The sequence below is a fragment of the Melozone crissalis genome, unplaced genomic scaffold, assembly GCF_028551555.1.
Source record: "Melozone crissalis strain CALT ecotype California unplaced genomic scaffold, PUWL_Pcris_2 ptg000520l_1, whole genome shotgun sequence".
Taxonomy (NCBI): domain Eukaryota; kingdom Metazoa; phylum Chordata; class Aves; order Passeriformes; family Passerellidae; genus Melozone; species Melozone crissalis.
In genome coordinates, this window is record NW_026536221.1 from 1 (window position 1) to 72,089 (window position 72,089).

General features: G+C 53.5%; 1 protein-coding gene across 1 annotated transcript; it reads right to left on the reverse strand.

The window, feature by feature from the left end:
* Positions 1-344: 344 nt before the first annotated feature.
* Positions 345-43,466, reverse strand: PTK2B (protein tyrosine kinase 2 beta; the record flags this gene model as incomplete). The annotated part of the gene is given in 24 exon segments (XM_054295116.1): positions 345-627; positions 3,090-3,155; positions 3,249-3,311; positions 3,313-3,358; positions 7,603-7,807; positions 8,988-9,077; positions 9,176-9,276; positions 12,095-12,210; positions 14,080-14,180; positions 16,637-16,721; positions 18,218-18,315; positions 20,197-20,250; positions 20,448-20,494; positions 20,612-20,651; positions 22,031-22,148; positions 23,208-23,309; positions 23,405-23,479; positions 24,546-24,686; positions 27,521-27,575; positions 30,670-30,732; positions 34,757-34,836; positions 37,044-37,131; positions 39,471-39,649; positions 43,317-43,466. Coding segments are annotated over 21 exon segments (2,014 nt in total), but the record flags the coding sequence as incomplete, so codon positions are not given.
* Between the last annotated feature and the right edge of the window lie 28,623 nt (positions 43,467-72,089).

Genomic DNA, 72,089 nt, shown 5'->3' on the forward strand with positions numbered 1-72,089 from the left:
CGCTCGGCACCTCGGCGGGGCTGGCGAGGGCGGGGAGAGCTGGCGCAGAGCCCCTCCGGAAGCTGGCGGCGCCGGGAACGCCGGGAACGCCGGGAACGCCGGGAACGCCGGCCGGCGGGCACCGGGAATGGCGGGCAACGGGAGCGGCAACGGGGGCGGCAACGGGAGCCAGGTTAGCGCGGACGGACGCACGGACGGACACGCGGGATGGACACGCAGATGGATGCACGGACAGACACATGGACGGAACATGGATGGATGCGCGGATGGACACACGGACGGACACGCGGATGGACACGCGGATGGATGCACGGACGGACATGCGTATGGACACACGGACAGACATGTGGACACACAGACGGACACGCGGATGGACACACGGATGGACACATGGATGGACACACGGATGGACACATGGATGGACACACGGATGGACGCACCGACGGACACATGGATGGATGCATGGATGGATGCATGGACGGATGCATGGATGGAGACATGGATGGATGCATGGACAGACATGCGGACGGACACGCTGACGGACACAGGGACGGACATGCGGATGGACACACAGATGGACACACAGACAGATGCACAGACGGACACATGGATGGACGCACAGATGGACTCACCAACCGACACATGGATGGATGCATGGACGGACACACGGATGAGACACGCAGACGGACACAGGGACGGATGCACAGACGGACACATGGATGGACACACAGATGGACACACGGATGGACACACGGATGGACACACGGATGGACACACGGACGGACACACGGATGGACACACGGGATGGACACACGGATGGACACGCAGATGGACACACGGATGGGCACACGGATGGACACACGGATGGACAGACAGATGGACACACGGATGGACACGCAGATGGATGCATGGATGAACACACGGATGGACACACGGATGGACGCGGGGGATGGACACATGGATGGACACACGGATGGACACACGGATGGATGCGTGGATGAACACACGGATGGACACACGGATGGATGCGTGGATGGACACAGGGATGGGCACATGGATGGACACACGGATGGACACAGGGATGGGTGCATGGACGGACACACGGATGGACACACGGATGGACGCATGGACGGATGCTGCATGGACGGATGCACAGATGGACACAGGGATGGACACACGGATGGACACATGGATGGACACATGGATGGGTGCATGGACGGATGCACAGATGGACACAGGGATGGACACACGGATGGACACACGGATGGATGCAATGGACGGGATGCACAGATGGACACATGGATGGACACACGGATGGACACATGGATGGACACATGGTGGATGGGTGCATGGACGGATGCACAGATGGACACATGGATGGACACATGGATGGACACAGGGATGGACACAGGGATGGATGCATGGACGGACACGCGGACACGGACGGACACGCGAGGGCGGAGCCGGAGCGCAGGAGAGAGCGGGGAACGGGCGCCGGGAGGCCGACCCCGGGATGGGGGATGGGGGATGGGGCTGGAAGTGGGCTTGGGATATTTTGGGGGAAATTTGGGGATTTTTTGGGATGTTTTGGGGTATTCTGGGTAATTTTGGGGTATTCTGGGGTAATTTTTGGGGTATTCTGGGGGTAATTTTGGGGCATTCTGGGGTAATTTTGGGGCATTCTGGGAGATTTTGGGGCATTCTGGGAGATTTTCGGAGATTCCGAAATGTTTTCAAATATTTTGGGAAAGTTTGGAGTTGTTTGGATATTTCGGGATCTATTTTGGGGTATTTTGGGGATATTTTGGAACATTCTGGGCTATTTTGGGGTATTCTGGGATATTTTCAGATTTTTTTTCAGATATTTCGGGATAGTTCAGAATCTTTTGGGGTATTTTGGAATATTCCAGGATATTCTGGGATATTTTGGGAAATTTTGGGATATTTGGGAATAGAGCGGGAACGGCGCCGGGAGCCGTCCCCGGGATGGGGATGGGGATGGGGCTGGAAGTGGGGCTTGGGATATTTTTGGGGATATTTTGGGATTTTTTCAGATATTTTGGGATTTTTTTTCAGATATTTTGGGAAAGTTTGCAATATTTTGGCGTATTTCGGGATTTTTTGGGGATATTTTGACATAGTTTGGAATATTTTGAAATATTTTGGGATATTCTGTGATATTTTCAGATTTTTTTTTTTCAGATATTTTGGGGCATTTTGGGGTATTTGAGGATATTTTGGAATATTCTGGGATAATTTTGGAATATTTTGGAATGCTTTGGGAATTTTTGAAATATTCTGGGATATTTTGGGATATTTGGGAATACTTTGGAATATTCTGGAACATTTTGGGACATTCTGGGATATTTTGGGATTTTTTCAGATATTTTGGGATAGTTTTGGAATATTTTGGGGTATTTTGAAATATTCTGGGATATTCTGAAATATTTTGAAATATTTTGGGATACTTTGGGATATTTTCAGATTTTTTTCAGCTGTTTTGGGATAGTATGAAATATTTTGGGATATTTTTAGATTTTTTTCAGTGATTTGGGGATAGTTTGGGATATTTTGGGGTATTTTGGGATATTTGGGGATATTTTGGGATATTTTGGGATATTTGGGAATAATTCGGGATATTCTGGGATATTTTCAAATTTTTTCAGCTGTTTTGGGATAGTTTGGGATATTTTGGGGTATTTGGGGATATTTTGGAATATTCTGGGATATTTGGAATATGTGGGGACATTTGGGGATATTCTGGGACATTTTGGGACATTTTGGAATATTTGGGGTTATTTTGGAATATTTTTGGATATTCTGGGGTATTTTGGGATATTCTGGGATATCAGGAATAATTCCTGCATGCAAAAACCCATCCAGCCCTGGACAGCTGCGGATTAATCCCCAAAATTCCAGGATGGCTTCAAATCCCCGTGGATTCCGGGGATGGGATTGGTCGCACCCCAAATCCCTCCAAGACCTTTCCCAACCTCAACCCCTCCGGAATTCCCCGACGGACGCAAACCCGGAGCCGACCCCAAAACCCCCAGAATTCCCAGGATTCCCCAAATCCCGGAATTCCTCACCTGGAATTGCAGCTTGGGCGCCAGCAGGTTATTCTGGGACGGCGGCTTGTACATGGGCCTGCTGGGCTGTGGGAATGGGGGGGAAAAAAAAAACCGGGAATTTTTCTGGATCTCATCCGGGAAATCCCAAATTTCCGCGGCTCCCGGCCCGTCCCCGACCTTGGGCGGCGGCTCCCGGAACGCCGGCGGCTCCAGGATTCTGGGGGGGCGGTGGCGGCCGCGTCCTCTCCTGCTCCTTGGCCAGCTCCTTCTCCATCAGGTAAATGTCGCTGCGGGGAGGGGACGGCGAGGTGACGATCGCGGGCAATTCCCGGCCTTGGGGACCCCTTGGAGGGTTTGGGTTTCCGGGAAAGGCTCGGATTCCAAATTTTCCCCATTAAAATTCCCGATTCCAAAGTTTTTCCCCAGATTTTTCCCCTCAGCATTCCCATCTCTCCATCCCATTCCAGAATCCCCAGCCTCGGAGACCCCTTGGAGGGTTCGGGTTCCTTTGCCATAAAAATTCCCAATTCCAAAGCTTTTCCCAAATTTTTTCCTCCTCGTTCCCAACCCTCCATCCCTCCATGGATCCTCCAGCATTCCCTTTGGAATTGGAGTGTTTCAATTCTGAGGAAAGGCTCTAAATCCAAAATTTTCCATTAAAATTTCCGATTCCCAAGTTTTTTCCATATTTTTCACCCACATTTCCATCAATCCATCCCTCCATGGATCCTCCAGAATTCCCTTTGGAGTTGGAGTGTTGCAATTCTGAGGAACGGCTCTAAATCCAAAATTTTCCATAAAAATTCCCAAGTTTTTTCCCCGATTTTTCATCCACATTCCATCTCTCCATCCCACTCCAGATTCCCAGCCTTGGAGACCCTTTGGAGGGTTTGGGTTCCTGGGAAAGGCTCGGAACCCAAACTTTGCCATAAAAATTCCCAATCCCACACTTTTCCCAAATTTTTTCCTGCTCGTTCCCAACCCTCCATCCCTCCATGGACTCTCCAGAATTCCCTTTGGGGTTGGAGTGTTTCAATTCTGAGGAAAGGCGCTAAATCCAAAATTTTCCATAAAAATTCCCAATTCCAAAGTTTTTCCCAGATTTTTCATCCATGTTCCCACCTCTCCATCCCATTCCCGAATTCCCAGCCTTGGAGACCCCTTGGAGGGTTCGGGTTCCTTTTCCATAAAAATTCCCAATTCCAAAGCTTTTCCCAAATTTTTTCCTGCTCGTACCCAACCTTCCATCTCTCCACGGATTCTCCAGAATTCCCTTTGGAACTGGAGCGTTTCAATTCTGGGGGACGGCTCTAAATCCAAAATTTTCCACAAAAATTCCCAATTTCAAAGTTTTTTCCCAGATTTTTCCCCTTCACATTCCCACCTCTCCATCCCATTCCAGAATTCCCAGCCTTGGAGACCCTTTGGAGGGTTTGGGTTCCCGGGAAAGGTTCTGAACCCAAAATTTCCCATAAAAATTCCCAATTCCAAAGTTTTTCCCAGATTTTTCCTCCACATTCCCATCAATCCATCTCTCCATGGAACCTCCAGAATTCCCTTTGGAGGTGGAAGGTTTCATTTCCCAGAAAAGGCTCTGAACCCAAAATTTTCCGTAAAAATTCCCAATTCCCAAGTTTTTCCCCGATTTTTCATTCACATTCCCATCTCTCCATCTCATTCCCAAATTCCCAGCCTTGGAGACCCTTTGGAGGGTTTGGGTTCCCAGGAAATCTTCTGAACCCAAAATTTTCCATAAAAACTCACAATTCCAAATTTTTCCTCCTCATTCCCAACACTCCATCCCTCCATGGATTCTCCAGAATTCCCTTTGGAATTGGAGTGTTTCAATTCTGAGGAAAGGCGCTAAATCCAAAATTTTCCATAAAAATTCCCAAGTTTTTCCCAGATTTTTCCTCCATATTCCCAACCCTCCATCTCTCCATGGATCCTCCAGAATCCCCTTTGGGGTTGGATGGTTTGGATTCCCGGGAAAGGCTCTGAACCCAAACTTCTCCATAAAAATTCCCAATTCCAAGGTTTTTCCCAGATTTTTCCCCCACATTCCCACCCTTCCATCCCTCCATGGATCCTCCAGAATTCCCTTTGGAGATGGAATTTTTTGCTTCCGAGACAAGGCTCTGAACCCAAACTTTTCCATAAAAGCTCTCGATCCCTCACTTTTCCCAACTTTTTTCCTCCTCATTCCCAACCTCCCGTCCTTCCATGAATCCTGCAGAATTCCCAGCCTTGGAGACCCTTTGGAGATGGAGGGTTTCAATTCTGAGGAAAGCCTCTAAATCCAAAATTTTCCCTCAAAATTCCCAATTCCAAAGTTTTCCCCAGATTTTTTCCTCCACATTCCCAACCTTCCTTCCTTCCATGGATCCTCCAGCATTTCCAGCCTTGGAGACCCTTTGGAGGGTTTTGCTTCTGAACCCAATCTTCTCCATAAAAATTCCCAATCTGAAATTTTCCCTCGATTTTTCTCCCACCATTCCCCCCCAACATTCCCACCCCTTTCCATGGTTCCTCCACCATTCCGAGCCCACCTGAGGCTGCAGAGAATTTGGGCTTGGAGAAAACTCGGAGAGACCCCTTGGGAGCTGGAGCGATTCACTTCCCAGGAAAGGCTCTGAACCCAAAGTCTTCCATAAAATCTCCCAATCCCAAACTTTTTCCCAACTTTTTCCCCCCAACATTCCCACCCCATCCCATGATTCTTCCACCATTCCAGGCCCACCTGAGGCTGCAGAGCAGCTCCTGGAATCTGGGCTTGGAGAAGCCTTGGAGACCCTTTGGAATGGGCGTGGGTTCCTTCCCAGCAAAACCCAAACTCCTCCACCAAAATTCCCAATCCCAACCTTTTCCCAGCTTTTCTCCCCCCCAACATTCCCACCCTTTCCACAGTTCCTCCACCCTGCCAGGCCCACCTGAGGCTGCAGAGCAGCTCCTGGAATTTGAGCTTGGAGAAGCCTTGGAGACCCTTTGGAGACGCTTTCCTGGGAACCAAAGCCCTTCCAAAAGGTCTCTGATGCTCCTCTAAGCCCAAACCTTTCCATAAAATCTCCTGATCCAAAGCTTTTCACAGATTTTTTTTCCTCCACCTTCCCAACCCTCCATCCCTCCATGGATCCTCCAGAATTCCCTTCGGAGTTGGAATGTTTCACTTCCCAGGAAAGTGAAACATTCTGAACTCAAACTTTGCCATAAAAACTCCCGATCCAAATTTTTTTCCCATATTTCTCCCCCACATTTTCACCTCTCCATCCCACTCCAGAATTCCCAGCCTTGGAGACCCTTTGGAGGGTTTGGGTTCCCGGGAAAGGTTCTGAACCCAAAATTTCCCATAAAAATTCCCAATTCCAAAGTTTTTCCCAGATTTTTCATCCACATTTTCACCAATCCATCCCTCCATGGACTCTCCAGAATTCCCTTTGGGGTTGGAAGGGTTCGTTTCCCAGGAAAGGCTCTGAACCCAAAGTTTTCCATAAAATCTCCTGATCCAAAACTCTTCCCAGATTTTTCCCCCACATTTTCACCTCTCCATCCCACTCCAGAATTCCCAGCCTTGGAGACCCTTTGGAGGGTTTGGGTTCCCGGGAAAGGTTCTGAACCCAAACTTCTCCATAAAAATTCCCAATCCCAAAGTTTTTCCCAGATTTTTCCCCCTCATTCCCAACCCTCCATCTCTCCACGGATCCTCCCGAATTCCCTTTGGAGCTGGAGTGCTTCACCTCCCAGAAAATGTTCTGAACCCAAACTTCTCCATAAATTCCCGAATCCTAAATTTTTCCCACCTTTTTCCCCCCAACGTTCCCACCCCATCCCATGGTTCCCCCACCATTCCAGGCCCACCTGAGGCTGCAGAGCAGCTCCTGGAATTTGGGTTTGGAGGAGCCTTGGAGACCCTTTGGAGACCCTTTGGAAGGGGATGGGATTGGAAGGGCTTTGATTCCCGGGCAAGGGTCTCCAAAGGGTCTCCAAGGCTCCTCCAAGCCCAAACTTCTCCATAAAAACCCCCAATTCCAAGGTTTTTCCCAGATTTTTCCCCCACATTCCCACCCTTCCATCCCTCCATGGATCCTCCAGAATTCCCTTTGGAGTTAGAATGTTTCACTTCCTAGGAAAGGCTCTGAACCCAAACTTGTCCATGAAAACTTTCAATCCCACACTTTTCCCACATTTTGCGTCCACATTCCCATCTCTCCGTCCCACTCCAGAATTCCCAGCCTTGGAGACCCTTTGGGGGGTTTCAATCCCAGGAAAGGCTCTGAATCCAAACTTCTCCATAAAAACTCCCAATCCCAAAGTTTTTCCCAGATTTTTCCCCCTCATTCCCAACCCTCCATCTCTCCACGGATCCTCCCGAATTCCCTTTGGAGCTGGAGTGCTTCACTTCCCAGAAAATGTTCTGAACCCAAACTTCTCCATAAAAATTCCCGATCTGAAATTTTTCCTCGATTTTTCTCCCACCATTCCCCCCCCAACATTCCCACCCCTTTCCACGGTTCCCCCAGCGTTCCGGGCCCACCTGAGGCTGCAGACGAGCTCCTGGAAGCGGGGCCGCTCGGCGGGGTCGTAGTCCCAGCAGCGCGTCATGAGCGTGTAGAGCACGGGCGGGCACGGGTCGGGCTTGGGCAGCCGGTCGCCCTTCTCCAGCACGCCGATCACGTCCTTGTTCTCCAGCCAGAAGAACGGCTGCTTCCCGAAGCTCAGGATCTCCCACATGCACACGGCTGCGGGACGGGAGCGGGAACCCACCGGGATTCCCGGGATCCCCCAATTCTGAATCCCACGATCCCCTTCTGAATCCCAGAATCCCACAGTTCTGAATCCCAGAATCCCACAGTTCTGAACCCCAGAATCCCCCAATTCTGAACCCCAGAATCCCACAGTTCTGAATCCCAGGATCTCACAATTCTGAATCCCAGGACCCCACAGTTCTGAATCCCAGGATCTCACAGTTCTGAATCCCAGGATCTCACAATTCTGAATCCCAGAATCCCACAGTTCTGAATCCCAGGATCCCACAGTTCTGAACCCCAGAATCCCCCAATTCTGAATCCCAGAATCCCACAACTCTGAATCCCAGGATCTCCCAATTCTGAATCCCACGATCCACCAATTCTGAATCCCAGGATCCCACAATGCTGAATCCCAGGATCCGCCTCTGAATCCCAGGATCCCCCAATGCAGAATCCCAGGATCCCACCCCATTATGACAAATCCCAAAATCCCCCAATTCTGAATCCTGGGATCCCCAGTTCTGAATCCCAGAATCTAACAATTCTGAATCCTGGTATCCCACTCCACAATGCTGAATCCCAGGATCCCACTCCATGCCATGGGAATCTGATCAATCCCAGGATCCCATTCCATGGTGATGAATCCCAGGATCCCACTCTGAATCCCAGAATCCCACAACTCTGAATCCCAGGATCCCCCGATTCTGAATCCCAGGATCTCCCAGTTCTGAATCCCAGTATCCCACTCTGAATCCTGGAATCCCACTCTGAATCCTGGGATCCCACCTCACAATGCTGAATCTCAGGATCCCACAATTCTGAATCCCAGAATCCCACAATTCTGAATCCCAGAATCCCCCAACTCTGAATCCCGGGATCCCCCAATTATGAATCCTTTGATCTCCCTCTGAATCCCAGAATCCCATAATTCTGAATCCCAGAATCCCCCAACTCTGAATCCCAGAATCCCACAACTCCGAATCCCCGGACCCCACAATTCTGAATCCTAGGACCCCACAGTTCTGAAACCCAGGATCCCCCAATTCTGAATCCCAGGATCCCCCAATTCTGAATCTCAGGATCCCCCAGTCCTGAATCCCGGGATCCCGCCCCGAATCCCAGTATCCCCCGATTCAGAATCCCGGTATCCCGCCCCGTTCCCGCCCCTCACCGAACATCCAGACGTCGCTGGCCGTGGTGAAGCGCCGGAAGTTGATGGACTCCGGCGCCATCCACTTGATGGGGAGGCGGGAGATGGAAGCTGGAACGAGCCGGGAATGATCCCGATCCCACATTTCCCCCGTCCCCGGCCATCCCGAGGGATCCACGGGATCCCAAATCCCGCGGGGTGGATCCCACCTTTGTAGTACTCCTCATCCTCGATGTAGCGCGAGAGGCCGAAGTCGCCGAGCTTGACGCACTCCGGGGAGGCCACCAGGATGTTCCGGACGGCGATGTCCCTGCGATTCGGGATTTGGGATTTGGGATTTTGGATATGGGATTTGGGATTTGGGATGTGGGATAATGGGATATGGGATTTGGGATCCATAGGATTTGGGATTTGGGATATGGGATTTGGCATATGGGATTTGGGATGAGGAGAGGGGAGGCCACCAGGATGTTCCGGACGGCGATGTCCCTGCGATTCGGGATTTGGGATTTGGGAATTGGGATTTTGGATATGGGATTTGGGATTTGGGATTTGGGATCCATGGGATAATGGGATTTGGGATCCATAGGATTTGGGATTTGGGATATGGGATTTGGCATATGGGATTTGGGACGTGGAGAGTGGAGGCCACCAGGATGTTCTGGACGGCGATGTCCCTGGGATTCGGGATTTGGGATTTGCGATTTGGGAATTGGGATTTTTGGATATGGGATTTGGGATTTGGGATTTGGGATCCATGGGATAATGGGATTTGGGATCCATAGGATTTGGTATTTGGGATATGGCATATGGGATTTGGGACGTGGAGAGGGGAGGCCACCAGGATGTTCCGGACGGCGATGTCCCTCCGATTCGGGATTTGGGAATTGGGATTTGGGATATGGGATTTGGGATGTGGGATAATGGGATTAGGGATCCATAGGATTTGGGATTTGGGATTTGGGATTTGGGATTTGGGATTTGGGATATGGGATTTGGGATATGGGATTTGGGATTTGGGACGTGGAGAGGGGAGGCCACCAGGATGTTCCGGACGGCGATGTCCCTCCGATTCGGGATTTGGGAATTGGGATTTGGGATATGGGATTTGGGATGTGGGATAATGGGATTAGGGATCCATAGGATTTGGGATTTGGGATTTGGGATTTGGGATTTGGGATATGGGATTTGGGATATGGGATTTGGGATATGGGATTTGGGATTTGGGACGTGGAGAGGGGAGGCCACCAGGATGTTCCGGACGGCGATGTCCCTCCGATTCGGGATTTGGGATCCATGGGATTATAGGAATTGGGATAATGGGATTTGGGATATGGGATTTGGGATGTGGGATAATGGGATAATGGAGGAGCCACCAGGATGTTCCGGACGGCGATGTCCCTGCGATTCGGGATTTGGGATTTGGGATTATGGGAATTGGGATTTGAGATCCATAGGATTTGGGATCCATGGGATAATGGGATTTGGGATCCATAGGATTTGGGATTTGGGATATGGGATTTGGGGTTTGGTATATGGGATTTGGGATGTGGAGAGGGGAGGCCACCAGGAAGTTCCGCACAGCGATGTCCCTGGGATTCGGGATTTGGAATCCGTGGAATTATGGGAATTGGGAATTGGGATTTGGGATTTGGGATGTGGGATAATGGAAGGGGGGGGCACCACGATGTTCCGGACGGCGATGTCCCTGGGATTTGGGATTTGGGATCTGTGGGATTATGGGAATTGAGATTTGGGATTTGGGATGTGGGATAACGGAGAGGAGAGGCCACCAGGATGTTCCGGACGGCGATGTCCCTGGGATTTGGGATCGGTGGGATTTGGGGTCATTGGGATAATGGAATAATGGGATTTGGGATGTGGGATATGGGATATGATAATGGAGAGGAAAAATCACCAGAATGTTGCGGATGGCGATGTCCCTGGCATTCGGGATTTGGGATCACTGGGATCCATGGGATTATGGTATTTGGGATTTGGGTTGGGATAATGGGATTTGGGATATGGGATATGGGATAATTAATGGGATATGGGATGTGGGATATGGGATATGGGATGTGGGATAATTAATGGGATAATGGGATTTGGGACCCATGAGATAATGGGATAATGAGATATGGGATAATGGAGAGGAGAGGCCACCAGGATGTTCCTGACGGTGATGTCCCTGGGATTTGGGATTTGAGATCATTGGGATAATGGGATAAGGGGATTTGGGATATGGGATTTGGGATGGGGGTTGTGGAGAGGAGACGCCACCAGGATGTTCCGCATGGCGATTCCCTGGGATTTGGGACTTGGGATCCGTGGGATTACGGGATATGGGATAATGGGATAATGGGATAATGGGATAGGGGATTTGGGATAGGGGATTTGGGATAGGGGATTTGGGATAGGAGATATGGGATATTGGGGTAACAGGATAATGGGATAACATGATAATGGGATAATGGGATAATTAGACAATGGGATGGGATAATGGGATGGGATGGGATAATGGGATGGGATAATGGGGTGGGATGGGATGGGATGGGATGGAGCAGAACCCTCACCCAGCCCACACAGCTCCCCAAAGCCACCACCCCCTCTCCACCCCTGCTCCCACTCCCACCATCCCCCTATCCATGACCCCGCCTTCCCCCGCCCATCCCGGAATTCCACAGGGCTCCCATCCCAAATCCCGAACCCCAAATCCCGAATCTCAAATCCCAAACCCAAATCCCAAATCCCGAATCCCGAATCCCAAATCCCGAATCCCAAATCCTGAATCCCAAATCCCAAATCTCAAATCCTGAATCCCGAATCCCAAACCCCAAACCCCAAATCCCAATCCCAAATCCCAAACCCAAAATCCCGAATGCCAAATTCCAAATCTCAAATCCTGAATCCCAAATACCCATCCCAAATCCCAGATCCCGAATCCCAAATCCCGAATCCCAAACCTCAATCCCAAATCCCAAAAACCCGAACCCCAAACCCCAAACCCCAAATCCCAAATCCCGAATCCCAAATCCCAAATCCCAAACCCAAATCCAAACCCCAAATCCCAAATCCCAAGCCCCAAATCCCGAATTCCAAATCCCGAATCCCAAATCCCTGGATCTCACCTATGGACACAGTTGACGGCCTCCAGGTAGGCCAGGGCCTTGCTGACCTGCAGCGCGAACAGCACCAGCGTGGGCACGGCCAGGCCCGCCCGGTTCTGCTCCAGGTACTGACCCAGCTGCAACGGCACCGTCCCGACAGGGTCACACCGGGAACGGCGGGAGGCGGCACTCACCGCCAGGCCCACCGGGACCCAGGGATCCTGTCCTCTCCATCCATGAGGATCCATGAGGATCCATGGATCCTGCCCTCTCCAAAACTCCCACATGGGTCCATGTGATGGTGCCCTCTCCATCATTCCCACCAGGATCCAGGGATCCTGTCCTCTCCATCCATGAGGATCCATGGATCCTGCCCTCTCCAAAACTCCCACATGGGTCCATGTGATGGTGCCCTCTCCATCATTCCTACCAGGATCCAGGGATCCTGCCCTCTCCAAAACTCCCACATGGGTCCATGTGATGGTGCCCTCTCCATCATTCCCACCAGGATCCAGGGATCCTGTCCTCTCCATCCATGAGGATCCATGGATCCTGCCCTCTCCAAAACTCCCACATGGGTCCATGTGATGGTGCCCTCTCCATCATTCCCACCAGGATCCAGGGATCCTGTCCTCTCCATCCATGAGGATCCATGGATCCTGCCCTCTCCAAAACTCCCACATGGATCCATGTGATGGTGCCCTCTCCATCATTCCCACCAGGATCCAGGGATCCTGCCCTCTGCAAAACTCCCACATGGATCCATGTGATGGTGCCCTCTCCATCATTCCCACCAGGATCCAGGGATCCTGCCCTCTCCAAAACTCCCACATGGGTCCATGTGATGGTGCCCTCTCCATCATTCCCACCAGGATCCATGGATCCTGCCCTCTCCAAAACTCCCACATGGGTCCATGTGATGGTGCCCTCTCCATCATTCCCACCAGGATCCATGGATCCTGCCCTCTCCAAAACTCCCACATGGATCCATGTGATGGTGCCCTCTCCATCATTCCCACCAGGATCCATGGATCCTGTCCTCTCCATCCATGAGGATCCATGGATCCTGCCCTCTCCAAAACTCCCACATGGGTCCATGTGATGGTGCCCTCTCCATCATTCCCACCAGGATCCATGGATCCTGTCCTCTCCATCCATGAGGATCCATGGATCCTGCCCTCTCCAAAACTCCCACATGGATCAATGTGATGGTGCCCTCTCCATCATTCCCACCAGGATCCAGGGATCCTGCCCTCTCCAAAACTCCCACATGGATCCATGTGATGGTGCCCTCTCCATCATTCCCACCAGGATCCAGGGATCCTGTCCTCTCCATCCATGAGGATCCATGAGGATCCATGGATCCTGCCCTCTCCAAAACTCCCACATGGATCCATGTGATGGTGCCCTCTCCATCATTCCCACCAGGATCCATGAGGATCTGGCCCTCACCGTCAGTCCCAGCAGGATCCATGGATCCTGCCCTCTCCATCATCCCAAGGATCCATGGATCCTGCCCTGTCCATCACTCCCATGAGGATCCATGAGAACCCATGATGATCCATGGATCGTGCCCTCTCCATCCATGATGATCCATGCGTGCTGCCCTCTCCATCCATGAAGATCCATGAGGATCCATAAGGATCCATGAGGATCCATGGATCCAGCCCTCCCCATCATTCCCATCAGGATCCATGAGGACGCATGGATCCTGTCCTCTCCATCCATGAGGATCCATGGATCCAGCCCTCACCGCCAATCCCACCAGGATCCAGGGATCCTGTCCTCTCCATCAGTCCCACCAGGATCCATGGATCATGCCGTCTCCAAAATTTCCACATGGATCCATGGATCCTGTCCTCTCCATCCATGAAGATCCATGAGGATCCATGAGGATCCATGGATCCTGCCCTCTCCATCATTCCCATGAAGATCCACGGATCCTCTCCTCACCATCCATGAGACCATGATCGGGGTCGGGATGGGGGTCGGGATGGGGGTCCCACCTCTCCGTAGGGATAGAGCTCCATGACGATCCAGGTGGGCTCGTCCTCGGCGATGCCGATGAGCTTCACGATGTGCGGGTGGTCCAGCTTCTTCATCAGCACTGCGGGGACGGCGAACGGAGATCACCCCACAGGTGAGACTGAGTAAAGCTCTGCATGTTTTTAGTTTTCCAAACCGTTCAAGTGCAAAACCAAACCCGCCAATCTTTAAACGCTTTTCAAATAACACACAAACAAAACTAAAAAAAAAATCCTCCTGTTCTAATTAGAAACCCTAATGTTAGCGTTCAAAACCACATAATCACCGTGGATTATATGCTTATAATGCACGGGGGATTATCTTTTTTATTAAGAGCTCTGGGAATCGGGGTGTATTCAACCCAAATCTGACTCCGACCATACATCCCAAATGATCATGTTTTATACTCTGTCGTTACATAACTTTCACGTTAATTATTAAACTTATATTGTTCTATTGCATACATAAATTTAGCCCCTCTCTGAATTTCCAGCATAGTTCCTCACTATTCTTCTTATGGTTATATAATAATTACATTTAATTACTAAACAATCATCACATCTAACAATGATATAATTTATCACGCTGCTTTACGCAGGTGCGGTTGATCTGGGAAAGCGCAAAGCCGAACATTTTAGATTCTACCTTTAACTTTTCCCAGGGTTCCACTATCACTAACTCTAGACAAATAAAAAGTCCATTTCAATTAATAACGCAGAGCAAAAAGTGTACTTCTGTCTCCACCAGTGCCAAAATTAAGTAAATTCCTACAAAAAACGCCAAACCATATCGCACTTCAAAACCTGTTATCAAGCCCAAAACCGAAAAAAACAAGGACGCAAACGAAAACCGAATCAAAAAATCCCAAGTCTCACCCGACGCCTCTTGTACCTGACGTTCTTTGTACATCAGCAAAACCCATGAACTCTAATTTTGTGCCAATGGTATTTAGAAGGATGCTAATTAAATACTGAATGTTCATTTAACAAAACGAATTTTTAGCTGAAAACTTAAGTTCTTGTTCTCGTTTAGAAAAAAATCCCATCAAAACTTAGTTCTTCAAAGAGACGGGGCAAAATTAAATGGCGTGCTTGTATCCCAATTCCCACCTCGGGATGGAGGATCCCCCCAATTCCGGGGGATCCCCACCCCCGGTGTGCGGGATGGAGGTGGGAATTGTCCCGGATTTCCCAAAGGGGTTGGAGATCCTGGGGTTTGGGTTCCTCCAGCCGGGGATTCCAGAAGTTTCTCCACCTCTCCAAGATTCCCTTCCCGTAATTTTGGGGTTTTGGGGTCCTATCCCGGGTTTCCTATCCCCCAATTCCGGGGGATCCCCACCCCCGGTGTGCGGGATGGAGGTGGGAATTGTCCCGGATTTCCCAAAGGGGTTGGAGATCCTGGGGTTTGGGTTCCTCCAGCCGGGGATTCTAGAAGTTTCTCCACCTCTCCAAGATTCCCTTCCCGTAATTTTGGGGTTTTTGGGGTCCTATCCCGGGTTTCCTATCCCCCAATTCCGGGGGATCCCCACCCCCGGTGTGCGGGATGGAGGTGGGAATTGTCCTGGATTTCCCAAAGGGGTTGGAGATCCTGGGGTTTGGGTTCCTCCAGTCGGGGATTCCGGCAGGTTCTCCACCTCTCCAAGATTCCCTTCCCGTAATTTTGGGGTTTTGGGGTCCTATCCCGGGTTTCTGGGCACGGATCAACTCCTTCGTCCTGCATCCTGAATTCCAAGGGCTCCTTGTTCCTTCAGGATGCCAAAAAACCTCACCAGGACCTTCAGGATCCCAAAAATCTTCACCAGGACCCTTAGGATCCCAAAAAAACACCAACAGGACCCTCAGGATTCCAAAATACCTCAGCAGGACCCCCGGGACCCCAAAAACCACAAAAACCAAATCAAAAACCACAGCAGGACCTTCAGGATCTAAAAAAACCCCAACAGGACCCTTGGGATCCCCCAAAAAAACATAAAAGGACCGTCAGGATCTCCAAAAACCCCAAAAGGACCCTCAGGACCCCAAAAAACTCCATCAGGACCTTCAGGATCCCCAAAAAACCCCAAAAGCACCTTCAGCATCCCAAGAAACCTCAGCAGAACGGTCAAGATCCCGAAAATTCCACCATGACCTTCAGAATCCCAAAAAAACCCCAAAAGAACCCTCAGGACCCCAAAAAAACCCCATCAGGACCTTCAGGATCCCAAAAACCTCCATCAGGACCTTCAGGACTCCAAAAAACCCCAGAAGGACCCTCAGCATCCCAAAAAACCTCAGCAGAACCATCAAGATCTCAAAAAAGCCATGGTAGGACCATCGGGACCCCAAAAAACCTCATGAAGACCTTCAGGATCCCCAAGAAAACCCAAAAGAACCTTCAGGATCCCAAAAACCTCCATCAGGACCTTCAGGACCCCCAAAAAACCCATCAGGACCATCAGGATCCCAAAAAACCTCAAAAGAACCCTCAGGAATCCCCCAAAACCCCAGAAGAACCCTCAGGAACCCCAAAGCCCCCCATGATGACCCCCCTGGTGGGTACCGGCTTCGCTGAGGAACTTCTCGCGGTTCTCGGGGCTGCAGTCCTTCTTGCAGGTCTTGACGGCCACCTCGATCTTCTCCCCCTTCTGCCGGGATGGGTGGGAAAAGCGGGAATGGGACGCCGGCAATTCGGGAATTGGGATTTGGGATCATGGAGAAGGGAAGGGTGGTGGGATCTCACCAGGGTGGAGGAGAAGGGACGGGTGGTGGAATCTCACCAGAGTGGAGAAGGGAAGGGTGGTGGGATCTCACCAAGGTGATGGAGAAGGGAAGGGACGGATGGTGGGATCTCACCAGGTTGGTGTGAGAAGGGAAGGGTGGTGGGATCTCACCAAGGTGATGGAGAAGGGAAGGGTGGTGGGATCTCACCAGGGTTCAGAAGGGAAGGGTGGTGGGATCTCACCGGGGTGATGGAGAAGGGAAGGGCGGTGGGATCTCACCAGGGAGGAGAAGGGAAGGGTGGTGGAATCTCACCGGGGTTTGTGAGAAGGGAAGGGTGGTGGGATCTCACCGGGGTTTGTGAGAAGGGAAGGGTGGTGGGATCTCACCGGGGTGATGGAGAAGGGAAGGGTGGTGGGATCTCACCGGGTTGGAGGAGAAGGGACGGGTGGTGGGATCTCACCAGGGTGAGAAGGGAAGGGTGGTGGCATCTCACCGGGGTGGAGAAGGGAAGGGAAGGGTGGTGGGATCTCACTGGGTTGGTGTGAGAAGGGAAGGGTGGTGGGACCTCACCAGGGTTCAGAAGGGAAGGGTGGTGGGATCTCACCGGGGTGGAGGAGAAGGGAAGGGTGGTGGGATCTCACCAGGGTGGAGAAGGGAAGGGTGGTGGGATCTCACCGGGGTTTGTGAGAAGGGAAGGGAAGGGTGGTGGCATCTCACCGGGGTGTAGGAGAAGGGACGGGAAGGATGGTGGGATCTCATCATGGTGGTGTGAGAAGGGAAGGGTGGTGGGATCTCACCAGGTTGGTGTGAGAAGGGAAGGGTGGTGGGATCTCACCGGGGTGATGGAGAAGGGAAGGGTGGTGGGATCTCACCAGGGTGGAGAAGGGAAGGGTGGTGGGATCTCACCAGGGTTTGTGAGAAGGGAAGGGTGGTGGGATCTCACCAGGGTTCAGAAGGGAAGGGTGGTGGGATCCCACAAGGGTTGGAGAAGAGAAGGGTGGTGGGATCTCACCAGGGTGATGGAGAAGGGAAGGGAAGGGTGGTGGGATCTCACCGGGTTGGTGTGAAAAGGGAAGGGTGGTGGGATCTCATCAGGGAAGGGAAGGGTGGTGGGATCTCACCAGGGTTCAGAAGGGAAGGGTGGTGGGATCTCACCGGGTTGGAGGAGAAGGGAAGGGTGGTGGGATCTCACCAGGGTGATGGAGAAGGGACGGGAAGGATGGTGGGATCTCATCATGGTGGTGTGAGAAGGGAAGGGTGGTGGGATCTCACCAGGGTTCAGAAGGGAAGGGCGGTGGGATCTCACCAGGGTTCAGAAGGGAAGGGTGGTGGGATCTCACCGGGGTGATGGAGAAGGGACAGGAAGGATGGTGGGATCTCATCATGGTGGTGTGAGAAGGGAAGGGTGGTGGGATCTCACCGGCGTGGTGTAGGTGCCCTCGTAGACCTCTCCGAAGAACCCTTCGCCCAGGATGCGTCCCAGCGTCACGGCGTCGCGGCTGATCCCAAAGTGCTGGACTGGAACGGGAATGGGAACGGGGATGAGGAGATTCCGTGATCTTACCGGGAGATCCACCAGGAATGAGCACCTGGGAGGTGTCCATGGCTACCGAGGCTCTCAGGCCATGAGGATCCAGGAGGATCCATGAGGAGCCATGTGTCCTGCTCTCTCCATCCATGAGGATCCATGGATCTTCCCATCTCCATCCATGAAGGTCCATGAGGATCCATGAGGAGCCGTGACAATCCATCTCCATCCATGAGGATCCGTGAGGATCCATGGATCCTGCCATCTCCATCATTCCCACATGGATCCATGGATCCCGTCCTCTCCGTCCATGAAGATCCATGAAGGATCCATGAGGATCCATGGATCCTGCAGATCGCCAAAATTTCGACACGGATCCATGGATCCTCCCATCTCCATCCACGATGATTCATGAGGATCTGTGATGATCCGTGGATTCTCCAGTCTCCATCCATGATGATCCGTGAGGATCTGTGAAGATCCACAGATCCTGCCCTCTCCAAAATTCCCACATGGATCCATGGATCCTCCCATCTTGGATCCATGGATTGTCCCATCTCCATCCATGAAGATCCATGAAGGATCCATGAGGATCTGCGAGGACCCATGGCTCCTGGCCTCTCCAAAATTCCCACAGATCCTCCCATCTCCATCCATGAAGATCCATTATTATCTGTGAGGATCCATGGATCCTGCCCTCTCCAATATTCCCGCAAGGAGCCATGGATCCTCCCATCTCCATCCATGAAGGTCCGTGAGGATCCATGAGGAACCGTGACAATCCATCTCCATCCATGAGGATCCATGGATCCTGCCCCCTCCCATATTCCCACAAGGATCCATGGATTCTGCCATCTCCATCCATGAAGATCCATGAGGATCTGTGAGGATCCATGGATTCTGCCATCTCCATCCATGAAGATCCATGAGGATCTGTGAGGAGCCATGGATCCTGTCATCTCCATCCATGAAGATCCATGAGGATCTGTGAGGATCCATGGATCCTGTCATCTCCATCCATGAAGATCCATGAGGATCTGTGAGGATCCATGGATTCTGCAATCTCCATCCATGAAGATCCATGAGGATCTGTGAGGATCAATGGATTCTGCCATCTCCATCCATGAGGATCCATGGATCCTGCCCTCTCCATCCATGAGGATCCATGAGGATCTGTGAAGATCCATAGATCCTGCCCTCTCCATCATTCCCACAAGGATCCACAGATCCTGCTCTGTCCATCCATGAAGATCCATGAGCATCCATGAATCCTGCCCTCTCCATCCATGACAATGCATGAGGATCTGTGAGGAGCCATGACAATCCATGATTCTGTCCTCCCCATCCATGAGGATCCGTGAGGATCCATGGATCCCGTACTCTCCAAAATTCCCACATGGATCCATGGATCCTCCCACCTCCATCCATGAGGATCCATGAGGATCTGTGATGATCCATGGATCCTGCTTTCTCCATCCATGAGGATCCATGGATGCTGCTCTCTCAATCCATGAGGATCCATGAGGTTCCATGGATCCTCCCATCTCCATCCACAAAGATCCATGATGATCCATGAGGATCCATGAGGGTGCATGGATCCTGCCATCTCCAAAATTCCCACATGGATCCATGGATCCTCCCATCTCCATCCATGAGGATCCATGAGGAGCCGTGACAATCCATCTCCATCCATGAGGATCCATGAGGATCCATGGTGCCTCTCATCTCCAAAATTCCTACATCATCCATGGATCCTCCCATCTCCATCATCCCAGCTCCCCGAGGACCTTCTGAGAGCTTTGGTGAGCCTGGGACAGGAATTTGGGATGGGCAGGAGGAACTGCTGGAGAAACCCCATGGGAATCACCTACTTCCAGATCTCGGCCTCGAGGACTCGTCCAGGATTTCCGCATAAATTTCGGAATCTGGGGGAAAAAAACGGGATACGGGAATGGGATCAGGAAGCTTGGTGGTCCTCCAGCATCTCCAGAGGGTCTGGTGCTCCTCAAGGATGCTTGGATGCATCCCAACCCTCTGGAGAAGATCTGGGGGTGTCCAGAATTCCTGAATCCCGCACGGAACGTGTCCCAGACCGGGATGGTGGGAACGGGGATGGACTCACCGCCGCTGACGCTGTGGGACAGCGTGGAGAACCTCTCGCCGAGATTCCTGAGGGTGGGAACAGGGTCAGGGAGTGGGATCAGGGATGGGGAATGGGGAATGGGAACGGGATCCCGACCCCGCGATGGGAACGGGAATCCTGGGAAAAGGGTCGGGATCACTCACGGGGCCGGGATCTGCGGGAGGCTGATCCTCTTCTCGCGGTCTGCGGGGAGGATGGGGAAAGGTCCCATCCCATCCCAATCCCATCCCAATCCCATCCCAATCTCATTCCCATCCCAATCCCATCCCTTCCCATCTCATCCCATTATCCCATCCCTCCCATGCCAATCCCATTCCATCGCATGGATTCCATCTCATGCATCCCATCCCACCCCATCCCATTAATTCCATGTCATCCCATGGATCCCATCCCCTGGATCCCATCCCATCCCATCCCATCCCATCCCATCCCATCCCATCCCATCCCATGGATCCCATCCCATCCCATCCCATTAACTTCACCTCATCCCATGGATCCCATTCCAATCCCATCCCATTGATCCCATCCCATCCCAATCCCATCCCATGCATCCCATCCCACCCCATCCCATTAACTCCATGTCATCCCATGGATCCCATCCCCTGGATACCATCCCATCCCATTATCCCACCCCATCCTATCCCATGGATGCCATCCCATCGATCCCATCCCAATCCCATCCCATGGATCTCATCCCATGGATCCCATCCCATTTCTTTATCCCATTATCCCATTCCATCCCAATCCCATCCCATGATCCCAATCAATTGATTCCATCCCATTGATCTCATCCCATTCCATCCCATCTGATGGATCTCATCCCATCCCATCCCACCCCACCCCATCTCATGGATCCCATCCCATCCTGTCCCATGAATCCCATCCCATCCCATCCCATCCCATCCTATTATCCCATGGATCCCACCCCATTATCCCATCTCCTTGATCCCATCCTATTGATCCCATCCCATTATCCCATTACCCCATTATCCCACTATCCCATTACCCCATTATCCCACTATCCCATTATCCCATCATCCCATTATCCCCCTGTATCTCCATCCTTTCTCTCCATCCCATCCCATTATCCCATCCCCTGGATCCCATATCCCATGGATCCCATCCCACCCCATTATCCCATTATCCCATTATCCCATTATCCCATATCCCATAATCCCATACCCCATTATCCCATTATCCCATTACCCCATTATCCCATTATCCCATTCCATCCCATTACCCCATTATCCCATATCCCATTATCCCATATCCCATTATCCCATTATCCCATTATCCCATTATCCCATTATCCCATTCCATCCCATTACCCCATTATCCCATATCCCATTATCCCATTATCCCATTATCCCATTATCCCATTATCCCATTCCATCCCATTACCCCATTATCCCATTATCCCATTATCCCATTATCCCATTATCCCATTATCCCATTCCATCCCATTACCCCATTATCCCATATCCCATTATCCCATTATCCCATTACCCCATTATCCCATTACCCCACCCCAATCCCTCTACCCCACCGTGCCCCATTCCCACCTTTCCTGGGGAAGGCGATCAGCGATGTCTCCGTGCCCCCCTGGAGCCGGCAGTAACCGTCGATGAGGTCGGCCATGTTCTCCGCCTCGGCCAGCGACGACGTCCGGATCGACAGCGACTGGGAATAACGGGATGGGAACATGGGATTGGGGTCACCCCTTCTGCCCAATCCCATTATCCCATGGATCGGGGTCACCCCTTCTCCCTGATCCCATACCGGCATCCCATGGATCGGGGTCACCCCTTCTGCCCGATCCCATCCCACCCATCCCATGGATCGGGGTCACCCCTTCTCCCCAATCCCAGCATCCCATGGATCGGGGTCACCCCCTCTCCCCAGTCCCACCCCATGGATCGGGGTCACCCCTTCTCCCCAATCCCATCTCATCATCCCATGGATCAGGGTCACCCCTTCACCCCGATCCCATCCCATGGATCAGGGTCACCCCTTCTCCTCAATCCCATCCCCGTATCCCATGGATCAGGGTCACCCCTTCTCCCTGATCCCATCCCATGGATCGGGGTCACCCCTTGTCCCAAATCCCATCCTGCCCACCCCATGGATGGGGGTCACCCCTTCTGCCCAATCTCACTTTTGCAAAACCACCCATCCCAGTATTCCATGACACCCAGGATAACACCAAAGATATGGGATATGGGATATGGGATATGGGATATGGGATAGGGGATATGGGATATGGGATATGAGATATGAGATATGGAATAGGGGATAGGGGATATGGGATATGGGATATGGGATACCGGTATGGGATATGAGATATGGAATATGGGATAGGGGATAGGGGATATGGGATATGGAATATGGGATGTGGGATACAGGATATGGGATATGGGATAGGGGATATGGGATATGGGATATGGGATATGGGATATGGGATATGGGATAGGGGATATGGGATACAGGATATGGGATATGGGATAGGGGATATGGGATATGGGATATGGGATATGGGATATGGGATATGAGATATGGAATAGGGGATAGGGGATATGGGATATGGGATATGGGATATGGGATATGGGATATGGGATGTGGGATGTCGGATGTGGGATACGGGATAGGAGATATGGGATGTGGGATGAGATATGGGATATGGGATGTGGTACATGGGATATGGGATACGACATTCCCAGGAATTCTCTCCCAGTTCCTCACCTGGGGGGTCCCGCCCAGCCCCAGCTGCAGCAGAGCCTGTCCATCCTCTGTGGTGGAGCACCGGATGGATTTGATATCCCGGAATTCTGCCAGGCAGGTGGGCTGGGAAGGGGGGAATTAATCAGGAATTCCATCTGTGGGAGGTTTCATCCCTGACCCTGAGGGGACAGTTCCCAATTCCCAGCTGGAATTCCCACCTTGGTGTCCGTGCTGGTCACCTGGCGGATGCCCTTAGGGCCGATCACCAGGTCCACGGTGATGTTCCATCCTTGCTGGGGGCAGCAGGAGCAGGAGCGGGATTTGGTATGAGGGGCATTCCCAAAGGTCAGGCTCCATCCCAATCCCTCTCCATTAAATCCCAACCCTGCCCTCATCCCATCTCCAGCTCACTCTGCCCCATTCTATTGCCATCTGCCACGTCTGTTCCAAGTGTGTCCCATCCCATATGCCATATCCCATCACACCCCATCCCATATCCCATATCCCCTATCCCATATCCCATATCCCACATCCCGTATCCCATATCCCATATCCCATATCCCATATCCCATATCCCCTATCCCATATCCCATATCCCACATCCCACATCCCATATCCCATATCCCATATCCCATATCCCACATCCCATATCCCATATCCCATATCCCATATCCCATATCCCACATCCCACATCCCATATCCCATATCCCCCCATATCCCATATCCCAAATCCCATATCCCAAATCCCATATCCCATATCCCACATCCCCTATCCCATATCCCATATCCCCTATCCCATATCCCACATCCCACATCCCACATCCCCTATCCCATATCCCACATCCCACATCCCACATCCCCTATCCCATATCCCACATCCCACATCCCACATCCCCTATCCCATATCCCACATCCCACATCCCATATCCCCTATCCCACATCCCATATCCCATATCCCATATCCCCTATCCCATATCCCATATCCCACATCCCATATCCCATATCCCATATCCCATATCCCATATCCCACATCCCACATCCCCTATCCCATATCCCACATCCCCTATCCCATATCCCACATCCCACATCCCATATCCCCTATCCCCTATCCCATATCCCACATCCCCTATCCCATATCCCACATCCCACATCCCATATCCCCTATCCCATATCCCATATCCCATATCCCATATCCCATATCCCATATCCCAAATCCCATATCCCATATCCCATATCCCATATCCCACATCCCACATCCCACATCCCACATCCCATCTCCCACATCCCACATCCCATATCCCATATCCCATATCCCATATCCCATATTCAAAATCCCATATCCCGTTTCCGGTCACTCACGACGAGCTGGCATCGGAAGCTTTCCTGATCGATGGGGGCGAAGGTGCTCAGGGTGTGCAGGAATTTCAGGATGCACTCCTCCTCCCGCAGCAGCGCGTACTGCTGGAACGTCTGCTGGATCATCTTCCGCAGCTGCCGCGGCTGATGGGACAACAGTGGGACATCGGGAACGAGAACGCCGGGATTGGGGTGGGATATGGGAATGGGGCGTTGGATACAGGAACAGTGGGATGGACACGATGTTGGGTTTGGGAACACTGGGATGGAGACAGTGTAGGGTACGGGAATGCTGGGATGGACAGTGTTGGATATGGGAATTTGGTGTTGGATTTGGGAATGGTGGGATGGACACAGTGTTGGGTTTGGGAACACCAGGATGGGGGTGAAGGCATACTGCTCGAACATCTGCAGGATCATCTTCTGCAGCTGCCGCGGCTGACGGAACACCACCGGGACATCAGGAATGGGAACGGGAATGCCGGGATTGGGGTGGGATATGGGAATAGGGGGATGGACATGGTGGTAGATACAGGAACAGGGCATTGGATATAGGAACAGCAGGATGGACACGGTGTTGGGTTTGGGAACGCTGGGATGGGGCCAGTGTGGGATACAGGAACACCAGGATGCAGATGGTGTTAGGTTTGGGAACACTGGGATGGACACAGTGTTGGATATAGGAACAGTGGGATGGACATGGTGCTGGCTACAGGAACACTGGGATTGGGGCTGAGTGGGATATGGGAATGGGGCATTGGATATGGGAACGGCAGGATGGACACAGTGTTGGGTTTGGGAATGCCAGGATGGAGGCGGTGTGCGATATGGGAACACCAGGATGGACGTGGTGTTGGATACAGGAACAGGGTGTTGGATATGGGAATGTGGGATGGACACGGTGTCAGGTTTGGAAACACCGGGATCAGGGCGGTGTGGGATATGGGAACACCAGGATGGACACAGTGTCCAATACGGGAACACCAGGATGGGGATGGTAGCGGATACAGGAACACCGGGATGGATGCAGCATCGGGTACGGAAACGGTGGGATGGGGGTGGTGTGGGGTATGGGAATGCTGGAATGGGGGCAGTGTGGGGTGCAGGAACATCCGGATGGGGATGGCATGGGATATGGGAACAGGGCGTTGGATATGGGAACAGCGGGATGGACACGGTATAGGATATGGGAACAGGGAGATGGGAATGGTATGGGATATGGAAACATTGGGAATGGGGCAGTGTGGGGTACGGGAATGCCGGGATGGCGGCGGTATCCAATATGGGAACACCAGGATGGGAGCGGACACATGAACATAGGAGCTGTGGGGGGATAGGGGCACAGGGACGCACAGAAGGACACACAGGGACACACAGGGACACACAGGGACACACATATGGACACTCACATGGACACACAGACACAGGGACACGTGGACACATAGAGGGACACGCAGACACACAGTGACACACACGGACACACACAGGGACACACAAGGAGACATGGACATACGGACACACGTGGACACAGAGGGATACATGGACACATGGACACACAGGGACACACAGGGGACACACAGGGGACACACAGGGGACATACATGGACACACAGAGGGACACACAGACATACAGACACACATGGACACACAGACACATGGACACCCATGGACATATGGACACCATGGGCATACAGAGACACGCGGAGGGACACACAGACACACACACGGACACAGGGACACAGGGACACAAGGACACACAAGGAGATAGGGACACATGGACACACAGGGACACACACACAGACACACGGACACACAGGGACACACAGAGACACACGGACATCCAGACAAAGATGGACACACAGACACATGGACACATGGACACCCAAGGACACACGGACACACATGGACACACAGGGACACAAGGACACACAGAGACACACAGGGACACATGGACACACACAGAGGGACACATATGGGCACACAGACACGTGGACACACAGACACACAAGGACATACACAGGGACACACGGACACACAGACACACAAGGACATACACAGGGACACACGGATACACAGGGACACACAGGGACACACACAGGGGACACACAGGGGACATACATGGACACAGGGACACGCAGAGGGACACACAGACACACACATGGACACAGGGACACATGGACACACAAGGAGATAGGGATACATGGACACACAGGGACACACACACAGACACACGGACACACAGGGACACACAGAGACACACGGACATCCAGACAAAGATGGACACACAGACACATGGACGCATGGACACACAGGGACACAGAGGGACACAAGGACACACAGGGACACACAGAGACACACGGACATCCAGACAAAGATGGACACACAGACACATGGACGCATGGACACACAGGGACACAGAGGGACACACTGACACATGGACACACAGAGACACACGGACATCCAGACAAAGATGGACACACAGACACATGGACGCATGGACACACAGGGACACAGAGGGACATACTGACACATGGACACACAGAGACACACGGACATCCAGACAAAGATGGACACACAGACACATGGACGCATGGACACACGGACACAGAGGGACACACTGACACATGGACACACAGAGACACACGGACATCCAGACAAAGATGGACACACAGACACATGGACGCATGGACACACAGGGACACAGAGGGACACACTGACACATGGACACACAGAGGGACACAGACAAGGACACACACAGACACACATGGACACACGGACACACAAGGAGACACGGACACAGGTACACAGACACATGGACACACAGGGACACACATGGACATGGACACACGGACACACAGGGACACACACATATGGACACTCACATGGACACACAGACACACACATGGACACTTGGACACGCGGGGCGTGGTCACACATGTCCCTGGTGCCACAGCCGTGCCACACCCAGGTGTCCCTCACCTTGAGGTTCTCCAGCATCTGGCTGGGGAAGAACAGGTCCAGCCCCACCTCCTTCCTGCAGGGGACAGAGAATGCCGGGAATGTCAGCGGGAATATCCAGAACAGCCAGGAGGGGAGGGGACGGGGGATGAGGAGATGAGCGAGGATGAGGAGGATGAGGAGATGAGGGAGGATGAGGAGGAAGAGGAGCATCAGGAGGATGAGGAGAATGAGGAAGATGAGGAGGATGGGGAGCTGCAGGAGGATGAGGAGAATGAGGAGGATGAGGAGGAAGAGGAGCATCAGGAGGATGAGGAGAATGAGGAAGATGAGGAGGATGGGGAGCTGCAGGAGAATGAGGAAAATGAGGAAGATGAGGAGGATGGGGAGCTGCAGGAGGATGATGAAGATGTGGAGGATGAAGAGTAGCAGGAGACTGAGGAGGATGAGGAGGATGAGGAGGATGAGGAGGATGAGGAGGATGAGGAAGATGAGGAGGATGAGGAAGATGAGGAGGATGAGGAGGATGAGGAATAGCAGGAGGATGAGAAGGATGAGGAGATGAGGGAGGATGAGGAAAATGAGGAGCATCGGGAGGATGAGGGGTAGGAGGAGAATGAGGAGGAAGATAAGGAACATGAGGAGGATGATGAAGATGAGGAGGATAAGGAGTAACAGGAGGAGGATGAAAAGGATAAGGAGGATGATGAAGATGAGGAGGATGAGGAGTAGCAGGAGCAGAGGTCCAGCCCCACCTCCTTCCTGCAGGGGACAGAGAATGCCGGGAATGTCAGCGGGAATTCCCATCCCAAAGAGGAGGGGAGCGGGGCTGAGGGGGGGCCCGGGAGGAACGGGGGGGATGAGGAGATGAGGGAGGATGAGGAGGATGAAGGAGGATAAGGAGTTGCAGGAGGATGAGGGAGGATGAGGAGCATTAGGAGGATGAGGAGTAGCAGGAGAATGAAGAGGAAGATAAGGAACATGAGGAGGATGATGAAGATGAGGAGGATGAGGAGGATGAGGAGCAGCAGGAGAATGAAGAGGAAGATAAGGAACATGAGGAGGATGATGAAGATGAGGAGGATGAGGAGGATGAGGAGAATGAGGAGGATGAGGAGGATGATGAAGATGAGGAGGATGAGGAATGGCAGGAGGATGAGGAGGAAGATAAGGAAGATGAGGAGGATGATGAAGATGAGGAGGATGAGAAGGTTGGGGAGTAGCAGGAGGAGGATGAACAGAATGAGGAAGACGAGGACAACGAGGAGCTGCAGGAGGATGAGGAGGAAGATAAGGAAGATGAGGATGATGAGCAAGAAGATAAGGAAGATGAGGAGGGTGACGAGAATGAGGAGGATGAGGAGGATGAAGAGGACGAGGAGGATGAGGAGCATCAGGAGGATGAGGAGTAGCAGGAGGAGGATTATGAAGATGAGGAGGATGAGGAGTTGAGCAAGGATGAGAGGAGTAGCAGGAGAATGATGAAGATGAGGAGGATTATGAAGATGAGGAGGATGAGGAGGATGTGGAGAATGAAGAGGATGAGGAGTAGCAGGAGGAGGATGATGAAGATGAGGAGGATGAGGAGTAGCAGGAGCAGAGGTCCAGCCCCACCTCCTTCCCATGGAGGGACAGAGAATGCCGGGAATGTCAGCGGGAATTCCCATCCCAAAGAGGAGGGGAGCGGGGCTGAGGGGGAGCCCGGGAGGAACGGGGGGGATGAGGAGATGAGGGAGGATGAGGAGGATGAAGGAGGATAAGGAGTTGCAGGAGGATGAGGGAGGATGAGGAGCATTAGGAGGATGAGGAGTAGCAGGAGAATGAGGAGAATGAAGAGAATGAAGAGAATGAAGAGAATGAAGATAAGGAACATGAGGAGGATGATGAAGATGAGGAGGATGAGGAGGATGAGGAGCAGCAGGAGAATGAGGAGGAAGATAAGGAACATGAGGAGGATGATGAAGATGAGGAGGATAAGGAGTAACAGGAGGAGGATGAGAAGGATGAGGAGGATGAGGAGAAGCAGGAGCAGAGGTCCAGCCCCACCTCCTTCCCATGGAGGGACAGAGAATGCCGGGAATGTCAGCGGGAATTCCCATCCCAAAGAGGAGGGGAGCGGGGCTGAGGGGGAGCCCGGGAGGAACGGGGGGGATGAGGAGATGAGGGAGGATGAGGAGGGTGAGGAGCCACAGGAGGATGATGAAGATGAGGAGGATGAGGAGTAGCAGGAGAATGAAGAGGATGAAGAGGATTAGAAGGATGAGGAAGATGAGCAGGATGAGGAGGATGATGATGAATAAGAGGAGGATGAGGAGTAACAGGATAAGAAGGATGAGGAGTAGCGGGAGGAAGATGAGGAGGATGAGGAGTAACAGAAGGAGGATGAGGAGGTAGATAAGGAAGATGAGGAGGATGAGGTGGATGAGGAGGATGATGAAGATGAGGGGGAGGAGGATGAGGAGGATCAGGATCAGGAGATGTGGGAGGATGAAGAGCTGCAGGAGGATGAGGAACCACAGGAGGATGATGAAGATGAGGAGGATGATGAAGATGAGGAGGATGATGAAGATGAGGAGGTTGAGGAGCATCAGGAAGATGAGGAGTAGCAGGAGAATGAGGAGGATGAAGAGGATGAGGAGCATCAGGAGCATCAGGAGGATGATGACGATGAGGAGAGTGAGGAGGATAAGGAGGATGAGGAGGATGAGGAGGATGAGAAGATGCAGTAGGACGAGGAGGAAGATAAGGAAGATGAGGAGGATGAGGAATTGCAGGATGACAAAGATGAGGAGGAAGAGGAGGATGAGGAGGATGAGGAATAGCAGGATGAGGAGTGAGGAGTAGCAGGAGGATGACGAGGATGATGAAGATGAGGAGGATGAGGAGGATGAGGAGGATGAGGAGGATGAGGAGGATGAGAAGGATGATGAAGAAGAGAAGGATGATGAAGATTAGGAGGATGATGAAGATGATGAAGATGATGAGGATGGTGAAGATGAGGATGATGAGGAGGATGAGGAGATTGAGGAGGATGATGAAGATGAGAAGGATGAGGAATTGCAGGAGGATGCTGAAGATGATGAAGATCACGATGAGGATGAGGAGGGCGAGGAAGGCCCTCAGTGTGTCCCCAGCCCCAGGGTCGGGCGGTGGCTCTGGGCTGGACTCACTCCAGGAACTCGAAGTTGGATTTCTTGTCCAGCGCGTTCTGGGGCATGTCCTTGTAGAACCTCCTGGGGACAGGGGACACAGCCTGTGACACACGGCCTCATGTCCCCCATGTCCCCATGTCCCCCAGGTCCCCATGTCCATGTCCCTCCATGTCCCAGTGTCACCCATGTCACTCTGTGTCCCCCATGTCCCTCCATGTCCCCATGTCCCTCCATGTCCCCGTGTCCCCACATCCCCCATGTCCTTGTAGAACCTTCTGGGGACAGGGGACAAGGACACAGACCCTGACACATGGCACCATGTCCCCCATGTCCCCCATGTCCCCATGTCCTTCATGTCCATGTCCCTCCATGTCCCAATGTCACCCATGTCACTCTGTGTCCCCCATGTCCCCCATGTCCCTCCATGTCCCCATGTCCCCACATCCCCCATGTCCTTGTAGAACCTTCTGGGGACAGGGGACAGGGACACAGACCCTGACACATGGCACCATGTCCCCCATGTCCCCATGTCCCTCCATGTCCCCATGTCCCCACATCCCTCATGTCCTTGTAGAACCTCCTGGGGACAGGGACACAGCCTGTGACACATGGCACCATGTCCCCCATGTCCCTGTGTCCCCATGTCCCCATGCCCCCGTGTCCGCATGTCCCCATGTCCATGTGCCTCCATGTCCCCCCATGTCCCCACATCCCTCAAGTCCTTGTAGAACCTCCTGGGGACAGGCACACGGGGACACCAGCCCGTGACACAGGCCACCATGGCATCATGTCCCCATGTCCCCATGTCCTTCATGTCCCCGTGTCCCCACATCCCTGTGTCCTTCATGTCCCTCCATGTCCCTCCATGTCCCCCATGTCCCTATGTCCCAATGTCCCTCCATGCCCCTCCATGACCCTCATGACTCCCATGTCTCCATGTCCCTCCATGCCCCTCATGTCCTTCATGTCCCCATGTCCCAGTGTCCCTCATGTCCCTCCATGTCCCCAAGTCCCTCCATGTCCCCATGTCACCCGTCTCCCCACATCCCCCATGTCACCCATGTCCCCCCATTGTCATATTCCCCATTCCTCCATGTCCCTCGTGTTCCCCTTGTCCCCATTTTCCTCCATGTGCCTCATGTCCTTCATGACCCCACGTCCCAGTGTCCCTCATGTCCCTCCATGTCCCCATGTTCCTCCATGCCCCCTGTGTCCCCCATGTCCCCATGTCCCCATGTCCCCCATGTCCCCATGTCCCCCATGTTCCCACATCCCCCATGTCCTCCATGACCCCCATGTCCCCCATGCCCCCAGGTCCCCCATGTCCCCATGTTCTTCCATGTCCCCTGTGTCCCCCATGTCCCCATGTCCCCATGTCCCCATGTCCCCCCTGTCCCCATGTCCCCCATGTCCCCATGTTCCTCCATGTCCCCTGTGTCCCCCATGTCCCCATGTCCCCCATGTCCCTCCATCTCCATATTCCCTGTCCCTCCATGTTCCTCCATGTCCCCCATGTCCCCCATGTCCCCATGTCCCTCTATGTCCCCAGGTCCCTCCATGTCTCCATGTCCCCACCACATGCCCCACGTCTCCATATCCCCCATGTCCCCCATATCCCACATGTCCCCAACGTCCCTCCATGTCCCCATGTCCCTCCATGTCCTCATGTCCCCCATGTCTCCATGTCCCCTATTTCCCTCATGACCCCCTTGTCTCCATGTCCCCATGTCCCTCCACATCCTCATGTCCCCCATGATTCAATATCCCCCATCCCTCCATCCTCCCACGTCCCCCTGTCCCTCCAAGTTCCCCCATGTCCCTCCATGTCCCCACATCCCTGTGTCCCTCATGTCCTCCATGTCCCTCCATGTCCTCCATGTCCCTCATGTCCTTCCACATCCCTCCATGTCCCTCATGCTCCCCATGTCCCCCATGTCCCAATGTCCCTCCATGTCCCCCATGTCTCCATGTTTGCCATGTCCCTCCATGCCCCCCATGTCCCCATGTCCCCATGTCCCCATGTCCTCCATGTCTCCACGTCCTCATGTCCCTCCATGTCCCCCACATCCCCCCTGTCCCCACATTGCCCATGCCCCCTATGTCCCTCCATGTCTCTCCATGTCCCCATGTCTCTCCACGTCCCCACCATGTGCCCCACCTCTTCATGTCTCCCATGTCCCCATGTCCCTCCATCTCCCCATGCCCCCTATGTCCCCATGTCCCTCCATGTCCCCCATGTCCCTCCATGTCCCCCAGGCCCTCCTGCCACCCCCAAAGGAGCTGGAACTTCCCTCCCCAAACCCACAAGGACAGAAGGACACAGAGGACATGGGGACAAGGGACACAGGGACAGGGGGACACGAAGACAGAAGGACAGAAGGACACAGGTTCACAGGGAACATAGGGACACAAAGACACAGGGACAGGGAACGTGGGGACAAGGGGACACAGGGACACCGGACCAGAGGACATGGGGCCAGGGGACACATGGGGAGAAGGGGAAACCAGGCCTGGAGACACAAGGGGACAGGGGACAGTGAGACACAAAGACACAGGGACAGAGGGACACACAGGGACAAGGGGACACAGGGACAGGGGACACGGGGACAGAAACACACAGGGGCACAAGGACACAAGGATACATGGACACAAAGACACTGGGACACAGGGCCAGGGCACATGGGGACAAGGGACGTGGACAGGGGACATGGGGACACAAAGACGCAGGTTCACAGGGACAGAGGGACACATGGGGACACGGGGACACAAGGGGACAAGGGGACACAGGGACACACAAGGACACACAAGGACACAGGGCCGGGGGACACAAGGGAACAAGGAGACACGGGGACACAAAGGGACACAGGGCCAGGGGACACATGGGGACAAGGGGACACAGGGACAAAACAACACGGAGACACAAGGACACACGGAAACAGGGGACACCAGGGGACACAAAGGGACACCAGGGGACATCAGGGGACAGTCGTACCTGAGCTGGAGGCAGCTCAGCTGCAGCGCCAGGTACACAAGGGGACAAGGGCACAAAGTGACACAGGGACACAAGGGGCAGGGGACAGCAGGGGACAAGGCCACAGGGACAAAACCACACGGGGACAGAAAGACACAAAGACACAGGGCCAGGGGACAAGGGGACACATGGGGACAAAGGGACACAGGAGACACTAGGGGACAGGAGGGGACATGGGGGGACACCAGGGGACAGGAGGGGACGCAAAGGACATCAGAGGACACAGGGGGACATCAGGGGACAGGAGGAGACACAGGGGACATCAGGTGACAAGGAGATACAGGGACAAAATGACACAGAGACATAAAGATACAAAGACACAGGGCCAGGGGACAAGGGGACACATGGGGACAAAGGGACACCAGGGGACACATGGGGACACCAGGGGACAGCCATACCTGAGCTGGAGGCAGCCCACCTGCAGCACCAGGGACACAAGGGGACAAGGGGACAAAGTGACACAAAGGGACAAGGGACAGGGGACACCAGGGGACACCAGGGGACACAAAGGGACACCAGGGGATAGGAGGGGACACAGGTGACACAAGGGACTGTAGCTGAGCTCGAGGCAGCCCAGCTGCAGCGCTGGGGACAGAAGGGGACAAAGTGACACAAAGTGACACAAGGGGATACAGAGACACAAGGGACAGGGGACACAAAGGGACACAGAGGGAACACCAGGGGACACCAGGGGACATTAGGGGACACAGGTGACACCGTACCTGAGCTGGAGGCAGCCCAGCTGCAGCGCCAGGGACACAAGGGGACAGGGACAGAGTGACACAGGGACAAAGTGACCCAAAGACATAAGGGGCAGGGGACACGGGGGACACCAGGGGACACCAGGGGACACCAGGGGACACAAAGGGACATCAGGGGACATGAGGGGACACAGGTGACACCGTACCTGAGCTGGAGGCAGCCCAGCTGCAGCGCCAGGGACACAAGGGGACAGGGACAGAGTGACACAGGGACACAAAGACACAGGGACAGGGGACACAGGGGGACATGAGGCGAACACAGAGGACACAAAGGGACATGAGGGGACATGAGGGGACACAGGTGACACGGTACCGGAGCTCGAGGCAGCCCAGCTGCAGCGCCATGCCCTCGCTGACCTTGCTGGCGTAGCTCTGCATGTACTCGCTGCGGAGCTGGGGACAGCGGGGACAGTGGGGACACTGGGGACACCCAGGGACACCCAGGGGACAGTGGGGACACCCAGGGGACAGTGGGGACACCCAGGGGACAGCGGGGACACTGGGGACACCCAGGGGACAGTGGGGACACTGGGGACACTGGGGACACCCAGGGGACAGTGGGGACACCCAGGGACACCCAGGGGACAGTGGGGACACTGGGGACACTGGGGACACCCAGGGACACCCAGGGGACAGTGGGGACACCCAGGGACACCCAGGGGACAGTGGGGACACCAGGGACACTGGGGACACCCAGGGGACAGTGGGGACAGTGGTGACACCCAGGGACACCCAGGGACACCCAGGGACACCCAGGGACACCCAGGGACAGTGCGTCACCACGGGGACAGTGGGGACAGTGGGGACACCCAGGGACACCCAGGGACACCCAGGGACACCCAGGGACACCCAGGGACAGTGCGTCACCGCGGGGACAATGGGGACAGTGGGGCCACCCGGGGACATCAGGGGACAGTAGGGGATGGCAGGGGACAGCAGGGGACAATAGGGACACCAGGGAGACCCGGGCACAGTGTGTCACTGTGGGGACACCCAGGGACAGCAGGGACAGCAGGGACAGTGGTGACACCCAGGGACACCAGGGAGGCCCAGGGACAGCGCGTCACTGTGGGGACAATGGGGACACTGGGGAGAGTAGGGACACCAGGGACAGCCGGGGGACAGCGGGGACACCCTGGAACAGTGTGTGTGACAGTGGGGACAGTGGGGACACCCAGGGACGGCGCGTCAGGGGGCACAATGGGGACAGCAGGGGACAGCGTGTCACCACGGGGACAAAAAATGGGGACATCTGGGACAGCCGGGGGACAGTGGGGGACGGAGTGTCACCCTGGGGACAATGGGGACAGTGGGGTCAGTAGGGACAGATTTGGGGACAGTAGGGACAGCGTCACCGCGGGGACAATGGGGACAGTGGGGCCACCCGGGGACACCCAGGGACACCCAGGGACAGTGCGTCACCACGGGGACAGTGGGGACAGTGGGGACACCTGGGGACACGCAGGGACAGCGTATCACCGCGGGGACAGTGGGGACAGTGGGGACAGCAGGGACACCCGGGGACACGCAGGGACAGCAGGGACAGTGGTGACACCGGGACACCCAGGGACAGCATGTCACCGCGGGGACAATGGGGACAGTGGGAACACCGAGGGACAGCAGGGGACAGCAGGGGACAGCAGGAGACACCCAGGGACACCAGGGAGACCCAGGGACAGCGTGTCACCGCGGGGACAATGGGGACAGTTGGGGACATCCAGGACACCCAGGGCTGCTCAGGGACACTGGGGGACAGGGCATCACCACAGGGACAATGGGGACACCTGAGGGACAGCGGGGACAGTGGGGACACCCAGGGGACACCCAGGGGACACCCAGGGACAGCACATCACCGCTGGGACAATGGGGACAGTGGGGACACTCAGGACACCCAGGGACAGCGCTTCACCATGGGGACACTGGGGACAATGGGGACAGCAGGGACAGTGGTGACACCCAGGGACACCCAGGGACACCCAGGGACAGCGCGTCACCGCTGGGACAATGGGGACAGTGGGGACAGCGGGGACAGCAGGGGGCTGTGACAGAGATGGTGACAGGCCATCCCTGGATGTCCCTGAGCATCCCTGGACGTCCCACTGACCATTCCCACCACCAGGACGGTGCCACCACCGCCACCCCAAGCCGCCAAAACCTCGGGAATTCCGGGAATTTCAGGAATTTCGGGAACTTCGGGAATTTCGGGAATTTCTGGGGGGGGAATTTTGTGAATTTTTTCAGGGGAATTTTGGGAATTTTTTCGGGAATTTTGGGAATTTTGGAATTTTTGGGAATTTTGGGAATTTTGGAAAGTTCATGAATTTCGGGATTTTTGGGAATTTTTGGAATTTCGTGAATTTTTGGGGGGAATGTCGTGAATTTTTTCGGGAATTCCGGGAATTCCGGGAATTCCGGGAATTTTGGGAAGTTCATGAATTGTGGGAATTGTGGGAATTTAGGGAATTCTGGAAATTTCAGGAATTTCCGGAATTTCCAGAATTTCAGGAATTCCGGGAATTTCAGGGATTTTGGGAATTTTTTCGAGAATTCCGTGAATTTCGGGAATGCCGGGAATCCGGGGTCCCCGGAGCAGCCCTGACCTGCTGGTAGAAGTAGAGCAGCGTGGTCCGGTCCTCCTTGAGGCTCTCCAGGAAATCCTCGGGCAGGTACCGGATCTGCAGGTCGTACCTGGGTGGGGACACCAAAACCCCCCCGTGATGCCACCACCGGGGACAGCGGGGACGACGGCGACAATGGGGACAATGTGGGGACAAAGGGGACAATGGGCACAAAGGGGAAAAGGGGACAAAGGGGACAATGTGGGGACAATGTGGGGACAAAGGGGAAAGGGGGACAATGGGGACAATGGGGACAATGGGACAAAGGGGACAAAGGGGACAATGTGGGGACAATGGGGACAAAGGGGAGAATGGGGAGAATGGGGACAATGGGACCATGGGAACAATGGGACAAAGGGGACAAAGGGGACAATGTGGGGACAATGGGGACAATGTGGGGACAATGTGGGGACAATGCTGACAATGGAGACAATGTGGGGACAGCAGGAACAAAGGGGACAATGGGAACAATTGGGACAATAGGGACAAACGGGACAAAGAGGATAATGTGGGGACAAAGGGGACAATGGGGACAATGTGGGGACAACGGGAACAAAGGGGACAATGTGGGGACAATGGGGACAGTGGGGACAAAGGGGACAATGGGGCCAATGGGGACAATGTGGGGACAATGGGGATAAAGGGGACAAAGAGATAAAGGGGACAATGTGGGGACAATGTGGGGACAATGGGGACAATGGGAAAATGGGAAGAATGGGACAAATGGGACAAAGGGGACAAAAGGGACAATGGGGACAATGGAACAAAGGGGACAATGTGGGGACAAAGGGGACAAAGGGGACAAAGGGGACAATGGGGACAATGGGACAAAGGGGACAATGTGGGGACAAAGGGGACAATGTGGGGACAAAGGGGGCAATGGGGACAATGTGGGGAAAAAGGGGACAATGGAGCCAATGGGGCCAATGGGGACAAAGGGGACAATGGGGACAACGTGGGGACAATGTGGGGACAATGGGGACAAAGGGGACAATGTGGGGACAATGTGGGGACAATGTGGGGACAATGGGGACAATGTGGGGACAATGTGGGGACAAAGGGAACAATGTGGGGACAAAGGGGACAATGTGGGGACAATGTGGGGACAATGGGGTCAAAGGGGACAATGGGGACAATGTGGGGACAATGTGGGGACAACGGGGACAATGGGGACGATGGGGACAAAGGGGATAGTGGGGACAATGGGGACAATGGGGACAATGTGGGGACAATGTGGGGACAATGTGGGGACAATGGGGACAATGTGGGGACAATGTGCGGACAAAGGGAACAATGTGGGGACAATGGGGACAATGTGGGGACAATGTGGGGACAACGGGGACAATGGGGACGATGGGGACAAAGGGGATAGTGGGGACAATGGGGACAATGGGGACAATGTGGGGACAATGTGGGGACAACGGGGACAACAGCGGCAATGTGGGGACAATGGGGACAACGTGGGGACAATGTGGGGACAACGGCGACAATGGGGACAATGGGGCCAATGGGGACAAAGGGGACAATGTGGGGACAATGGGGACAATGTGGGGACAATGTGGGGACAACGGGGACAATGGGGACGATGGGGACAAAGGGGATAGTGGGGACAATGGGGACAAAGGGGACAATGTGGGGACAATGTGGGGACAATGGGGACAATGGGGACGATGGGGACAATGTGGGGACAATGTGGGGACAACGGGGACAATGGGGACGATGGGGACAAAGGGGATAGTGGGGACAATGGGGACAATGGGGACAATGTGGGGACAATGTGGGGACAATGTGGGGACAATGGGGACAATGTGGGGACAATGTGCGGACAAAGGGAACAATGTGGGGACAATGGGGACAATGTGGGGACAATGTGGGGACAACGGGGACAATGGGGACGATGGGGACAAAGGGGATAGTGGGGACAATGGGGACAATGGGGACAATGTGGGGACAATGTGGGGACAACGGGGACAACAGCGGCAATGTGGGGACAATGGGGACAACGTGGGGACAATGTGGGGACAACGGCGACAATGGGGACAATGGGGCCAATGGGGACAAAGGGGACAATGTGGGGACAATGGGGACAATGTGGGGACAATGTGGGGACAACGGGGACAATGGGGACGATGGGGACAAAGGGGATAGTGGGGACAATGGGGACAATGGGGACAATGTGGGGACAATGGGGACAACGGGGACAACGGGGACAACAGCGGCAATGTGGGGACAATGGGGACAACGTGGGGACAACGTGGGGACAACGGCGACAATGGGGACAATGGGGCCAATGGGGACAAAGGGGACAATGAGGACAACGTGGGGATAATGTGGGGACAATGTGGGGACAACGGGGACAAAGGAGACAATGTGGGGACACGGTGGGGACAACGGGGACAGTGCCAGCACCTCCACTCGGCCTCCAGGTGCAGGCTCTCGTACTTGCGCTGCGCCTGGCCCACGGTGAGCAGCGGGTGCAGCCAGTGCAGCTCGCTGGACTTGACGTGCTTGAGGCGCAGCCCGTAGCACTCGCACAGACGCACGTCCGGCCCGATGCGCCCGCTCTGCAGGATGGAGCGGATCACCTCCTGCGTGGGGAGGGGAAAACGGGGATCGGGTGAGTGGGATCCCGTGGGATCTCAGCGCAGCAGCCCTGATGCGCAGAGTCACCGAGACAACCCTCGGGGGGCTCGGAGGTCCTGGAACGTTGCCAGAAGTGTCTGGTGGCTGGACTTGGGTCCTGCACGGGAGACGACGCCTGTGTGAGGATGGGAGGATCTCACGGGGATAAATGGTGAAGGGATGGGTTAATTGTAGTGGGAAACACAGATCCATCTCAAGGGTGGGAAATGACCATGGAGATCCATCTCAAGGGTTGGGAATGACCATGGAGGGATAGGTTAATTATAGTGTGAAACACAGATCCACCTCAAGGGTTGGGAATGACCATGGAGAGCCACCTGAAGGGTGGGAAATGACCATGGAGATCCACCTGAAGGGTTGGGAGTGACCCTGGAGATCCACCTGAAGGGTTGGGAATGACCATGGAGATCCACCTGAAGGGTGGGAAATGACCATGGAGATCCAACTCAAGGGTTGGGAATGACCATGGAGATCCACCTCAAGGGTGGGAAATGACCATGGAGATCCACCTCAAGGGTTGGGAATGACCATGGAGATCCACCTCAAGGGTTGGGAGTGACCATGGAGGGATAGGTTAATTATAGTGTGAAACACAGATCCACCTCAAGGGTTGGGAATGACCATGGAGATCCACCTCAAAGGTTGGGAGTGACCATGGAGATCCACCTCAAGGGTTGGGAATGACCATGGAGATCCACCTGAAGGGTTGGGAAATGACCATGGAGATCCACCTCAAGGGTTGGGAATGACCATGGAGATCCACCTCAAGGGTTGGGAAATGACCATGGAGATCCACCTCAAGGGTTGGGAATGACCATGGAGATCCACCTGAAGGGTTGGGAAATGACCATGGAGATCCACCTCAAGGGTTGGGAATGACCATGGAGAGCCACCTCAAAGGTTGGGAGTGACCATGGAGATCCACCTGAAGGGTGGGAAATGACCATGGAGATCCACCTCAAGGGTTGGGAATGACCATGGAGATCCACCTCAAGGGTTGGGAATGACCATGGAGATCCACCTCAAGGGTTGGGAGTGACCATGGAGATCCACCTCAAGGGTTGGGAATGACCATGGAGATCCACCTGAAGGGTGGGAAATGACCATGGAGATCCACCTGAAGGGTGGGAAATGACCATGGAGGGATGGGTTAATTATAGTGCGAAACACAGGTTTTGGAATCTTGGTACAGGGGGGGTCTAGAGAAGTAAAATGGAGGAATTGGGGCGTGTCCTGTCCTTCTTCTTCTTCTTCTTCTTGGCCTCCATCTTCTGTGGTGGTGGTGGTGCCACTTTGGGATTGGCTCTTACTGAAAGTGCACTGGTCAATAAGGGTGAAAGGCATTGGGGAGAAAAGGTAAATATCTTATACGTAGTTTTTGGGTATAAAGACAAGTGACCGCCCCGAGGGCTCTCAGTGTGCTCATGGCCGACGCGCTGTGCAGGCCTCTGTTGGGAGGGGAGAAAATCTTGTAGATAAAAACTGATAAACACTGAAAAGAGAGAAAAAACCTGAAGACTCCTTTCGTCCTTTGGAGCGCGGGCTGTCCCAGGGCCATCCCGAGCCTTCCCAGGCCATCAAAAACAGCCGAGAACGGGACAAGTGGGGATCCCACGTGATCAACTCCTCGGGGGAAAAAACCCCACAAAGAAACCCACAACAGGGATCTGGTGACGGGGGAATGCAGTGGGATCACCTCCTGGATGGGGAAAACAGGGATCAACTCCTGAGGGATGAAACCCCAGGGATCTGGTGAGGGGGGGGGATCCTGTGGGATCAACTCCTGGGGTGGGGGAAAAAAGAGATCAACTCCTGACAGATAAAACTCCAGGGATCTGGTGAGCGGGGATCCTGTGGGATCAACTGCTGGGGGAAAATCCAAGGATCTGGTGAGTGGGATCCTGTGGGATCAACTGCTGGGAAGGGGGGGGGAAACAGGGTTCAACTCCTGGTGGGCGTGAAAAGAGAGATCAATTCCTGGGAGAAAAAAAAGGAGGGATCTACTCCTGGGAAGGGGGAAATAAAAACAGGGATCTGCTGAGGGGGGAATGCAGTGGGATCACCTCCTGGATGGGGAAAACAGGGATCAACTCCTGAGGGATGAAACCCCAGGGATCTGGTGAGTGGGGATCCTGTGGGATCAACTCCTGGTAATAAGGGGGGGGGGTGGGGTAAAAACAGGGGTCGGGTGAGCGGGATCCTGTGGGATCAATCCTCGGGGTGGGGGATGAAGAGGGATCAACTCCTGGGGCAAAAAACCAGGGATCTGGTGAGGGGGGATCCACTCCAGGGGGGTGGGGGTGGGGATAGGGACCTGGTGAGCAAGGATTCTGTGGGATCAACTCCTGGGGGGAAAAAGCAATCTGGTGAGCAGGGATCCTATGGGATCATGTCTTGGGGGAAAAAACAGGTATTTGGTGAGTGGGGATCCTGTGGGATCAAATCCAGGGGTGGGAGAGGGGGGGGGAACAGGGATCTGGTGAGGGGGGATCCCATGGGATCACCTCCTGGAGAAAGAAAAAGAGGGATCAACTCTGGGGTGTGTGTGTGTGTGTGTGTGTGTGTAAGATCAGGGATCTGGTGAGGGAGGATCAACTCCTGAGGGGGAAAAAACCAGGAATCAACTCCAGGGGGGAAAAACCAGGGGCTCTCATGAGCAGGGATCCCATGGCATCACCTCCTGGAGAGAGGAAAAAGAGGGATCAACTCTGGGGATGGGGGGGATGGGGAGGGGGGAGGAATCAACTCCTGGGAGAAAAAAAGGAGGGATCAGCTCCTGGGGAGGGGGGAAATAAAAACAGGGATCTGGTGAGGGGGATCCTGTGGGATCAACTGCTGGATGGGGAAAACAGGGATCAACCCCCGAGGGATAAAACTCCAGGGATCTGGTGAGGGGGGATCCTGTGGGATCAACGCCTGGTAATAAGGGGGGTGGGGATAAAAACAGGGATCGGGTGAGCGGGATCCTGTGGGACCAACTCATGGAGGGGGAAAAACAGGTATCAACTCCTGGGGGAAAAAACCAGGGATCTAGTGAGTGGGAATTCCATGGAATTGCCTCCTGGGGGGGAAAACCAGGGATCTGGTGAGGGGGGATCCCGTGGGATCAAATCCTCAGGGAAAAAAAACCCCAGGGATCTGGTGAGAGGGAATTCCATGGGATCAACTTCTTTGGGGGGGGGGGGGGGGGGAAGGAGTAATCAATTCCTGGGGGGAAAACCCCAGGGATCTGGTGAGAGGGATTCTGTGGGATCACCTCCTGGGAGATGAAAAAAAGGGATTGACTCCTGGGGGAAAAAAGAGGGATCAACTCTTAGGAGGGAGGGGGGGGTGGTAAAATCAGGGATCTGGTGAGGGGGGATCACCTCCTGGGGAGGGGGGAAAACAGGGATCAATTCCTGGGGGGGAAAACACCAGGAGATCTGGTGAGGGGGGAATTCCATGGGATCAACTCCAGGGGGAAAAAAGAGAGAGGGATCTGGTGAGCAGGGATTCTGTGAGATCACCTCCTGGGCGAGACGAACGCCAGGGATCTGGTGAGGGGGGGATCCCCATGGAATCACTTACTGAAAAAAAAAAAAATCAATTCCCGCCCCGAGAATTCCCGCCTACCCGAATCTCGGTGGCCACGGAGCACTTGACCAGCTTGAAGTTCTTGCCCAGGTTGCAGCTGTTGCTGTAGAAGCAAACCTTGAGGATGCGCGTCTCCTCCTCCTCCTCCTCCTCCTCCTCCTCCTCCCGGTGGTGGTGATCCCGGTGGTGATCCCGGTGGTGATCCCGGGGATCCCGGGGGTCCTGGGGGTCCCGGTCCGGGGTGTCCGTGGCCTCCAGGGTGCCGGGGAGGCTGCGGGAGGAGCTGCTGCGGGGCCGCCCCAGCGGGTCGGGGAGCGCGGACATCCTCAGGAGAGACTCGGCGGCGTCAGGGGAGGAACATCCCTTCCCTGCCGGAGTGGTGGGAATGACGGCGAGGTGGGAAAAAAGGGGGAAAAAAGGGAAAAGGGGGAAAAGGGGAAAAAGGGGAAAAAGGGGGGAAAGGGGGGAAAGGGGAAAAAGGGGGAAAAGGGAAGGGGAAAGGGGGAAAGGGGAAAAAAGGGGGGGAAAGGGGGGAAAGGGAAGGGGAAAAGGGGAAAAGGAAGGGGAAAATGGAAGGGGAAAGGGGAAAAGAGAAATGGGGAAAAGGGGGAAAAGAGGGAAGGGTAAAAGGGAGAAAAAGGGGGAAAGAGGAAAAGGGCACAAGTGAAGGGGAAAAGAGGGGGAAAGGGGGGAAAGGGGGAAAGGGGGGAAAAGGGGGAAAAAGGGGAAAAGGGGGAAAAGGGGGAAAAGGAAAAGGAAGAGGGAGAGGAAATGAAAAAGGAAAAGGAAAAGGGGAAAAGGAAAAGGGGAAAAGGGGAAAAGGGGAAAAGGGGAAAAGGGGAAGGGGAAAAAGGAAATGGGAAAAAAAAAGGAAAGGGAAAGGAAGGAAAAGGGGAAAGGGAAATGGGAAGGGGAAAAATGGGGAAAAGGGAGAAAAGGGGGAAAAAGGGGGAAAAGGGAGGAAAAGGGGAAAAGGGGGAAAAGGGAAAAGGGGAAAAGGGGGAAAGGGGAAAAAGGGAATGGGGAAAAGGAGGGAAAGGGATGGGAAAAGGGAAGGGAAAAAGCAGAGGGGAAAGGGAGATGGGAAGGGGAAAAAGGAAAAAAGGGGGTAAAAGGGGGAAAGGGGGGAAAAGGGGGAAAGGGGAAAAAAGGGAACAGGGGAAAAAAGGGAACAGGGGAAAAAGGGGGAAAAAGAAGGGAAATGGAAGGGAAAAGGAGAAAGGGAAATGGGAACGAAAAAGGAAAGGGAAAGGAAGGGAAAGGGGGAAAGGGAAATGGAAATGGGAAGGGGAAAATGGAGAAAAGGGAGAAAAGGGGAAAAAAGGGGGAAAAGGGGGAAAAGGGAAAAGGAAAAGGGGGAAAGGGAAATGGGGAAGGGGGAAAAGGGGCGAAAGGGGGAAAGGGGAAAAAGGTGAGAGGGAAAAAGGTCAAAAGGGGAAAAGGGGAGAAATCAAGAGAAATGGGGAAAGGGAAAGGGGAAAATGGAAATGGAAAAGGGAAAAAGGAGAAACAAGGGAAAATGGGGAAAAGGGAAAAAGGGGGGGGAATGGAAATGGGAAATGAAAAATGGGAAAGGAAAAGGGGGAAAAGGGGGAAAAGTGGGAAGGTGGAAAGGGGAAAAGGGAAAAGGGGAAAAGGGGGAAAAGGGGGAGAGGAAGGGGAAAATGGAAGGGGGAAAGGGGAAAAGGAAGGTGGAAGGGGAAAAGAGAAATGGGGAAAAGGGAAAGTCGAAAGGGGGGAAAAGGGGAAAAGAGGGAAGGGTAAAAGGGAGAAAAGGGGGAAAGAGGAAAGGGGCACAAGTGAAGGGGAAAAGGGGAAAAGGGGGAAAGGGGAAAATGGGAAAATGGGAAAAGGGGGAAAAGGAAAAGGAAAAGGAAAAGGGGAAAAGGAAAAGGGGAAAAGGGGAAAAGGGGAAAAGGGGAAGGGGAAAAAGGAAATAGGAAGAAAGGTGAAAGGGGAAAAAGGGGGGGAAAGGGGAAGGGAGATGGGAAGGGGAAAAAAGGGAAAGCAGAAAAGGGAAAAGGGGGAAAAGGGGAAAAGGGAAATGGGGAAGGGGGAAGGGGAAAGGGGAAAAGGGGAAAGGGGAAAATGGAAAATGGGAAATGGGAAAATGGGAAAATGGGGAAAAGGGGAAAGGGGAAAGGGGGAAAGGAAAGGAAAGGAAAAGGGGAAAAGGGGGGAAAGGGGAAGGGGAAAATGGAAAGGGAAAGGGGAAGGGGAAAAAGGGGAAAGGGGAAAGGGAAAAGTGAAACGGAGGAAAGGGAAATGGGAAAGGAAAGAGAGGGAAAAAGGGAAAGAAGAGTGAAAGAGGAAAATGGGTGAAAAGGGAGAGAGGAAAAAGGGGAAAACGGGGAAAAGGAAGGGAAAAGAAGGGAAAAGGAAGGGAAAAGGAAGGGAAAAGGAAGGGAAAAGGAAGGGAAAAGGGGGAAAAGGGGGAAAAGGGGGAAAAGGGAAAGAAAAGGAAAAGGAAAAAAAGCGGGAACAGTGAAGGGTACCATGGAAAAGGGAAAGGAAATGGGAAGAGGGAAAGGGAACGGGAAATGGTCGAGAAAAGGGGAAAGGGAAAAAGGGAAAGTGACAACTGATGTCCCCCCCATGCCCGAGCAATGCCCGTGTCCCTGTCACCTCCAGCGCCACCTCTGTGTCCCCCCACATCTCCCATCGCCCCCTCCATGTCCTTGTCACCTCCGGAGGGACATGTCCATGTCCCCAACACCTCTTTCGGGACCACCTCCATGTCCCTGTCACCTCCGGAGTGACATGTCTGTGTCCCCAGCACCCCTTTAGGGACATCTCCATATTCCTGTCACCTCAGGAGAACACATCTGTGTCCCCAGCACATTCAGAGCGAAGCCTTTGTGTCCCTGTCACCTCCATGGCAAACACCTCCATGTCCTTGTCACCTCCAGAGCCTCTCTGTCACCGATAAAACAACATCTCCTGTCCTTGTCACCTCCATGGCAACACCTCCATGTCCTTGTCACCTCCAGAGCCTCTCTGTCACCGATAAAACAACATCTCCATGTCCTTGTCACCTCCATGGCAACACCTCCATGTCCTTGTCACCTCCAGAGCCTCTCTGTCACCAATAAAACAACATCTCCATGTCCTTGTCACCCCGAAAACATCTCCATGTCCCTGTCACATCCATGGTGACACCTCCGTGTCCCTGTTACCTCCAGAGCCCTATGTCTGTCCTTGTCACCGGCACAGCAAAATCTGTGTCCCCAACATCCCCGCCAGAGCAACGCCCATGTCCTTGTCACCTCCAAACCAGCACCTCTTGGTCCCTGCCACCTCTAGAGCAACATCTCTGCGTCCTTGTCACCTCTGAACCAAGACCTGGGCCCTTGTCACCTCCAGAACCTCTGTGTCTTTGTCACCTCCGTGTCCTTGTCACCTCCAAACCAGCACCTGTGTCCTTGTCACCTCCAGAACCCCTCGGTGACCCCAGCACTTCCAGAGGAACATCTCCATGCCCTTGTCACCTGCACAGCAAATCTGTGTCCCCAACATCCCTCCAGAGCAACGCCTGTGTCCTTGTCACCTCCAGAACCTCCATGTCCCTGTCACCTCCAAAACAACACCTCTGTGTCCCTGTCACCTCCAGAGCAATACATTTGTGTCCTTGTCACCTCTGAACCAAGAGCTGTGTCCCTGTCACCTCCATGGTAACATCTCCATGTCCTTGTCACCCCCAGACGAACACATCTGTGTCCCCAGCACATTCAGAGCAAAGCCTCTGTGTCCCTGTCACCTCCATGGCAACACCTCCATGTCCCTGTCACCTCCAGAACCTCTCTGTCTTTGTCACCTCCAAAACAACCCCTCCATGTCCTTGTCACCTGCACAGCAAAATCTGTGTCCCCAACATCCCCTCCAGAGCGACACCTGTGTCCTTGTCACCTCCAGAACCTCTCTGCCACCTCCAGAATCTCTCTGTCCTTGTCACCTCCAAACCAGCGCCTCATTGTCCCTGCCACCTCTAGAGCAACATCTCTGCGTCCTTGTCACCTCTGAACCAAGACCTGTGCCCTTGTCACCTCCAGAACCTCTGTGCCTTTGTCACCTCCGTGTCCTTGTCACCTGCACAGCGAAATCTGTGTCCCCAACATCACCTCCGGAGCAACGCCGGTGTCCTTGTCACCTCCGAACCAACGCCGGTGTCCTTGCCACCTCCAGAACCCGTCGGTGGCCCCAGCACTTCCAGAGGAACAATTCCACGTCCCTGTCACCTCCACGGTGACAACTCCCTGTCCCTGTCACCTCCACAGTGACACCTCCACACCTGCGACCTCCACAGCAACACCTCCACGTCCCTGTCACCTCCACAGGGACATCCTCATGTCCTTGTCACCTCCAGAGTGACACCTGCAATTCCTTCTCACCTCCACAGTGACATGTCCATGTGTCCTTGTCACCTCTGAAGCAATATCTCCACATCCCTGTCACCTCCACAGTGACACCTCTGTGTCCCTGTCACCTCCACAGTGACATCTCCATGTGTCCTTGTCACCTCCAAACCAACATGTCCATGTGTCCTTGTCACCTCTGAACCAATATCTGCACATCCCTGTCACCTCCACAGTGACAGTTCCATGTCCCTGTCACCTCCACAGTGACACCTCCCTGTGTCCCTGTCACCTCCAAACCAACATCTTCATATCCTTGTCACCTTCACAACAACACATGCATGTCCCTGTCACCTCCACACTGAGACCTCCATGTCCCTGTCACCTCCATGGTGACACCTCCACATCTTTGTCACTTCCACAGTGACACCTCCATGTCCCTGTCACCTCCACGGTCACAACTCTGTCTCTGTGTCATTTTCACAGCAACACCTCCATGTCCTTGTCACCTTCATGATGACGCCTTCATGTCCCTGTCACCTCCAGAGTGACGTCTCTGTCTGCATGTCACCTCCACAGCGACACCTCCATGTCCTTGTCACCTCCAAACCAACATCTCCATGTCCCTGTCACCTCCACAGTGACACCTCCACGTGCCTGTCACCACCAGAGTGACACCTCCCTGCCTCTGTCACCTCCATGGTGACACCTCCGTGTCCCTGTCACCTCCACAGTGACACATCCATGTCTCTGTCACCTCCAGAGGGCCAGCTCCATGTCCTTGTCACCTCCACAGTGACACCTTTCTCTGTCCCTGTCACCTCCAAACCAACACGTCCATGTCCCTGCCACCTCCACAGTGACACCCCCATGTCCTTGTCACCTCCATGGCAACAGCTCTGTCTCCCTGTCACCTCCACAGTGACACTTCCATGTCCTGGTCACCTCCCGTGTGACACCGCAACATCCTTGTCACATTCATGATGACACCTTCGTGTCCTTGTCACCTCCACAGTGACATCTCTGTCTCCATGTCATCTCCAGAGTGACACCTCCATGTCCCTGTCACCTCCACAGTGACACCTCCATATCTTTGTCACCTTCATGATGACACCTTCATGTCCTTGTCACCTCCACAGTGACATCTCTGTCCCCATGTCACCTCCACAGTGACACCTCCACATCCCTGTCACCACCACAGTGACACCTCCCTGCCTCTGTCACCTCCACGGTGACACCTCCATGTCCCTGTCACCTCCAAGGTGACAGCTCCACATCCCTGCCACCTTCACAGTGACACCTTCGTGTCCTTGTCACCTCCAAACCAACATCTTCATATCCTTGTCGCCTTCACAACGACACATGCATGTCCCTGTCACCTCCACACTGAGACCTCCATGTCCCTGTCACCTCCACGGTGACACCTCCATGTCCCTGTCACCTCCATGGTGACACCTCCACATCCCTGCCACCTCCATGGTGACACCTTCGTGTCCTTGTCACCTCCAAACCAACATCTTCATATCCTTGTCACCTTCACAACGACACATGCATGTCCCTGTCACCTCCACGGTGACACCTCCATGTCCCTGTCACCTCCATGGTGACACATCCACATCCCTGCCACCTCCATGGTGACAGCTCCACATCCCTGCCACCTTCACAGTGACACCTTCGTGTCCGTGTCACCTCCAAACCAACACCTCCACGTCCCTCTAACCTCCACAGTGACACCTCCACATCTTTGTCACCTCCGCAGTGACACCTGCATGTCCTTGTAACCTTCACAGTGACACCTCTATGACCCTGTCACCTCCACAGTGACACTTCCCTGCCCCTGTCACCTCCAGAGCGACCCCAGCCCCACCCTGACTCAGAACAATTTTCTCCTTCATTTTTAGAGGAGATAAGAAACCCCAAAAATCCCAAATCTGCTTAAGGATGTCACCACAACCAGAGGTGAAACGGCTCCAACCCTCCCTTCCCAGAAAAAAAAATGGGATGAGGATCCGGGATTATCCCAAATTTTGGGATCCAAAGGGATCCCAAATCAGGATAAAAAACCCCAAAAATCCCAAATCTGCCTAAAAATGTCACCACAACCAAAAGTGAAACGGTTCCAACCCTCCCATCCCAGAAATAAAAACCGGGATGAGGACCTGGGGTGATCCCAAATTTTGGGATCCAAAGGTGAAATAAACAGGGGATCCCAAATTCTGCAATTTAGGATTTTTAGGTGGGATAAAAACCCCCCCCAAAATCCCAAATCTGTTTAAAAATGTCACCACAACCAAACGGCTCCAACCTTTCTTTCCCAGAAAAAAATACGGGATAAGGATCTCTGGTGATCCCAAATTTTGGGATACAAAGGGATTTGGGATTTGGGATTTTTAGAGGGGATTTAAAAAACCCAAAATTTTCCAAATCTGCTTAAAAACTTCAAGCTCCGACCCTCCCTTTCTCAGAAAAAAAAATTGGGATGAGGATCTTGGGGTGATCCCAAATTTTGGGATCCAGAGGGATACAATATTGGGATTTGAGATTTTTAGAGGTGATAAAAAATCCCCAAAAATCCCAAATCTGCTTAAGGATGTCACCACAACCAGAGGTGAAGCAGCTCCAACCCTCCCGTCCCAGAAATAAAAATGGGATGAGGATCTGGGGTGATCCCAAATTTTGGGATCCAAAGGGATCCCAAATCAGGATAAAAAACCCCAAAAATCCCAAATCTGCTTAAGAAATTCAACCAGAGGTGAAGCAGCTCCAACCCTCCCTTCCCAGAAATAAAAATGGGATGAGGATCTGGGGTGATCCCAAAGTTTGGGATCCAAAGGTGAAATAAACAGGGGATCCCAAATTCTGTAATTTAGGATTTTTAGAGGGGATTAAAAAAACCAAAAATCCCAAATCTGTTTAAAATTCCAACCAGAGGTGAAGCGGCTCCAACCCTCCCGTCCCAGAAATAAAAACCGGGATGAGGATCTGGGGTGATCGCAAATTTTGGGATCTGAAGGGATCCCAAATCAGGATAAAAAACCCCAAAAATCCCAAATCTGCCTAAAAATGTCACCACAACCAAAAGTGAAACGGTTCCAACCCTCCCATCCCAGAAATAAAAACCGGGATGAGGACCTGGGGTGATCCCAAATTTTGGGATCCATAGGGATCCCAAATCCTGGAATTTGGGATTTTTAGAGGAGATAAAAGCCCCAAAATCCCAAATCTTCTTGAAAATTCCAACCAGAGGTGAAACGGCTCCAACCCTCCCTACCCAGAAATAAAAATGGGATGAGGATCTGGGGTGATCCCAAATTTTGGGATCCAAAGGGATTTGGGATTTTTAGAGGGGATAAAACCCCCCAAAATTTCCAAATCTGCTTAAGAATTTCACCAAAACCAAAGAGGAAACGGCTCCAACCCTCCCTTCCCAGAAAAAATAATTGGGATGAGGATCCGGGATTATCCCAAATTTTGGGATCCAAAGGGATCCCAAATCAGGATAAAAACCCCAAAATCCCAAATCTGCTTAAAAATTTCATCACAACCAGAGGTGAAGCAGCTCCAACCCTCCCGTCCCAGAAATAAAAACCGGGATGAGGATCTGGGGTGATCCCAAATTTTGGGATCCAAAGGTAAAATAAACATGGGATCCCAAATCCCGGAATTTGGGATTTTTAGAGGAGATAAACGCCCCAAAATCCCAAATCTTCTTGAAAATTCCAACCAGAGGATTGGATTTTTATTCACCTCCGGATTTTGGGGGATTTTTATTCACATCCGGATTTTGGAGTTTTTTATTAATCTCCAGATTTTTTGGGATTTTTATTCACCTCCGGATTTTGGGGATTTTTATTCACCCCTGGATTTTGGGATTTCTATTAAACTCTGGATTTTGGGATTTTTATTCACCTCTGGATTTTGGGATTTTTATTCACCTCCAGATTTTTTAGGGATTTTTATTCACCTCTGGATTTTGGGGTTTTTTATTCACCCCTGGATTTTGGGATTTTTTTATTCACCTCCGGATTTTAGGTTTTTTTATTCACATCCGGATTTTGGGATTTTTCTTCACCTCCGGATTTTTTAGGGTTTTTATTCACATCCGGATTTTGGGGTTTTTATTCACATCCGGATTTTGGGGTTTTTATTCACATCCGGATTTTGGAGTTTTTTATTAATCTCCAGATTTTTTGGGATTTTTATTCACCTCCGGATTTTGGGGATTTTTATTCACCCCTGGATTTTGGGATTTCTATTAAACTCTGGATTTTGGGATTTTTATTCACCTCTGGATTTTGGGATTTTTATTCACCTCCAGATTTTTTAGGGATTTTTATTCACCTCTGGATTTTGGGGTTTTTTATTCACCCCTGGATTTTGGGATTTTTTTATTCACCTCCGGATTTTAGGTTTTTTTATTCACATCCGGATTTTGGGATTTTTCTTCACCTCCGGATTTTTTAGGGTTTTTATTCACCTCCGAGTTTTGGGGTTTTTATTCACATCCGGATTTTGGGGTTTTTGGGGCGTTTTTTGGGGTTTTTTGTTCTTTCCCCACCCCCGGTGCCTCTCTGCAGGAAGCCACATCCTTTGCACAACCTCGGGTGACACTCGGGCCGTGTCCCCAACCCAGGTGGCCACAAGAGCAGCCAGGCCCCCTCCCCCACCTCGTCCCTTCCTGTCCCCCAAAATCCGAGGCCACCCCGATCCCAAACCCCACGGAATTCCAGCTGATTTTTAGGGAACTTTTGGGGAATTTTTAGGGCCAGAAATATTCCATTTATGGGGGCTTTTTTCCTCACAATTTTCCCTCATTCCCAGCACCATTCCCATGGGGCTGGCACGGGGATAGAAGGGAATTTTCAGGGAATTTTCAGGGAATTTTTGGGGAATTTTTGGGGAATTTTTAGGGAATTTTTAGGCACAGAAATATTCCATTTATGGGGGTTTTTTCCTCACAATTTTCCCTCATTCCCAGCACCATTCCCATGGGGGTGGCACGGGCACAGCAGAGAATTTTAAAGGAATTTTTAGGGATTTTTTAGGCACAGAAATATTCAATTTATGGGGTTCTTTCCCCACAATTTTCCCTCATTTCCAGCCCCATTCCCATGGGGGTGGCACGGGGACAACAGGGAATTTTTAGGGAATTTTTAGGGAATTTTTAGGGAATTTTAGGGACAGAAATATTCCATTTATGGGATTTTTTCTCCCACAATTTTCCCCCATTCCCAGCCCCACTCCCATGGGGGTGGCACAGGGACAACAGGGAATTTTTAGGGAATTTTTAGGGACAGAAATATTCCATTTATGGGGGTTTTTTTCCCCACAATTTTCCCCCATTTCCAGTTCCATTCCCATGGGGATGGCCTGGGGACAGCAGGGAATTTTCAGGGAATTTTTTAGGGAATTTTTAGGGAATTTTTAGGGAATTTTTGGGGAATTTTTAGGGGATTTTTAGGGAATTTTTAGGGACAGAAATATTCCATTTATGGGGTTTTTTTCCCCCACAATTTTTCCCCATTTCCGGGGGTGGCACGGGGACAGCAGGGAATTTCTAGGGAATTTTTAGGAATATTTTAGGGAATTTTCAGGGGATTTTTAGGGAATTTTTAGGCACAGAAATATTCCATTTATGGGTTTTTTTTCCCTCACAATTTTCCCTCATTCCCGGCCCCATTCCCATGGGGGTGGCACGGGGACAGCAGGGCTGGCTGTCCCCAGAGTGTCCCCATCCCGTCCCCATGGCTGGGATGGAAAACTCCGTGGAAAATCCCAATGGGAATTCCCAGCAGCGCCTCCATGGCCAGAGCTGGGGACATCGAGGGACACCGAGTGACACCAAGTGACATCAAGGGACACCAATGTCCCCTCAACCCCCACAAGGACACGAGGGACAATCCCGCCCTTCCCACCCCGTCCGGACCTTCCCATCCCAAATTTTCCCAACTTCCAGACCTGGCCAAGCGTCCCTGGTGACATCGCCACCCCCTTGTCGCAGTCCCCAAGCCCTTTGTCACCTCCCCTCCGCCTTGGGGACAACATCCCCGCGCTCCCCGTGACGCAACTGCGGGGACACGGCGGAAACGAAACCGAGCCCGGCGCCGCCACCGACGTCCCCTCCCTGCCCCCCGCTCTGTCCCCGCGTGTCCCCTCGGTGCCACCACCCCCCCCCGGTGCCGCCTGCTGTCACCTCCTGGCACCGCCAAAGTCCCCGCGGGGCCCGGGGCCACCTCCCCGCACCAGGAAGTCGCCGCCGGCGCCTCTCGGTGAAGTTCGGCTCCGTCCCCGCCCGGTGTCGCCTCCCCGGTCGGGGCGGTGTCGCCAAACTCCCGGGTGGCACCTCGGCGGCACCTCGGTGACAAGTTTGAGGTGTCGGTGTCCCCTCCCACGCCGCGGGTTCCGAAATTCCCCCGTGGGGAATTCTCCGGGATGAGTTTGCCCGGGATCCGCCCTCCGCCAGGTGAGCGAGGGGCGGCTCCTCCCGGAGCGCGGAGTTCCCGGTGCGCGGGATTCCCGGGACACCGAATTCCCGGGACGCCCAATTCCCGGGATGCCAGCGGCACTTACGGAGCGGTGGCCGCGCTGTCGCCGCTGTCGCCGCCGGGGTGGCCCCGGTGTCACCCCCGCTGGTGTCGCCGCGCGGAGCGAGCGAGAGCCGCCGGCGGCGCTTCCTGCTGTGACCGACTCGGGTGCGCAGGGGAGGGACCGGAACCGGCACCGGGGCACGGGACAGGCACCGGGGCACGGGACAGGTACCGGGACACGGGACAGGCACCGGGACACGGAGCAGGCACTGGGACACAGAACCGGCACCGGGGCACGGGACAGGTACCGGGACACAGAACCGGCACCGGGGCACGGGACAGGCACCGGGGCACGGGACAGGCACCGGGGCACGGGACAGGCACCGGGACACGGAGCAGGCACCGGGACACAGAACCGGCACTGGGACACGGAGCAGGCACCGGGACACGGGACAGGTACCGGGACACGGAGCAGGCACCGGGGCACGGGACAGGCACCGGGACACAGAACCGGCACCGGGACACGGGACAGGCACCGGGGCACGGGACAGGCACCGGGACACGGGACAGGTACCGGGACACGGGACAGGCACTGGGACACAGAACCGGCACCGGGACACGGGACAGGCACCGGGACACAGGACAGGCACCGGGGCACGGGACAGACACCGGGACACGGGACCGGCACCGGGACACAGGACTCAGTACCCGACAGTGACATGGGGACCGGGACATGGAACCGGCACCGGGACACGGAACACAGCACCTGACAGTGACACTGGGACCAGCGGCGGCACCGGGACACGGAACCAGCATCGGGAGACAGAACACAGCACCCGACAGCAGCACCGGGATGGGCACTGGGACCAGGACCCGGTACCGGGACTGGCACCTGATGCCAAACAGCAGCAGGCACCAGAACCGGCACCGGGACTGGCACCGGGACCCAGAAGCCAGCACCCGACAGCAGCCCAGAACCGGCACCGGGATCCAGAACCCGGCACCTGACAGAGGCACCGGAGCCTGCACCGGGACCAGGACCCAACAGCGGGACCTGGCACTGGGAATGGCACCGGGTCCGGCACCCGGCTCCCAACAGCGGGACCTGGCACTGGGACTGGCACCGGGTCCGGCACCCGGCTCCCAACAGCGGGACCTGGCACTGGGAATGGCACCGGGTCCGGCACCCGGCTCCCAACAGCGGGACCTGGCACTGGGACTGGCACCGGGTCCGGCACCCGGCTCCCAACAGCGGGACCTGGCACTGGGAATGGCACCGGGTCCGGCACCCGGCTCCCAACAGCGGGACCTGGCACTGGGACTGGCATCAGCACCTGGATGTAGAACTCAGCACCTGACTGCAGCACCGGAACCAGCACCAGACCCGGGACCGGGTACCAGAACCAGCACCAGAACGCGGAACTGGCACCTGGACCCAGAACCCAGCAGCAGAGAGCGGCACCGAGACCCAGCACCTGGCGCCCAGCACCGGGACCAGCACGGGACCCAGCACTGGGACCTGTAGTGACACTGGGACCAGAACAGGCAGCAGGACCTGGCATCCGACACCAGAACCAGCACCGGGACCGGCACTGGGAGACGCAGAACACAGCACCTGACAGTGGCACTGGAACACGGAACCGGCGCTTGGACTGAGACTTGGTACCGGAAGTGGCACTGGGACCGGCAGCGGAACCCAGAACCCAGCGCCTTACAGCAGCACTGGGACCTGGCACCGGCACCAGGACACGGAACTGACACCGGGACCAGCCCTGGGACAGGCAGCCGGACCCGGCACCCGACGCCGGAACTGGGACCCAGAACACAGCACCCAGCACCTGACACTGGAACCGGCACCAGGACCCAGAACCGGTGCCAACAGCGGCACCAGAACCGGGACCAGCACCGGGACCCTGAACTGGCACTGGGACCCAGAACCCAGCACCTGGCACCTGACACCAAGGGTGGCACCGGCACCAACATCGGGACTGGCAGTGTAACCTGGCACCTGACACTGGGACTGGCAGCCGGCACCAGAACCGGGTCCCAGAACACAGCAGCCTACATCCGACAGCGGCACCGGGACCCAGCACTTGGCATTGGAACCGGCACCAGGACCAGCACCCAACAGCGGCACCAGGACCGACAGCGGGACCCAGAACACGGCATCTGACACCAGAACCAGCACTGGGACCCAGAACACAGTACCCAATAGCGGCACCAGAACCAGGACAGGCACCGGGACCTGGCACTCGACACCCAGCAGCAGCACTGGAACCAGCACTGGGACCCAGAACCAGCACTGGGACCCAGAACCAGCACTGGGACTGGCAGTGGGACCTGGTACCCGACACCGGGACTGGCAGCGGGCACCAGAACCCAGACCCAGAACACAGCACCCAACACCCAACAGTGGCACCGGGACCCAGAACCCAGAACCTGACACCAGAACTGGCATCGGGACCCAGAACCCAGCACCCAACAGCGGCACCAGGACCAGCACCGGGACCTGGGACCGGGACCCTGAATCTGCACCAGGATGTGGCCCCCAACACCCAACAGCAGCACTGGAACCAGCACTGGGACCCAGAACCCAGCACCCGGCACCAGAACCAGGGGTGGGACCCGGTAGCTGACACTGGGACTGGCAGTGGGACCGGCAGTGGACACCGGAACCGCGTCCCAGAACACGACACCCAACAGCAGCAGTAGGACTGGCACGGGGACCCAGAACACAGCACTTGACACCAGAACCAGCATCGGGACCCAGAACCCAGCACCCGATAGCGGCACCAGAACCGGGACCCGGAACCGGCACTGGGACCCAGAACACAGCACCCAACACCCAACGGTGGCACCGGGACCCGGCACTCGGGATCGGAACTGGCACCAGGACCAGCACCCAACAGCGGCACCAGGATCCAGAACCCAGCATCTGACACTGGAACCAGCACCAGGACCCAGAACCCAACAGCAGCACCAGAACCGGGACCGGCGATGGGACCCAGCACCGGGACCCTGAATCGGCACCAGGACCCGGCGCTTGACACCCAACAGCAGCACCAGAACCGGCACTGGGACCCAGAACCCAGCATCCCACGCTGGTGTTGGGACCAGAACCGGGACCAAGAACCGGCACCCAGCACCCAACACTGCTATCGGGACCAGAACCAGGAATCAGGACCAGGACCCGGCACCCAACAATGGCATCAGGACCGGAACCGGGACCCAGAACCCTTGGACACTGCCAGGGATTCTCTGGGAATTCCAGCCCAGCCAGGAATCCCTTCCCAAGATCCCACCATCCCAAGCTCCCCTTTCCCACTGGAAGCCATTCCCTGCCTCCTGCCCCTCCAGCCCTTGCCCAAATCCCAGCTCTCCTTTCCCTCTGGAAAAGGCTCCAAGGATTCCCTGGATCCTTCCGCTGCACATTCCCGGCTCTCCCAGCCTGGCATTGGATCCAGCCCCATCCCCCCCTCTCCTAAGGGATCCCAAAATTCCTTCCCATTCCGAGGAAATCCCCAAGGCAGCCAGAAACATTCCCAGGATTTCCTGGATCCTGTGGAGTTCCTGCCCATCCCGCCCCCATCATGCTCCGGGGTTATTCCCTGCTCCCGGCTGTTATTCCAACTTTTCCAGAGCCGGAAAACTTTGGAGTGCATGGGGTTGGGAGCAAGGCTGGGCAGAGACGCCATCCCAAATCCCAAATCCCATTTTCTCCGCTTCCCATCACTTCCCACATCCCAATTTCCCGCATCCCAACTTCCCTGTATCCCATCACTTCCCAAATCCCACCGCTCCCCACATTCCATCTCCTCCTGCATCCCATTTTCCCTGCACCCCATCTCCCCTGTATCACATTTTCCCACACTTCCCATTTTCCTTGTATCCCATCTCTCTTGTATCCCATTTTCCCTGCTTCCCACCTCCCCCTTCATCCCATTTTCCTGTGCTCTCCTCTCCTCTTGCTTCCCATTCTCCCTGTTTCCCATTTTCTCGGCATCCCATTTTCCCTGCTTCCCATCTCCTTTTGCTCTCTGTTTTTCCCTGCTTCCCATCACCACCTGCATCCCATTTTCCTGTGCTCCCATCTCCTCTTCCATCCCATTTTCCCTGCTTCCCATCTCCTCTCCTTCCCATTTCCACCTGCATCCCATTTTCCCCGCTCCCCATCTCCCTCATATCCCATTTTCCCACACTTCCCATTTTCCTCGTATCCCATGTCTCTTGTATCCCATTTTTCCTGCATCCCTTTTCCACCTGCATCCCATTTTCCCTGCCTCCCATCCACCTTGTAGCCCATTTTCCCTGCATCCCATCTCTTCTCTCTCCCATTTTCCCTGCATCCCATCTCATTCTGCTCTCTGTTTTTCCCTGCTTCCCATTTCCACCTGGATCCCATTTTCCCTGCATCCCATCTTCTCCAGCTCCCCACTTTTCTCTGCATCCCATTTCCTCCTGCATCCCTTTTCCCTGCTTCCCAATTTCCTGTGCTCCCATCTCCTCTCTCATCCCATTTTCCCTCCATCCCATCTCCTCCAGTTCCCCACTTTTCCCTGCATCCCATTTTCCCTTTCCCATCTCTTCCCCTTCCCATTTCCACCTGCATCCCATTTTCCCTGTATCCCATCTCCTCCAGCTCCTCACTTTTCCACGCATCCCATTTTCTCTGCTTAACATTTTCCCAGCTCCCCATCTCTCCCTGCTTCCCATTTCCACCTGTATCCCTTTTTCCCTGCATTCCACCACCACCTGTATCCCATTTTCCCTGCATCCCCTGCATCCCATCTCCTCCAGCTCCCCACTTTTCCCTGCATCCCATTTTCCCTGCATCCCATCTCTCTTGTATCCCATTTTCCCTGCATCCCATCTCCTCCAGCTCCCCTTTTTTCCCTGCATCCCATTTTCCCTGTTTCCCATCTCCACCTGCATCCCGTTTTCCTGCGCTCCTCATCTCCTCTTTCATCCCATTTCCCCCGTTTCCTATCTCTCCGTGCTTCCCATTTCCACCTATATCCGATTTTCCCTGTTTCCCATCTCCTCTCTCATCCCATTTTCTCTCCATCCTATCTCCTCCAGCTCCCCACTTTTCCCTGCATCCCATTTTTCCCTGTATCCCATGTCCTCTGCTTCCCATTTTCCCTGCATCCCATCTCCTCCTGAATCCCATTTTCCCTGCTTCCCATTTTCCCATCTTTCCAGCATCTGATCTCCTCCAGCTCCCCACTTTTCCCTGCACCCCATCTCTCTTGAATCCCATTTTCCCTGCATCCCATTTCCTTTTGCTCTCTGCTTTTCCCTGCTTCCCATTTTTTCTGCATCCCGTTTTCCCTGCTCCCCATTTTTCCCTGCTTCCCATTTCCACCTGTATCCCATTTTCCCTGTATCCCATCTCCTCCAGCTCCCCGTTTTTCCATGCATCCCATTTTCTCTGCTTCCCGTTTTCCTGTGCTTCCATCTCCTCTTTCATCCCATTTTCCCTCCATCCTATCTCCTCCAGCTCCCCACTTTTCCCTGCATCCCATTTTTTCCCTTTCCCACCTTTTCTAATTCCCAGCTCCACCTGCATCCCATTTTCCCTGTATCCCATCTCCTCATGCTTCCTCTTCTCCCAGTTTCCCCCATTCCCCTGTATCCCATCTCCTCCAGCTCCCCACTTTTCCATGCACCCCATTTTCCTGTGCTCCCATCCCCTCCTGAATCCCATTTTCCCTGCATCCCATCTCTCTCACACCCCATTTTCTCCACACTTCCCATTTCCCTTGTATCCCATCTCTCCTGTGTCCCATTTTCCCTGCATCCCATCTCTCTCACACCCCATTTTCTCCACACTTCCCATTTCCCTTGTATCCCATCTCTCCTGAATCCCATTTTCCCTGCATCCCATCTCTCTCACACCCCATTTTCTCCACACTTCCCATTTCCCTTGTATCCCATCTCTCCTGTGTCCCATTTTCCCTGCTTCCCCTGTATCCCATTTTCTCCAGCGTTCCGTTTTTCCATGCATCCCATTTTCTCTGCTTCCCATTTTCCTGTGCTCCCATCTCCTCTTCCATCCCATTTTCCCTCCACCCCATCTCCTCCAGCTCCCCACATTTCCCTGCATCCCATTTTCCCTGCATCCCATTTCCTTTCGCTCTCTGTTTTCCCCTGCTTCCCATTTTTTCTGCATCCCGTTTTCCCTGCTCCCCATTTTTCCCTGCTTCCCATTTCCATCTGTATCCCATTTTCCCTGTTTCCCACCTCCTCCTAAATCCCCTTTTCCCTGCATCCCATTTTCCCTGCTTCCCATCTTCCCCTGCCTCCCATCTCCTCCAGCTCCCCACTTTTCCCTGCTTCCCATTTTCCCTGTTTCCCATCTCCTCTGCTTCCCAGCTCCAGCTCCATCCCATCTCCTCGTGCTTCCCATTTCTCCTGCATCCCATTTCCTCCTGAATCCCATTTTCCCTGCTTCCCAATTTCCCATTTCCCCTGCATCCCATCTCCTCCTGAATCCCATTTTCCCTCCATCTCATTTTCCCATTTTCCCTGCACCCCATCTCCTCCAGCTCCCCACTTTTCCCTGCATCCCATTTTCCCGTGCTCCCGTCTCCTCTTTTATCCCATTTGCCCCGTTTCCCATCTCCTCCAGCTCCCCGAATTTCCATGCATCCCATTTTCTCTGCTTCCCATTTTCCCATTTTCCCATCTTCCCCTGCATCCCATCTCCTCCAGCTCCCCACTTTTCCCTGCATCCCATCTACTCTGCTTCCCATTTCTCCTGTATCCTATTTCCCCTGCATTCCATCACCTCCTGCCTCCCGTTTTCCCTGTACTCATTTCCACCTGCATCCCATTTTCCTGTGCTCCCATCTCCTCTTTCATCCAATTTCCCTTTTTCCCACTTCCTCTCCTTCCCATTTTCACCTGTATCCCGTTTCCCCTGCATCCCATTTTCCCTGCTTCCCATTTTCCCATTTTCCCATCTTCCCCTGCATCCCATCTCCTCCTGCATCCCATCTCCTCCAGCTTCCCACTTTTCCCTGCATCCCGTTTTCCCTTCCCCGTATCTTCCCTTTTCCAGCTCCACCTGTATCCCATTTTCCCTGCATCCCATCTCCTTTTGCTCTCTGCTTTTCCCTGCTTCCCATTTTTTCTGCATCCCGTTTTCCCTGCTCCCCATTTTTCCCTGCTTCCCATTTCCACCTGCATCCCATTTCTCCTGCATCCCACCACCACCTGAATCCCATTTTCCCACTTTCCCATTATTTTCCCATCTTTTCTTGCATCCCATCTCCTCCAGCTCCCCACTTCTCCCTGCATCCCATTTTTCCCTCTTTCCCTTCTTTCCCCTCATCCCCTCAGGATCTTCCAGCAACCTGACCTTTTCCCAGGAATCCACCCCCCTTTTCCCAGGAATCCATCCCCCTTTTCCCAGGCATCCAACCCCTTCCCATGCATCCGACCTTTTCCCAGGAATCCAACCTTTTCCCAAGAATCCATCCCCCTTTTCCCAGGAATCCAACCAACCTTTTCCCAGGAATCCATCCCTCTTTTCCCAGGCATCCAACCCCTTCCCATGCATCCGACCTTTTCCCAGGAATCCAACCTTTTCCCAAGAATCCATCCCCCTTTTCCCAGGAATCCAACCAACCTTTTCCCAGGAATCCATCCCTCTTTTCCCAGGCATCCAACCCCTTCCCGTGCATCCGACCTTTTCCTGGGAATCCGCCCCCGGCTGCCGGGAGCGCTGCCGCGCATCCCACGCACGGGAGTGACTCAGGATCGGGGAGAACAGGGAAGGAACTCTGCGTTCCCGATATTCCTGATCCAAACCCGGCCATCTGGCAGGGAAAAGCTCTCCAGACCTCCTGGAATTTCGGGATGGAAGCTTCCAGGAGGATCCTCAATCCCATTGTTTTTTTTTTTTTTGGGTGTTGGGGATCGTGATTCCCGATCCACAAAACCTCTGGAATTCCGTCTGTGTGATCCCAGCCCTGTCATTCCCAGCCCTGCAGCCAATCCCAGGAATTCCATGGGATCCCAGGCATTCCATGGGATTGAGGGGGGGGTTGCCCCAATTTTTAGGGAATTTTTCCCAATTTTCCAAATTATTCCTTCTAATCCCCATCCCGATGGATATTTTGGCTGTTCCAGCCAGGAGTGATACCAAGAAAAGATATCCCAGAGCATCTCCAGGTTTCGGAAAATCCCAAATCCCGAATTTTTCCAGGCCAGAAAAGAAGGAATTCCCACTTGTTCCCTGCCTAAAAATGATCCTGGAAAAATTTGGGAATTCCTTTTCCAGCCTGTGCTGACCCAGGATTGAGATCCTGCAGCTCTGCCAAATTCCCAAATCATGGATGATCCATTCCCATGTATCCATCATTCCCACATGTCCATCATTCCCATATTCCCATCACTCCTACAGTCCCATAGTTCCCAGGTATCCATTATTCCCATTTTCCCATCATTCCCAGATATCCATAATTACCATATTCCCACCATTCCCATGGGTCCACCATTCCCATCATTCCCAGATATCCCTCATTCTGAAATATCCATAATTCCTATTTTCCCATCATTCCCAGATATCCATAATTCCCATACTCCCATCACTCCCATATTCCCATTATTCCCATCATTCCCATCATTCCCATTATTCCCATACTCCCATTATTCTCAGATATCCATCATTCCCACATTCCCATCATTCCCACATACCCATCATTTCCATGTGCCCATCATTCCCATAGATCTTTCATTCCCATATTCCCATCATTCCCACATTCCCATCATTCCCACATATCTGTCATTCCCATATTCCCATCATTCCTGTGTATCCCTCATTCCCACATATCCCTCATTTCCACGTGCCCATCATTCCCATGGATCCCTCATTCTGAAATATCCATCATTTCCATTTCCCCATCATTCCCATTTTCCCATTATTCCCGTATTCCCATCATTTTCGAATTCCCATCATTCCCATCATTCCCATCCTTCCCATCATATCCATAATTTCCATGTGCCCATCATTCCCATGGATCCCTCATTCCCAGATATCCATCATTCCCATATTCCCATCCTTCCCACATCCCCATCATTCCCACATATCCCTCATTCCCACATTCCCATCATTCCCATGTTCCCATCATTCCCATGTTCCCATCATTTCCATGGATCCCTTGTTCAGAAATATCCATCATTCCCGTTTTCCCATTATTCCCAAATTCCCACTATTCCCACGTGCCCATCATTCCCATATTCCCATCATTCCCATTTTCCCATCCTGCCCGTATTCCCATCATTCCCAGACATCCCTCATTCCCACCTGTCCATCATTCCCATATTCCCATCACTCCTATAGTCCCATAATTCCCAGGTGTCCTTCCTTCCCATATTCCCATCATTCCCATGCGCCCACCATTCCCACCATTCCCAGATATCCCTCATTCTGAAATATCCATAATTCCTATTTTCCCATCATTCTCAGATATCCATAATTCCCATCATTTTCAGATATCCATAATTCCCATATTCCCATCACTCCCATATTCCCGTCATTCCCGTCGTTCCCATTATTCCCACATTCCCATCATTCCCACATATCCATAATTTCAGAGTGCCCATCATTCCCATAGATCTCTCATTCCCATTTTCCCATCATTCCCACATACGTCCATTATTCCCACATTCCCATCATTCTCATATTCCCATCATTCCCAGATATCTCTCATTGCCTCGTATCCATCATTCCCATTTTCCCATCATTCCCATGGATTCCTCACTCAGAAATATCCATCATTCCCATATTCCTATCATTACCACATTCCCGTCATTCCCAGATATCACTCATTCCCACATATCCGTTATTCCCTAATTCCCATAATTCCAAGATATCCGTCATTCTCATGTGTCCTTCCTTCCCATCATTCCCAGGTGTCCATCATACCCATATTCCCATCATTCCCATCGTTCCCATATTCCCATCATTCCCACATATCCCTCATTCCCAGATATCCATCATTTCCACATTCCCATCATTCCCATATTGCCATCCTTCCCAGATATCCATCATTCCCATATTCCCATTGCTCCCATATTCCCATCATTCCCACATAACCATCATTCCCATGGATCCCTCGTTCCCATGCATCCATCATTCCCATTTTCCCATCGTTCCCATTTTCCCATCATTCCCATATTCCCATCATTTCCCATTTTCCCACCATTCCCAGGTATTCATCATTCCCATCATTCCCATCATTCCCATATTGCCATCCTTCCCAGATATCCATCATTCCCAGATATCCATCATTCCCATATTCCCATTGCTCCCATATTCCCATCATTCCCACAAAACCATCATTCCCATTTTCCCATTGTTCCCATGCATCCATCATTCCCATTTTCCCATCATTCCCATTTTCCCATCATTCCCAGGTATTCATCATTCCCAGGTATTCATCATTCCCATCATTCCCATCATTCCCATCATTCCCATATTCCCATCGTTCCCACATATCCATCATTCCCAGATATCCCCCATTCTGAAATATCTATCATTCCTATAATTCCCATAATTCCCATTTTCCCATCACTCCCACATTCCCATCATTCCCACATATCCATCATTCCCATGTGTCTGTCATTCCCATATTCCCATCGTTCCCACTTTCCCATCATTCCCATATTCCCATCATTCCCACTTTCCCATCATTCCCATCATTCCCATATTCCCATCATTCCCACATATCCATCACTCCCATCATTCCCATCATTCCTCTCTATCACTCATCATATTCCTCTTTTCCATGTGCCCATCATTCCCATCTTCCCATCATTCCCACATATCCATCATTCCCATGGATCCCTCATTCAGAAATATCCATCATTCCCATTTTTCCGTCATTCTAATCACTCCCATCATTCCCATCATTCCCATTTCCCCATCATTCCCACATATCCCCCATGTCAACCCCTTAAACCCCAAATCCCCTTTTTTCACCCAAAATCCCATTCCCACTTTTTCACCCAAAATCCCATTCCCACTTTTTCACCCAAAATCCCATTCCCACTTTTTCCCAGGAACCTTTCCCGGCCCATTCCCGTTTGGAACAACCCCAAACCAAACAATTCCCTACATTCACATCGACATTCCCACTTTTCCAGCCCCAATCCCGAGCTGGAAAATGCCAGATTGCACCTGGAGATCCCAAAGCTGGGATCGAGATCCCGCCAGGATAAGTTGGATTCCGGGAATCTTCCACGGAATCCACAGCCCTGGGAATCCTTTCCCCAGTTTTCCTGGGATGTAACAGCTCCACCCCTCCAAATACCCCGGTTTTCCCGGGAATCCTGGAATTCCAGCACCTCCTTCCCTCTGGAGCCGTCCCAGCCCCATCCAAGGCTCCTTCATGGTACTTCCCACTTTTCCTGGGAAGTGGCACCCGGGATTTTCCCACTGGATCCCGAGATTTTCCCATCAGATTCTGGGAGTTTCCCATCAGATCTTGGGGCCTTCTTGTCAGATCCCAGGATTTTCCCATCAGATCCCAAGAGTTTCCCTTCAGATCCTGGGATTTTCCTGTCAAATCCCGGGATTTTTCCTGTCAGATCCCTGAATTTTCCCATCAGATCCTGGGATATTCCTGTCCGATCCTGGGATATTCCTGTCAGATCCCGGGATTTCCCTGTCATATCCTGGGATTTTAATGTCTGATTCTTGGCTTTTCCGGTCAGTTCCAGGGATTTTTCCCGTCAGAACCTGGGATTTTTCTGTCTGATCCCAGAATTTTCCCCTCAGATCCCAGGATTTTTCAATCAAATCCCAGGAGTTTCCCATTGGATCCTGGGATTTTCCTGCCAGATCCTTTAATTTTCCTGTCAGATCCCAGAATTTTCCCATCAGATCCCGGGATTTTCCCTTCAGATCCTGTGACTTCCCTGTCAGATCTCAGGATTTTCCCACCAAATTCCAGGATTTGCCCTTCATATCCAGGGGATTTTCCTGTCAGATCCCAGGATTTACCTGTTGAATCCTGGGATTTTCCTATCAGGTCTTGGGATTTTCCAATCAAATCCCGTGATTTTCCTGTCAGATCCCGGGATTTTCCTGTCAAATCCCAGGATTTCCCTGTCAGATCCCGGGATTTTCCTGTCATATCCCAGGATTTTCCTGTCAGATCCCGGGATTTTCCCTGTCAAATCCCAAGATTTCCCTGTCAGATCCCAGGATTTCCCTGACAGATCCCAGGATTTCCCTGTCAGATCCCAGGATTTTCCTTTCAGATCCCAGGATTTTCCAATCAAATCCCGTGATTTTCCCGTCAGATCCAGGGATTTTCCCATCAGATCCTGGGATTTTCCCATCAGATTCCAGGATTCTCCCTTCAGATCCTGGGGTTTCCCTGTCAGATCCTGGGATTTTCCTGTTAAATCCCAGGATTTCCCCCCATCAGATCCCAGGATTTCCCCCTATCAGATCCCAGGATTTTCCCTGTCAGACCCCAGAATTTTCCCATCAGATCCAGGGATTTTCCCATCAGATCCTGGGATTTTCCCATCAGATTCCAGGATTCTCCCTTCAGATCCTGGGATTTCCCTGTCAGATCCTGGGATTTTGCCTTCAGACCCCAGGATCTTCTTGTCGGATCCCGGGATTTTCCCATTGGATCCCAGGATTTTCCAATCAAATCCTGGGGTTTTCCCTGTCAAATCCCAAGATTTCCCTGTCAGATCCCAGGATTTTCCCATCAGATCCAGGGATTTTCCTGTTGAATCTCAGGATTTCCCTGTCAGATCCCAGGATTTTCCCGTCAGATCCTTGGCTTTTCCTGTCAGATCCCAGGATTTCCCTGTCAGATCCCAAGAATTTCCCTGACAGATCCCAGGATTTCCCTGTCAGATCCCAGGATTTTCCTTTCAGATCCCAGGATTTCCCTGTCAGATCCCAGGATTTTCCAATCAGATCCAGGGGTTTACCCATCAGATCCTGGGATTTTCCTGTTAAATCCCAGGACTTCCCCCCATCAGATCCCAGGATTTACCTGTCTGATCCCCAGATTTTCCCGTCAGATCCCGGGATTTTGACGGACGGGATTTTTTGGGGCCGTTTCTGGCCCCATTTCCGGAGCTCTCCGAGGTTCCCCGGGGGCTGTCGGGAGCCTCGGCCTCTTCCTGTTCCCTTTTTCTGCCGCTTCCTCAAACTCGGCCCCGACGGCATCCCAGAGTTCCTGTCCCTGCCGGGATCATCCCTGGGATCCTTCCCATGATCTTTCCCGGGATCCTTCCTGGGATCCATCCCCGTAATTCCTGGGATCCTTCCTAGGATCGATCCCCATATTTCCTGGGATTGACCTTCATAATTTCTGGGATTGATCCCCATAATTCCTGGGATCCATCCCCATAATTCCTGAGATTGATCCCCATAACTCCTGGGATTGATCTCCATAATTCCTGGGATCCATTTCCATGATTCCTGGAATCCATCACCATAATTCCTGGGATCGATCTCCATAATTCCTGGGATCCATCCCCATGATTCCTGGGATCCATCCCTGTCCTTCCTGGGATCCTTCCAGGGATTATTCCCAGAATCCTTACCAGGATCCATTCCCATCCTTCCTGGGATCCATCCCAGTCCTTCCTGGGATCCATCCCAGTCCTTCCTGGGATCCTTCCTTGTCCTTCCTGAGATTCTTTCTGGGATCCCTCCAGGGATCCATCCCAGTCCTTCCCAGGATCCATTCCTGTCCTTCCAGGGACCCTTCCTGGGATCCTTCCAGGGATTGATCCCCGTAATTCCTAAGATTCCTTCCAGGATCCTTCCCAGGATCCATTCCCATCCTTTCTGGGATCCTTCCTGGGATTGATCCCCATAATTCCTGGGATCCATCCCAGTCCTTCCTGGGACCTGTCTCTGTCCTTCCTGAGGTTCTTTCCGGGATTCTTCCCAGGATCCATTCCTGTCCTTCCAGGGATCCTTCCAGGGATCGATCCCCGTAATTCCTAGGATTCCTCCCAGGATCCATTCCCATCCTTTCTGGGATCCTTCCTGGGATCCATCTCCATAATTCCTGGGATCCATCCCAGTCTTTCCCAGGATCCTTCCCCTGATCCTTCCTGGGATTCTTCCTGTGATCCATCCCCATCCTTTCTGGGATCCTTCCCCTGATCCTTTCTGGGATCCTTCCTGGGATCCATCCCAGGATCCATCCCTGCCCTTCCCGAGATCTTTCCTGGGATCCTTCCCAGGAACTGCCCTCACCTTTCCCAGGATCCATTCCCATCTTTCCTGGGATCCTTCTAGGGATCCATCCCCTGCCCTTTCCAGGATCGATCCCCCTCCTTCCCAGGATCCTTCCCATGATCATTCCCAGAATCCACCCCTGCCCTTCCCAGGATCCTTCCCAGGATCTCTCCTCACCCTTCCCAGGATCCATCCCCATTCTTCCTGGGATCCTTCCTGGAATCTATCCCCAGCCTTCCTGGGGCCCTTCCCAGGATCCATCCCTGCCCTTCCCAGGATCCTTCCCAGGATCCTTCCTGGGATCCTTCCCGAGATCCATCCCAGTCCTTCCCAGGATCCATTCCCATCCTTCCTGGGATTCTTTCTGGGATTCTTCCAAGGATCCATTCCCATCCTTCCCAGGATCCATCCCTGGCCTTCCCAGGATCCTTCCCAGGATCTTTCCCAGGATCCTTCCTGGGATCCTTCCCGAGATCCATCCCAGTCCTTCCCAGGATCCATTCCCATCCTTCCTGGGATTCTTTCTGGGATTCTTCCAAGGATCCATTCCCATCCTTCCCAGGATCCATCCCTGGCCTTCCCAGGATCCTTCCCAGGATCTTTCCCAGGATCCTTCCAGGGATCTTTCCCAAGATCCATCCCCGCCCTTCCCAGGATCCATCTCTGTCCTTTCCAGGATCCATTCCCATCCTTCCTGGGATATTTTCTGGGATTCTTCCCAGGATCCATCCCATTCCTTTCCAGGATCCATCCCTCTCCTTTCTGGGATCCTTCCCGGGATCCTTCCCAGGATCTTTCCCAGGATCCATCTTTGTTCTTCCCAAGATCCATCCCCACTCTTTCTGGGATCCATCCCAGCTCTTCCCAGGATCCATCCCTGTCTTTTCTGGGATCCTTCCTGGGATCCATCCCCACCCTTCCCAGGATCCATTCCAGTCCTTCCTGGGATCCATCCCTGTCATTCCCAGGATCCATCCCCACTCTTTCTGAGATCCATCCCTGTCTTTACTGGGATCCATCCCAGCTCTTCCCAGGATCCATCCTCATATTTCCTGGGATCCTTCTGGGGATCCATCCCTGTCCTTCCTGGGATCCATCCCCATCTTTCCTGGGATCCATCCCCGTAATTCCTGGGATCCATCCCAGCTCTTCCCAAGATCCATTCCAGTCCTTCCTAGGATCCATCCCAGGATCCATCCCGAGGGCAAGCACAGCCAAACCCGTGGGATGTTCCACAGGAAAACCTCCTTTTATCCCTGTGGGAATTTTCCTGCTACTTATCCCACATTTTACCCTTTCCTTGGTGAAGGAACCGTGGATATCCCACCTGGAAAATTCCCAGATTTCCAGCTCCATCCACCAGGGAAAAAAAAAGCCAGAAGATTTCAACACTGCATTCCCAGCCCTTGGAAAAGCTCAGGATATGGATTTTCTGGATTTTCTGGATTTTCTGGATTTTCTGGATTTTCTGGATTTGCATCCTGCCCTTGGAATTTCTCAGCTCTGAGATTCCCGAATCCTTCCCCATTCCAGATCAGACATTCCCTGGATCTTCCCTTTCCTTGAGACATTCCAACACCCCCAGGAGCTTCCCCGATTGGGATCCCCATCCCAATCCCAGTGATCCAGCAGCGGGATCATCCCCACAGATCCTGAAGGAATCATGGAATCCCTGGATCCACCAAATCCCAGCAAAAAAAAAAAAAAAAAAAAAATCCACAACATTCCCAATTCCTGCTTCCAGAACCGCCGGGAAAACCTTGATTCCAGCAAATCCCACAAAATTCCTGATCCTCGGCTATCATATTCCCAAATTCCCGAGTTTCCACCTCCACCATCCCTCCCCCACCTTCACCAAGAGCTCATCCCGGTTTTCCCGGAATGTTGGGAAGGGGATGGAGAGAGCCCTTCCCAAGTCCTGCTCCCATTCCCTCGGCTCTTCCTGGCGTTTCCTGAATTTGGGAAGCGGCTCTCACCTTCCCAGTGGGATTGGATCCTGAATCCCAAATCCTGAATCCCGGATTACGGTGGGATCGGATCCTGAATCCCAAATCCCAAATCCCGAATCCCAGTGGGATTGGATCTCAAATCCCGAATCCCGGCTCCTGGTGGGATTGGATCCTAAATCCCGAATCCTGAATACCGAATCCCAAATCCCAAATCCTGGCTCCTGGTGGGATCGGATACCAAATCCTGAATCCCGAATCCCAATGGGAATCAGATTCTGAATCCCGAATCCTGAATCTTGGCTCCTGGTGGGAATCGGATCCTGAATCCCAAATCCCGGCTCCTGGTGGGATCGGACCCCAAATCTCGAATCCCAAATCCCAGATCCCGGCTCCTGGTGGGATCGGATCCCGAATCCTGAATCCCGAATCCCAAATCCCAAATCCTGAATCCCAGAGGGATCAGATCCCAAATCCCAAATCCCGAATCCCGGTTCCTGGCAGGATTGGATCCTGAATCCTGAATCCCGAATCCCGGCTCCCGGTGCGATCGGATCCCAAATCCCAAATTCCAAATCCCGGTGGGACCGAATCCCGAATCCTGGCTCCCGGCGGGATCACATCCCGAATCCCGAATCCCCAATCCCGAATCCCCAATCCCGAATCCCGGCTCCCTGCTCCCGTTGGGATCGGATCCCCCGGGAACCGCCGCTATCACCTCCAGACAGCGCTTCCCATGAAGCCGGGATGGAAAATTGGGAAAGCCGAAAAACTCCGGCAACCCCTCACCCGCACGGCCGCGGAGCTTTGGGAACCCGCCGGGAATTCCGGGCGCGGATTCCCGGGAATCCTTCCCGCTCCTCTCCCGGCGCCGGGGGGGGATTCCAGGATTCCCCCCCGGATCCCGGGAAAAGCCGGAGCCGCTCCCGGGGCGCGGGAGGAGCCGGGGCAGGAAGGGGGAAGGAAGGAGCGGGAGGCGGTGCCGGGGCGCCGCCGCTCTCCCGGGAAGCGGCGGCACCTTCCCGGTGCCGGGATCCATCCCCGGGATCCAGGGAATTCCGCCCGCAGGACGAGTCCCGAGTCCCCATCCCACAGAGGAGTTTGAAATTATGGGAATGCCAGGGGGAAAACCGGGAAGTCTGGGGGTGGCTGCGGTCCCGGGATGAGCTGGGAATTCCCAGTGGGAATGGGGAAGTGAAGGGGGGTGGGCACTTCCCGAAATTCCAGGTGGGAATTCCTGTGGAGCTGCAGCCCCATTCCTGGTCCAGAGGATTCTTCCCACTCCTGGGATTCCCGGGATCCTGGGAATTCTGCTCCGAGGATCCCTCACCAAGGAGGAATCCCAATCCGTATCCTGATCCCAATCCCAATCCCAGTCCTAATCCCGATCCTGATCCCGATCCCAGAGTGTTTTAAAATTATAGGAATGCCAGGAAGAAAAACGGGAAGGGGAAGGGAGCAATGGGGTGCCCCTGATCCCACAGTTTGGGGGTGGCTGCGGCCCCGGGACGAGCTGGGAATTCCCAGTGGGAATGGGGAAGTGAAGGGGGGTGGGCACTTCCCGAAATTCCAGGTGGGAATTCCTGTGGAGCTGCAGCCCCTTTCCTGGCCCAGAGGATTCTTCCCACTCCTGGGATCCCTGGGATCCTGGGAATTCTGCCCCGAGGATCCTGCACTGAGGAGAAATCCCAATCCCAATCGATCCCGATCCTGATCCCGATCCCAATCTGGATTTTAATCCCGATCCCAATCCC